Source organism: Prunus dulcis, chromosome 6, assembly GCF_902201215.1.
Source record: "Prunus dulcis chromosome 6, ALMONDv2, whole genome shotgun sequence".
NCBI lineage: Eukaryota > Viridiplantae > Streptophyta > Magnoliopsida > Rosales > Rosaceae > Prunus > Prunus dulcis.
This window is the reverse complement of record NC_047655.1, coordinates 12,182,659-12,254,139: the sequence shown is the minus strand read 5'-3', so window position 1 is coordinate 12,254,139 and position 71,481 is coordinate 12,182,659. Positions and strand designations below refer to the sequence as shown.

Sequence of the window (71,481 nt, the reverse complement as noted above, 5' to 3'; positions counted from 1 at the left end):
GAGAAATGAAGGGAAAGACTTGGCCAAATTAGATAGAAACCATTAGAGTTTCTTGGAAAATGATAGCTTCCAGCACCTATAAAAAGAGGCATTTCCTACCCATCATCACAACACACACCTAGAGAGCAAGCTTCATCTCTCATCTCTGAAACTCTACATTTCCGTGCCTATTCGTCCATCTTCTCCCATTTTCTCTTATGGCATGCCATTCCAGAGTCTGACATAGCTTTTGTCAGGCTGCTGGAAAATTTCCCAAAACACCCAATACTTCACCACTAGCCATCAACACACATCAGAGAGCAAGCTTCCTCTCTTACTCCCAAAACCCAGCAATTTCATGCTCAGCCCATCCTTTTCCCTTAGTTTTCCCTTTTGGCAAGCTGTTCTAACACTTGACAGAGTCTCTATCACGCTGCCGAAAAACATTCAAGCCACCATTTTCTTTCTTTTTCCTCATGCCCAACCAAACCTCTCTGCAAAATCCTTTCTCTCCTACCTTAATACCTCATCTTTCTCATAGGAACACTTAATTTTCTGTTCAGTGCTAAACTCATGTCAATTTTGCTTCCATACCACAAGCCTCTCATGCCAAGCTAGAAAATTTATCCGTAAGCTATTGTCATTTTCGTTGGTGAAGGTAACCAAGGTGTTTCCTAAGGCTTCTCTGTCCTTTCGAAGCATTTTTGGGGCTTGATCTTTGAACTCAGGCACAGGGGATAATTTCATCAATCTGCCCTTTACGACAGTCCAGCCCATTTACGGCTGTCGGAAGAAAAAGCCCCTATAGTAGGCTAAATATCACTTTTTCGTTGGATAAAAAATAAAAGATGATGTTGTGGTCATTGGTTTTCACTCCCATATGATCTAATCACATGATAAAAACAACAAAATCTCATGTATACTACAAATATTGTTTAATGATTTTAAGTATTTGGGTGAAGAAAGAAAATTGTGGGGTTTAAATAGAAAATCTCTTTTATTTCCTTTTATTATTATTATTTTTTTCAACTTAAGATGTATTTAAGGATAGTTTGGGAAGATAGTGGGTTTTCTTAGAAATTGTGAAAATTTAAATTAAAAGTTGAGGTGAACTAAGAGAAGTGTGGGGTTTAAATAGAAAATCTCTAATTATATTAAGGCTCAAAATAACATGTGACCAAAAGGCTATATTAGAATAGAATTAGTAAAAGGGCTAAAACTGAATAAAGGTTTTGAAAAAGGACTATATTAGTCAATTTTGCTAATATAATGCCATGTGGATTTAAATCTTAAAAAAATGATATTTTAAAATGTTAAAAATGAAAAAATATATATTATCTTTTTAACAATTAAAATTTAAAAACAAAAAGAAAAAAAATTTCATCTGCTCTGATCTGGCCCCTCAACTTTAACCACCCCACCCCTCACTCTCCAAATGATCTCCTCCCCCACAGCACCCCCATCCCCCGCCACCTAGTCAATAGGTCTGCAAGTTCCCACCGCTCCCAATCTGGTCCCTTCGAATTCAGTTTCTATTTCTTGTCCTTTTTTTTATTTTATAAATCTCAACTCTTGGTTCATAAGATAGCACACAAAATCTCAATTTTGGGCGATATTCGTTTATAGGTTTATCAAATTCCAGTCGTATCATAACAAATTTTGGATTCTCTTATGAAAGGTTGAGATATTTGCATTTATTTTTATTCAATAGGGATTTTTGCACAAATACCACCTCGACTATAGGGGTTATGCACAAATACAACTTTTACATTGGGTAGTAATGTGGCACCACTAACATATTCCATCCATTTTTTCATTAAAATTGAACATATGATGGCACATGCAGGGGTATTTTGTCAATCACTTAATGGAACCCTCACTAACAGATTTCCGTCCAATACTTGCCAATTAATGCATTAGAAACTAAATCTGCTAGCTTATGGAGGCTAGTATTTTTTACTGTTTTACTTTTTTTATATAAATATTAAACAATTTTTTTAATGCAGACAAGTGTGACATAGTACTGTATAAATATATATATATATATATATATATATAACATGTTTGACATAGCGTTTTTGACACAACCCACACTAGGAAAAAAAAATTCAAATAATGAGTGAGCAAACCATAACGGAAATCCAAAAAAGAAAACATGGACGAACAAAATCAATACCTTTGCAAATTGCATGTTGTCTTATGATTCCATAATCAAATACCAACAAGTTTAATGTCGTAAATTGTCACACCCCGAATCCGGGGGTCAGCGAAAACCCCAAGCTCAATGAGTGAGAAAGTAAAATAAAATAAAAAGAAACCGAAACATTGGTTTAAAATAAACTTCTCTTATATAAATAGATCCAAAAGCTTACAACTTTACAATAAATAAATAAATATTCTATCACTCTCATCTAATTCAGCCTCAACTGGTTTAGTCCTTCTCTTGCCCACTAATTCATCTGAAAAAATAAACAAGGTAAAGGATGAGTAACCACAACTCAGTAGGGACATGAAACCTTACCACAATAGATTGATATAATTAAATTAAGTGACATGCAATCACACAGCTAAATATCACATTATTAATAATAATGCATGAATGCTCTTCATCTAATCCTGTTAATTTGTATAACTGGACAAGCAGACCTGCATGTCCCACACCATGCTTATAACACTTGGTCCCGAATGCCCATTTATATGAACTAATACCCATCTCAATCATCTCATAATTCCCCTTTTGTTCGTCATCTTGTCTAACTCCCTTTCGCCAATGCCGAATCACCCAATAAAAACCATGTGTACTATGGGATCCCTGAGACCTGGTACCTGCCAAGAGTTAGACTCAACTACACAAAAGACTATTTCCATTACCCTCTTTTCTATCATTATTTTCTTAACCCAACAACTCCAACCAATTTTCATGATATGATATAATTATGCCTTTCACATATCCCATATATCTCACAACAATGTAACCATTTAAAACATCACCAATGTATATATAATTATACCAACATTATTCAAATAGTTCACAATATGTAAACATTCAATATCAAGAACATCCATTATAATAGAACACATAATATAGAGCTTGCGAAAGTTAATTAAATCAATCTTCCGTAAAGGCCCCCAAGAAATCCTTACCTTGACACCAAAGCTTTTGCTAGAAATGTAAGGTGTTTCCTAATTTTCCACCGCATTCACAAATTCAGTTTCTCACTCTTTTTCTTACTTCTCTCTACCACTATTTCTCTCTCGTTGTTTTTTTCATTTGTTGTGCAACTCAAACCCTATATATAAGAAAATAAGTCAGCAGTAAAACACTTACTATTGGATGGTGTAATGGCGGTTGATTTATACTTCCTAACCAAGTAATATATATATATATATATATATATATATATAGTAGATAAGGAAGAATGTCTTTGTGACTCTTCCAACTCCTCCAATCATATCCTTTTCTCTTTGGTGAGTTGGCTAACCTTGCTACTTAACATGGTTTTCACTTTGACATGTACAAGGACTATTAATAAGGTCTATGAATTGACAAAACTAACTAACAAGGTCTATTAATACATATATATATATATATATATGTAATAAGATATAAATATTTATTAGTCCAAAAGATAATAAATAAATAAATATATATATATATAACTATCTATGTTATGAATTTACATATGTAACAAAAAAATTTAATTTCCCAAAATAAATACTCATACAAACAAATTTGTGTTTCAAACCTTCTTCTAATTCAAAATGGATCAGGTGGATGCTAAATTCCATACACAAAATCGATAAAATGCATCAACTTCCAAGGTATTCAAATGGATGTCCAATACACAGTATACAAATTGCCACAAAATACTTAGCCAAAATGAAAATGAAATCTAAACTTTCCAAGAGTATGATTCATCATTGTCCTAATTCACAAAAACACAAAAGAAGTTCATGCATGGATTCATAAACTCCTCTTATCCTATTTATGGTCCAATCCTTTTTTTCTTTGCATTTGATGGTTGGGATGTTAGAATTCGTCTAACCTACATCGTCATTGTCCTAATTCACAAAAACACAAAAGAAGTTCATGCATGGATTCATAAACTCCTCTTATCCTGTTTATGCTCCAATCCTCTTTTTCTTTGCATTTGATGGTTGAGATGTTAGAATTCGTCTAACCTACATACAAAGCCAATAACAAGCACATGTTATGCATACAATAAATGAACAACCATGAACAAGAAAGACAATCAAGAGCTCAAGACACTCACTAGCAGTTTTCTAACCTCCAAATTTACATTCTCAGTTGCATTTGGATTCTCTAAATGCCCATTTGATGGTTGTCCCTACATAGAATTTGCATATTTCAACAATGAAAACGACTACATAATTTTAGGATTGAAAATGAACATAAACACAGTTTTGAATACATGATTGCTAGTTTTTCCTTTTTTTAAGGACAAGTTTTCTTGTTATGTCTTTCCTCCCTACACAAACCACATTTGAGCTTCAAATGGTAGGATCTTGGTAGCTTCTTCCCAATTGGTGTTGCTGTTTGTGCCTCCTTTGGTTCTCTTGCTCTTACTTTCTTCAGCCTCCAAAGTTGCTTTTTATAAATAGGTGGTAACCAATTATGTATCCATTCACGCCATCTCCAGTCATAGGGCTAAATATAGTCTAGGGCTAAAAATTTAGCCTTCCAAAATATTAATTTTTTAAAGAATAATGTAGGGCTAAAATTTTCCATCTCCAGCCATGAAGGACTATATTTTAAGGTCCTTCATATTTTATTATTTTGAGAAAAACTATGGTACAATACTCATACATTCAACAACTATGAATTTTTTAAAATTCAATTAAACTACTTTTTAGAGACAATATTCCATATATGACACGTATACGTTGATAATATTTAAAAATGCTATTTTTTTAAAAATGATCCTAACGGCTAGCTGATGTCATTGATGACGTCAGTGCGCCTTTAATATTGGCTATTGAATATGCATTTACACGAGATGTTTCATGCTTTTGCCCACACTTGATAATTTCTCTTCTTAAAAAGCACATGATTAGGGCCCACAAAAAAATTTGGCTAGGCCAAAGCTGGGCTATAATTGGCCAAATTTGTTTTAGCTCATGGCTAGAGATGGATTTTGCACTATTTTAGGGCTATATTTGGCTTGTGGGCATGGCTAGAGATGGCCTCAGCTTCATGGGCCATAGAGTGAATGAAAGGTCGATAAGCCATCTTCCAATCTCCCTTCGTATAGAAAGAATGTACATACTTCACATGATCATCATCCTTCTATAAATGCCTGCAATTATGTCCACAAGGGATTCCAATTAGATTCCATTGTCTACAAGAGCATGTGTGTTTTGCCAATTCAACAACATATTCAACCCTACTCATATGTATCACCTTGTACTTCTTTTCCTCTGCCAAATGTGCAATATAATAACTGTTAGGTAGTGGACGATCCATTAACTAATCTCCTAATTAATCAATGATAATTAATATCTAGTAACTAATTAATCATTGTTCATCATCTCCTAATTAATTTTCATATTTCATTTTCATGGGTGAGCGATCCATTATGTTCTAATCTGCGAGGCAGTGGGCAGTTTAGACTTTTCCTTAATTGATTGTGAATTAAAAGATGTCGAGCAACATGTCACGATGACCCAAGCCAATGTAGAATAAGGTGGAGAACCTATTCAGTTAGAATATAATGTAATACGGTCCTTCTCTAACTCAATGTTTTTGGTCACATGCATCATTGGGGTATGGAAAATATGTCAAGCCCCTAATGTGAACTCCAAGTTTATACAATTCATACAAGTATAATTAGTATCAACATTCTCAATCATACCTAGTACTTCAGCCAAAGACTCCTGAATCATATCATCATAGCGTTCTCATTCTTCACTGAAGGTAGAGATCCTTGTACGCTCACCTACCTCCATGGATTGATCATGAGTCATACCTCGCAAGAACTTGACTATTTAGTATGATCAAAGGTACATAACGCCTCCACAAGACAATTGTGGTACCTGAGATCGAGGACTAATTTACATTATTGCAACTATGGAGATCTTGTTTGACATATAGGTAAAACTTCCATACAAGATATCCAGTTGATCGCATTCAGTGAATTCACTCTCTAGTGAACGCCCATATACTTATCTTAGTATTTCTACACAAATGACTTGAGACCAGTCATCCTCTCAATTGAGTAGATATAATATATACCGGTCTTTGCGGATTGTAGATACCTAATTGACAATCCTATGACCAGAAACTCTTCAGGGTGTGAGTTTATAGGGAAAAGTCTCCTAGACCTAACTTCCTTATATCGCATTTTGCATCTCATTGCTCATGGACTTGTAGGTAGATAACTATTAATGACACTATTACCTAAATCAACATATTGCTCTTATGATTTACCATAAAAGGTAATGAAATATCCTTAAACTTATATCATATGTTTGGCTTTAGGGCATATTTGTAACATTTTACATTCAAAGTTGATAAAATAAAATGTTGAATTTTAGATATTATCACAAATTTGAAATTTTTATTGATTGAAATGTAAAAATTTAAAAATTAAAAAAAAAAAAAAGAACACAAACATATAACATAAACATACATAACGCAAAATAAGTTAACAAAAAAAGAGAGCATGTAAATCCACTTAGGCCATCTCCAACTATGGAGGCCAAACCCAAATTTTGGGATTATAGCCCCAAAAACTTTCTCCAACCATGTATAGGGAGTGGCCAAAAAACCAATCCAGGCAAAAGCCCAAGTGAATAGTGCCTGACATATTGCCTGGACCCAAATTTGGTGGAGCCCGCAAACCAAAAGCAACCGCCCAACTTAGGCCACCCATGTGATGTGGAGCCCACGAGCCGACAACAATAGACTTGAAGAATGGATTGAGGCTGCCACGTGCTGCCATCCCCTCATGTAGTCCAACAGCACCAACAGCTGGGATTGTTTTGTGCAAATCCAACAGTAAAAATGAAGATCCAACAGCTGAAAATTAAATCCAACTGTCAAATAATATTATTAATTTATGTAAACTAGATCCAACCCCAAAATTCATCTCAAACTCTATAAATAGCCATACATTTGTTAAATAATCTACCTAATTCAATATTATCCTTTTTTCCTTTGTTAATTTTGTTCATTCTTTTTCCATTGTTGTTGAAGATGGTCCTAAAATTCCAAAGATGTGTGAATTGGAGACCAATGTGGTCAGCACTGACAGGACCCGAATCAAATTCCGCTTTGGAATTCGAGTCGAACCCGTGCGTGTCCGACACTTGGCAAATGTCTGGCACAAAAGACCTATTTGCCATTTTTCTTAAAATTTTGACCTTGACTTCTACCGAAATTTCGGCAGAGTCTCCCCTGTATTTTGCTCAATCCCAAAATTTTCACCTGTCAGAATGAGCAAAATATCTACACAACCAATTGCCAGCACTTCAATAAACATGCCAAAAGTTCCATTCTCACTCTAGGGCAATGTATCAGAGCAATTTTGATAGTGTACGGATTACTTAATTATTTTACATACCAACATTTTTGAGCCAGAAGGCGCGGAAGTTACGATGGCCCGGTGGTGGATGTCTTGTGCACGCTACAGCCTGGGGGGGTAAAACAGTTGAAAGTGTGAGTGGACCAAAAATAAAGGTTCATAAAATATCTAAGAATATACTAACCCCCTATTGTAAGAATAGTGAAATAAATCTAAATACGTATTCTGCATTTAAAGCATACTAACTCAAGGCATTATATGTAAATCATATTCGAACTCAATAATGCTCGCATAAAAGCAATGAAATCCATTACAGTTGCGTAAAACTGAATATTTAAACTATCTTTGAAACATATTAAAATCAGCGCAGTTACATATTTATAGAAATATATGTAATCGTTTTCAAGAGCAATAAAACTTGCACGAAAGCACTGAAAACCAAATTCGCATAAAAGCACTTAAATCAAACCCGCATATAAGCAATGTACTCAAAACTTGAACCAAATCACTGCAATCAATCAAAACTACCACTCGGATGTACCCCTATAATTCCGTCAATTCCTCTGGCAGGTCTCGGCGACACACAGTCTATCCGAGCCGCAAACTGGCAGGATACAGGGGACTATAGTCAGCCTGATCTGCTGGCAGGTCTCGATGACACAAAGTCGACTCGAGCCGCTCTGGCAGGATTCAGGGGACCGTAGTCAGCCTGATTCGCAATCCTGGCAGGTCTCGGGGACACAAAGTCAGCCGAGCCGCAAATCCTGGCATTCACGATCCGAGCGTCCCCGAAACTCGTGAGGTAATGTCAAGTGCACTGACAGAACTGTAAATAGACTAGATGTCCGTAGACATCGGTCCATCTGAGGGTAATCACCAAAAACAAGTACATGGCGGTTTTAAAATAAATTACTTTAGGAAAGTCTGATAAATAACTGTAATCTAAAATTTTGCTGCTATCTTATTTGATACAAGCCTCAAACTCTGTTTCTATAACTTTTTAGCATGTGCGAGTAGGCAACATAGAATTATAGAAATATTACTGCACTAATCATGCTCGGAAACATTTAATAAAACTTATTCAAGATCAAATAAGAAATTTAATTATATAAACTCAATTATAAAAACTCATTTAAATAAAATCAATATAAAATCATTTATATAAACTCATTTATATAAAAAGGCCACTCACTCCTGGTCCGAGCTCGCTAGACCTCCTGAAGATCTCTCCTGCGGGTCTGCCTGGCCCCGGTGCCTGGGTAAACCATCATGAATATTCAATTAATAAAACTGCTCGGTATAACTTTTTAAGTAAAACCCTGACCCCCCGACTTCTAGAAATGCGTGCACTAACTTTAAAGTCATTTTCCTGCCCACTTAGGTATTTCAGATATTTACAATTGGCCGAAAAGACTCAAGACTTTATTAAGCGATAAACTTCCACCTTGGTCGAGACGGAACCCCGTGGGGTCCACGACCTCCAATGACCAATCTGAGAGTTCCTTTAAGTTCCTCACGTTTAAGGAACCATGTCTTGCAAGTTTGGTCTGAAACTGACGATCGGTTGACCACGATCGTGAAATTATAAAATTTCCAAACCCTAGCCCCAGGGTTCGCGATTTCGGAGTATCCGGGACTCCGATTCACGATCCGTCGACTCCTACACGATTCTGAAATTATCTGGAATAACATATCCGAAATTGAGCGCGATCCAACGGTTCGGTAATATTGAACCCGGAAATCGCACAATATGGAAAATCCATTCGGGCTCAAACGGAATCCAAATTGAGATCCGCGAAATCCTACGCGCTCGTGACAACATAAGGATCGCAACAAGACACAAGGCCACTACACCACCCTCACCCACGCGCCCCAGCACGCGCCAGCAACGATGGGTGTCTAAAGCGATTTTGTCTCGCCGGAAAAACTTCAAACCACGGCTCCAAACTCCTATCCTAGGTAAAACACCATATTTGGAGCCACTTTTGTTCTTGAACCTACCCCAAAAAGTGGCTGGAAGTGGCCAAAAATGGAGGCCGAAAATCGGCTGAAACTTTAATCTCAAAAATCCGATGGCTACACTACGAATCGATCTAATCCGACCCAACAGGCAGGTAGAACAGCTCGAGAGGTTAAAGATCCATACCTGGGTCGACGGAAATGGTGGCCGGAGGAGGGAGATCGGCGGCCTTGAAGTTTCAGTGAATTCCCGCAGCTTTTCTGTAATTTTCGGCCAGCACAGGCCGTGCCGCCGGCGGGGAAGGGTCGGGAAAGGTAGGGGACTCGACGGCGGTTCTAACGCCACCGGTCCCGTGGCCGGTGGTGCCCGGAGGCGCGCCAGCAAGCTCTAGAAGGCGGCGGCAGTTTCGCGCGAGAGGAGAGAGCTGACTGGGTTTTTATAGATCCAACTTCAAAATATTTACGGTTATGCCACTGAGACTCTTTTGACCATAACTCTTTCGTTACAATTCCGGCCCACTACGTGTCTATGAACTCGTTTCGCCGTGCTCTACGCAATGGCGTAAGCGGAATTGTCAAATTCCTTCTCGATCAAAAAGTCACCTTTTTCTTAATAAAATATTACGAGGGCAAAATTGTCTTTTCACAGAATAAAATATTCCTTAATTATGAATTTTTGGTTTGGGATATTACAAGCACCCATTTTATTCAAGGAGTAAATTTATAATTATAATTATTTTCAATTATTAGCTTATTTTTTTCTTTTAACTTGTTCGTAGGACATGCATGCAAAAACATTTTTCTCCTTCCCATTTTCATAATTTAAACACACTTTCATAATTCAAACACATTTAAACACACAACATAATTTAAACACGCGAAATAATTTAAACACACAACATAATTAAAATGCATAGCTCATTACCCCTCTCCTTCGCATCTCCAAAGGTGGTTGATCAAATCATTTCGTAGACTATTATGCACATGTGGAGAATGAACCCTATTATGACAGACCATGTAGTCTGAGATAGTTTGCCTATCTTGGTTTATATCGTAGGTGATAGTTGGCTCAAGCTCATATAAAAGTCTTGCTCTTGCTCTTCTAGATATTTGTGGATAATTATCATCATCATCAGATTCTGCATCTACATCCTCATACTAATCCTCAACAATCATTTTATGTAAAATAATGCACGTCATCATGATTGAATGAAGTTGTTCCTTGCGCCACATTCGTGCAGGGCCCCTAATAATTGCCATTGAGCTTGAAGGATTCCGAAGGCTCTTTCAACATCCATCCTATAAGCCTCTTGTTTTTTTTGGCAAAGAGTCTCTATTTAAGAGTATCAGGTTGGCAAATTGTCTTCACCAATGTGGCCCAACGATGGTAGATCCCATTAGCCAAGTAATAACCCATATTGTATTCATTTCCATTAACAACATATTGGATTTGAGGAGCCACTCCATTGACTACATTATTGAACAACGGGGAATGAGCTAGGATGTTGATATCATTGTTGGATCCGGCGGTTCCAAAAAAGGCATCCATATCCAAGTGTCATACGACACCACAACCTCTAGAACGACAGTTGGCTTATGCTTGTGGCTGGTAAACTGGCCTGCCCAAGTAGTGGGCCAATTCTTCCATTCCCAATTAATGCAATCAAGACTGCCTAACATGCCTGGGAATCATCTGCGATTAGCCTTGTGCAAGAGCTTGTAAAGGTCGTGACAGGACCCGCCCCGAATTTCCCAAAACCCGAGAGGAATCCTGTGGAATTCTCGACATCACTCCGATGCTGGGCCCACTTACTAAAGACCGAGACTTTCTGCGGAAATTTCGGCAGAGTCTCCCTTATAAATTGGACATTTTCCAAAATTTCAACCTCATAAAACACAATTTATAGTCCCAACTGGCAGCATGCACAAGACAATTTCATGCAATTCACATAAACAGCCTTCGGCCTTCCAATAATTCTCAACAAACTACCAAGCACTCTATCAACTCTATTCATACCTTAAACAAGGCAAACAATAAATTCAATTATGAATACTAAATACAACCTGCATCATCTATTTTTTCAATTTCAACATACGAGGTTTTAACATCCTAATATAATCACATCTATGTCAGCGGCTGCACCTAACAGCCTTAGGCTGCCTACGTACCCTCACTGAGAGATCAAGCCACATATAGTTCTTTCACTAAAATTCGCTTCTAAACCCATACAATAACTTTATTCATCTCTCTGTTATTCACAATATCTCCCCATACGCCGGTACTACCAACGCCACGTATGGGGTCTGTCAACACGCCGGATAACTTACGCCATGTGCGACCTCACATAATATCACAATATCTCCCCATACGCTGGTACAACCAACGCCACGTATGGGGTCTGTCAACACGCCGGATAACCTACGCCATATGCGACCTCAACATAATATCATAATATCTCCACATACGCCGGTACTACCAACGCCATGTATGGGGTTGTCAATACGCCTGATAACCTACGCTACGTGCGACCTCACATAATATTACAATATCTCCCCATATGCCGGTACAACCAATGCCACGTATGGGGTATGTCAACACGCCGGATAACCTACGCCACGTGCGACCTCAATATACTATCACAATATCTCCCCATACACCGGTACAACCAACACCACGTATGGGGTCTGTCTCAATGCTGGATAACCTACGCCACGTGCGACCTCAATATACTATCACAATATCTCCCCATGCGCCAGTACAACCAACGCCACGTATGGGGTCTGTCAATACACCGGATAACCTACGCCACGTGCGACCTCAACATATTGTCACATAATCTCCCTATAAGCCAGTACTACCAACGCCACGTATGGGGCCTGTCCGCACGCAGGATAACCTACGCCACATAGGACCTAACATTCACAGGGTGGTACTTAGGGTAGTGCGTATAACACTTCAAACTGACATTCTCTCACTTATCTAAACTAATACTAGAGGTATTCCCGTTTTAATGATACCATTCTATAATAATAATATTATTTCTAAACCAACGATCATTCACATAAACATGAATTTCATAATTTTCATTATTTAAAACAATATCTAAAAGTTTCCTATAATACAAATAAACACTCTAAAAATCCAAACTTAGTCAACACAGCTCAACAACGCTCAAGACCTATCATTAGGGTCATTATGATCCTTCTAGGAAGGTAAAACTACCTCGAAAGACTCAAGGTCAACCAAGGGTCAAACTACCCACACTTGATCAAACGGGCCCACGGGGCCCACGACCTCCAAATTCCGATCTGAAGGTTCCTACAGGTTCTACAAGGTATAGGACACTCGTCCTGCAAGTTTAGTTTAGAGCGGAAGGTCAGATCGCTCACGATCGCACGATCTGACGGTTAATATAAAACATAAACTTTAAATTAATAAATCGAAACATCCGAGGCTCCAATTCACGATTCGTGAAATCCTACATGATCCTAGAAATACTTAGATTAACATATATTAAATTCGAGATCATCCAACTGTCCCAACCTATCGAACCCAGATAACGCGCAATATGCCAAAATCCGTTCGAGACTCAAACGGTATCCAAATTGAGATCTGTGAAATCCTACGCACTTGTGACAACCTAAGGATCTCTCATTGAGACAAAGTGCAACTTCACTACCCTCTCCCACGCGCCGCCACATGCACCGGCAGCTCTAGGTGCCCAAAGAAATTACGCATCGCTAGAAAATCTCAAAACCACGGCTCCAAACTCCTACCCTAGGTATAACACCCTATTTGGAGCAACTTTTGTTCTTGGACCTATCCCAAAAATTGACCGGAGGTGGCCGGAATTGCGATCCTAAAACCGGTCGAATTTCAATTCGTAAATCGAATTACCTATGCTAGGAATTGATCGAATCCTACCCAACAGGCAGCTAGAGCATAAAAAGTAGGTGAGAAACCATACCTCACTCATCGGAATCGGTGGCCGGAGGAGGGAGATCGACGGTCGAGAAGTTCGAACGACACTAGCCGCTTCTTCTCCATTTTTCGGTGAAACCGCAGTGACTGGCTGCTGGACCTAGCTGGGGTTGGAAGAGGACGACGCCCCGGTCATTTTGGTACCAGTCCAGTCGTCATCGGTGGCCAGAGAAGAGAACGGCCGGCTGTCGCTGAGCATGCGAGAGAGGAGAGAGAGAGACCACGCGGGGGTGAGAGAGAGAGAGAGAGAGAGAGAGAGAGAGAGAGAGAGAGAGAAATCTGATTTTTATAAAAATATCAGTTAGAAATAATTACGATTGTGCCACTGAGTTTCTTTTGACCATATCTCTCTCTTTACAACTCCGATTCGAGCTCACCAGGTGTCTACGAACTCATCTCAGTACCACCTACCCAAATGTACCAGTCATTGCCCAAACTCTTTTTGGATAAGAAAATGACCAAAATACCCCTACCCTAAGGGTAAATTTGTAATTTCACTTAAATAATTTAAATAAGGGATTAAATTTGGAGTCGAGGTGTTACAGGTCGGCTAGATTTGGAGATCGGAGGTACCATTGGCTATACAAAGCTTTAATAGCTGAACAAAACTTCAGTAAACATTCAAGGGCTGTAGATTCACCTAATCTACAGTACTCATCAGTGGAGTCTGCCGAGCCCTTATATGCAAGCATTCGAAAGACGGTTGTTAGCTACTGCTATGGAGATAGACTTTGTCGTCCACAAGCATCTACATTCATGAAAAAGTAGGGCTCATGTGCAACAACATCATTCATGATGCAATAGAAAAGCTCTCTTCGCATGCGGAACCGTTTGTGAAAGTCGACTGGGGGATAGACTGGTGGTACAAGGAAGTAGTCCTCCATGAGATTCTTGTGATGTTTCTCTCTCTTCCGATTCTTGTATGCACGACCTTCAACGGAACCACTATGTTTGGATTGTTGGGCATATCGTTGCAACAAAAGTGTATGGTGTTGAATGTTCATTGCAACCTTTTGCTAATGAAGGTCATCATGAGAATCATCATCGAAGAAATTTTGTATAGCCTTCCCACGTGAATTCATTGTAAGAAGAAGAATGGGATTGAAGGTGATTTTGTGTTTGATTGGGTAGAATAATTCCTCTTAAATAGACAAAAGGATAAGGAGGAAAAGAGGAAATAATGGCAAGATGACAAAACGAATACCCTGTTTCATGTCTGATCATAATTGAATGAAGATAGGAAAAGATAGAGAAAGATAAGGGAATCCAATAAAGGGAGATCGACAAAGATGAGCAATGGTTCAGAACCTGATTGAAACAGGACAATAGGATATGAGAAATGGTTCAAAAAATAATTGAAGAAGACAATGGGAGGTGGGCATGAGTTTTGAGCATCATTGAATGAAGATAAAAGAATCCAATGAAGTAAAAGTAAAAGTAAAAAACCAATATACCCAAAGTCTATGAAATAAAATGTTGTTGTCCTTGTTTTTTTAAGTGAAATTATAAAATGTTTTGGAATTTGAATTTTTTTTAGGTTAAAATGTTTAGAATATTAAATCACGAATGTTGAAACAAAAATAATGTGAAGAAAATTAACGACAAAAAAATAATAATTAGAGATTCATTCTTAACCAATTTAAATATGATGGCTCAAATTATGAGTCTGCATGGTTGGAGGAAAAAATATTTTGAGTCCAGGCAATACATTAATAGTTGTATTTTAGAGGGTGGAAATTTGAGTTTAGCCCTAATATGGTTGGAGATGGCCTTACATCATAAAGAAATATAGAGCCTCGGATATAGAGTCTCTCATTTTGGGAGAGATGCCTTTAAAGCCCCAAAGATTCCATCGCAACTCTAAATGAGGGTTCATCAACCTCTTTTGAAGCCTCAGCTATTTGGGATGACTTAAGAAGACTTTAATTAGAGGGTTGAGTGTTTGATAAAAATAAAGGCTTTTTGCGTGCACAGGACCGCTTGTCAAGAAACTAGTACTAAATAATCAAGCGCACTTTAAGTGATTTTAAAATTTTAATCATATTGGCCAACAGGGTTTAATTTAGTTGAAAAAAAGCTTTGACTTGCAGACTAGTAGTCTCTTATTCAAACTCCCACAACACTTTAATAATGTACTTAAAAAATTGGGAGATTCACTATTATACCCAATATGGGGGCCCAAATTATAAAAATACCCTATATAAAATGGACTTTAGAAACACACCCAAAGCCCATTTACAACATAACAAAAAAGCTTTTAACTTCTTATAAATTACAAAACTGCCATCAATTTCTTAAAACAAGCCCAACCCCAAAATCTCATAAAAATACCCAAAGCACTCAATAGGGCATCAAAGTAATTTAATAATCAATATTAAATTCAATAAGGCTAGCTATCATTTTTTGGGTTTTTTTTGGGTTTGTTTATAGGAATTCAATTGTGTAGGATTTATTTATAATATTAGTGCTAGAAATGGGTATATCACTAAATATCTCTAAAAAATTTACCATATTTTATAATTTATACTATCATTTATATTAAAAGAATGACAGAATTTAATAATAATGGATTGCTTTTTCACCTGATGCAAGGTGAATGCTAACGTGTGCACGGGAAAAAAGCATCACCAAAACCGGTAAACGTGGGCTCAACCAATCAATAGATTCGATGGGGGTGGGGGTCGCATTCGTCCCGTGATTGACTCTGTCACTCTGTGGCCTCATGCGTGACAAGGACACGACCATTCCTTCACCACCTAATACGACGCCGTATGTCCGAAAAAGTTCTAATTACCTCCCGGGGCACACTAGCCGAGACCGGTCCTCACTCCCTGCCGGCCTTTTTTTTTTTTTTCTCACATTTGGCTCACAAACTGGAGAGCTTTTGAATGAAGCAAAATAAAAACTGTTGCTCCAAAAGCTGAATTTTGGTGAAAAAATACTCCAAAAAGAGAGGTTTTGACTAATTTGACCCATTGATAGATCAAAGGTATCTACCACTTTTCTCCCATTATTCACACAGCTTACTCTTTCTTTACTGGTCTCTCTCTACTTGTGTGTGTTGAAGTTTCCGCCTTGCAGGTGAATTGGGCTTCGTAAGCTCGTGATAGGTGGATCTGCATGGTTTAATTGCACAATTCTTTGTATGTTTTTGTTCTTTTATCAGTAGTACATTTCAAGCTTTGTTCCTTTTTTGGGATTTTTTGTTTTTTTTTCGAGGGTTTTGTTCAAATTTGTTAGAAAAGTTGGAATATGGGTCCTTAGAAATTGAGGGACTGAACTTGGGTTTTAGTGGGGTGCTTAGTAGGTCTTCAAAATGGCTTTGGTTGATCCCAATTTGGGTTGGTAAGGTTTTATGCAGTTAGGGCGTTGAACTATCAATTGGTTTGCAGTAAAGATGTTAGTTTGATGAAAATGATTGGCTATCTGTGATATCGTTAGCGTTTTTGAGCTTCTTGCGTTTTAATTGAATTCTCTGAAGTTCTTCTACTCTTCCTATATAATTCATGGAGGAAGTAATAGTTAAGCAATTTGGTTCAGAAATTGTGAATTTTGTTAACAAGTACATTTAGTCTTGGACTCTTGGCTGTGGAAGTTACAGGATCTGTATATGTGATGTAACTGTGTTAAGTTCCATTATCATTTTCTATAGTGTAATATTGCTTGCATATGGGTCTAAGGATATTTCAGATCGCCATAGTTGGGCTTAACTTCCATTTTCAGAACCTTTTATGTTTATGGACCGGTGATAAAAATAGTTCTTGTTGTCCACTTTGATTCGTGTCATATGTGTGGTTACCTGGCTCCGCATTGGTTTGAAGTTTTTATCTTTTTTTTAATATTTTTTTATTTTATTATTTTATAGATATTTGATCTTTTGAAGTGTCCACAACATGAGGAGGTTGCCTGGAGTTTTTGGTTGGTGTTCCTGGTATATTCATGTTTACTGAAGTGACTGTTCTATGGTAGAAGTAGTTCCTTGGTTGGAGGTCGGTACTGATAGGTGAGAGGCCGGGGGATGGAGCATTTGTTGTCTCTTGACTTAGTGCAATTTTAGATTTGAATCCTTCAGGTCAAAAAAAAAATTTCTTCCCGTTTTTACTTGTTGGCTGTAAAGTAATATTTTAGTCAATAATAACTTATTATATGTGTACTTTCAACTTAGTTCGTTAAAACTTTCCCTTAGCAGGTGTATATTTGGTTGAGCTAAAGTGACTGCGCCATGGGTGTCTCTGGAAAATGGATTAAGGCATTGGTTGGCTTAAAGAAATCAGAAAAGTCAGAGTCTTCAGAGAGAGATGAAAATGTGGGTACCATATCATTCCATTACTAGTCTTAGACATCTTACGCTTCTTATTTATAGTTGTTTATCTGGTGTCTTGCTAGGTTGGATAAAGAATCAATCACTTTTTTCTTAATCTTATTTGAAATTTTCTGGAATATTCTCACATTCTCCAAACATATAGATGTGCTCCATGGTTATTTGATTTGTGTTTGAGAATTTAATTTAGTGTATGCATCTTAGTTACTCATATGAAAATAGTACAGAATTGTTTCTTATGTTATCTAGAGCCACTCTCACATGCTTCGAGATAGCTGGGTTTCTTGGGTAGATCATGTGTAAGTAAAAAGCTTGAGAGTTGGCAATATAGGATGTGTGTTATCCACCCTAAGTAAAGTCCAGTTTTGTAAAACCATTTTTTTTCCCCCATATCTTGTGGGGTGTGGTTCAGCAGGAGAAGGGTGCGAAGGTATTGAGGCTTTTTATTTGGATCTATCAAGTTCAAGGCTTTCTGTTACTAGTTACAGGCTCTTTGGGGTTATGTAGTTTGAGTCTGCCCATGACAAAAGCAAAATGTAGGGAACAGGAGAGGTAGAGGTTATTATTTTGGTTTCATCACAGTTTCTCTTGTTGTTACTAGTTGTAGGCTCTGTTGGAGTTGTGTAGTTAGAGTTTGTGCACAAATAAAACTAAGTGGTGAAACTTGCTGCTAATTGCTCTCGCAAATGTATAATTTTTTATTCCGGTGTTTAGAGATTATAGCTTTAACTCGTTTATTATGTAGGAATTGTGAACATATCTTTATAATGAGCACAAAATTTTTAGGGATGGTGAAAAGATTTTTCCCATTGTGGAAAAAGTACATTTCTTGGTCAGACTATATAATTTACACTAGTGATGCAGTGAAGCTGTTAAATTCTTTTGTGTGTATATCTCGTATGTTAGAATAAAAAGCAGTAGTTCCATAACAACCTAATAGCTTGAGCTTTTAGTACATTGGTAAACCAATAAATTATGGTTTCATAGCAGCAGATCTTGAGTTCAAATTTCTCCAACTACAACCTCTCAGTTTATGTTGAATTCCACATGTTAGACTCTGGTGGTGGGGAGAAGCATGCACTGAAGGAGAAGTTTTAGAATATAACAGTAGTCCCCATATTAATACCTTAAGCTCTTTAGAACAGTGCTATGCGAAAAGGAACTTATCATGTCACATAGTTGCTACTTTTGAATGTTTGATGGGTAGTTTAGATGAGGATAAGAAAGACCTTGCCAGGCCCAGGTTGGTTGTTTAGCTTTTGCTGGTTGGGCTTCTGCTCCATTGTAACCAAAAAAATAAAAAAAAAGTACTTATCAATGTACAATATGTTTGTTGTCATGTAACCTCCAGACTTCAATTGGCCTATCCTATGAACAACTTGAGAAACTCTAAGGAAAGTTGAATATGGTAATATTCCATGTAGTTAAAAGGATCAGCCTGTCTGACTTATTTTTTTTAAAAATTTTTTATAATCCTTGCAGAGAACAGCTGGTAACAAGTTTCGGCACAGAAGAAAGAATTCCATTGAGATTGACTCTAGAATTCAATGTGAGTTTGATGCAGATGCTCCTCCACCAGTTGGAGTTTCCAGTACTCAATTAAACATAGATACTGTGGGTTCACCTTCTGGTTCACTTCAAGTACATGATGTACAAAGTGAGCGGAATGTGAGAGAACAATGGGCTGCCACACGCATCCAAACAGCCTTTCGTGGGTTTCTGGTATTAAATTTTCTCATCCTATTTTCACTTAGTCAGCAAAGCATAATGTTGTATTGGCTTTTTCAAGTGTATTTATATTCAGACTCCTCTTTCTAGTTGTCTCTATGCTGCAACTTTGACATTCAAGCTTTTAAGTTATTGTGATACTGGATTTAAGATTCTTCTAATTATTACGTAGCAGTAAATATTAATTTAACATAGATGATGAAGGTTTTGAGGATTTTGTCTGCATGCATGCACACGTTTATGGACTGTAATGTAATTAGAACTTGGAATTGCATAACATGTTATTGGTCGAGTGATAAAATTCGAAATTTCCACAGCTGTTATATAGTTTCTGCAATCACATGCTACATTAGGGGTCCCATATGACAGATAGAAGAGAGAAGCGAGAAGCGAGAAATATATTTTGAGATTAAGGGAGCATCTGCTTATTGTGAATCCCGTAGCTAATTAAAAGAAAAAAATAACTTAAACAAAAATGATTGTCTGGAATATTTATCCTCTATCAGATGAAAGTGGCAAATAAATTTTTATGTAAGATATAGGCTTATGATAATCAAGCAACCTCTTTCCTTTATGCTCTCTTTTTTCACTTATTATTGAATTATACAGAACCTCTTTCGTATATGCTTTCGAAAGAAAGGGGAAAAAGTTCCCAAACCCCTTCGTGATACCTCTCTTTTGTGTGTCTGTTTCATCTTTCAAATTCTAACTATGTTTAATACTTTTCATCATCTTGTTGCCTTAAAAAATCATTTACCTTTTAGCAAGAAGGGCTTATAAACTGAGAAATAATAAATGCCACCTCTCACAGTCTCACTATGATTGAAGTGAATTAAAATCAGTAATGCATGCAGGGAAAATTTATTATTTAGTAGAATCTCTTGGATTGCTTGAGGAATAATCATAGGAGGCAGTGAATGGTAAAATAACTGTTGTAAATATCATAGCAGGTAGGATGGAATGAATAAGACAATAATTTGTAAGGAGTAATTTGAATAAGTACTTTTTATTAATATCATTACACTCTTCATAGTAGATAGAGGTAAATGATGATGAGCAACTTGTTTGAGTAACAGGAAATGTAAAGGAGATGTATTTTATTAGGGATAGAATGAGATGTCTTGCTTCTCTTAGGGTGTTGTTGTCTAAACCTTTTAGGGCTTTCCTTATAGCATTACTCATGTCGGTTGGGCGTGAGTTTTGCGAGGAATGCTGGTTGGTAGTTGTGTTTATACTTTGTATTGGCTTGTCCTAGGTGGAATTGCTTGTCCATCTCCTGTTGTATTTCTTTTCTCTAGCATAATATTAATAACATTACCTAGATAGTTTCTAATTATCTTTCTGTTCTGCAGTCTGCCTGGAATATAGTACATCTTCATGAAGTTTGTGTTTTGCTGACAGTAGCCGTATTTTATGCCTCCATATAGTTTGAGTTATTGATTCCATTTTGAATTTTTAACTGTGATCAGATTATAATATTTTGGTGATTTATGTCAGGCTAGAAGAGCTCTTCGAGCTTTAAAAGGATTGGTAAGACTTCAAGCCCTAGTCAGAGGCCATGCTGTGAGAAAACAAGCTGCAATAACTCTTCGCTGTATGCAAGCTTTAGTTAGAGTTCAGGCTCGAGTGCGAGCAAGGCGCGTTCGCATTGCATTGGAAAGTCAAACGGTTCAACAAAGACTTCAGCAACAACTTGCAAATGAGGCTCATGTTCGAGAAATAGAAGCAAGTATTAGTACCTTTGTCTGCTTTAATTACATACACAATATACCATGTTCAGATGATATCTTTACTTATATGCTTTCTCTAAATTTCTGATTTTTAATTTGATAGGAAAATGTGAAACCCCCATGTGGGAGCCAAATTCCTTAATAGCACTCTGATTTTTCGAATTTTCCTTTCCACCCCCTGAAACACTGAAAACATTGCAAAAGAGCTAGTGTCGGAAAATAAATGCGAAAGAAACTGGGTGGTGATTAGAGAATCTCAAGGCATTTAGGCGGTCATTAAAAAATGCCTCTTAATTTAATCATCCCATGTAGAATAGCATCTCTCTCTCTCTCTCTCTCTCTCTCTCTCTCTATGTTTTTTGTTGTTTCCTTGACTAGCACTATCCTCATCCTGATTTTCAACCCTACCCAACCACCTACCTCCGTTTTCCCACCCTGCCACAATTTTGAAAATTCTAAACCTAACCTAATTTTCTTCTTTTAGATTCCTTTTCAACTTTGAATGGCATCGCCCATCTGGGAATTCCCCACCTGCCGTATCTTGGCCTGACACCTGTCTTCCATGGTAGGACCCCATCCCGGGGTGCTAACAAGGGCAGTGTTGTCCTAGGACCTAGGGTTTCTTTGAAGTATATAACCTCTAACTAACCTACTTTCAGGTTTTGGGACCAACTCGGTTTGCATGAATGTTGAGCAAGGATTAGGGATGAATTATAGGAGGGTGGGATATGTAGGATGGTATTTAGTAATTAGAAATTATCAAAAGGTCAAAATAGAAGAGTGACAACAATTAAGAACATTTGAATTACAAGAGAAAATCTAGATGACAGCATTATGATAGCATTATAATTACTCCACAGTATATAATCTCATCTCAAGTAAAGAATGGTACAACTAAAACATGGAGAATTAGAATGTACACAAATCAAGATCCAGCTGGGTAATTCCACCGAGCTGTTTCTCATTGTTAAGCAAAGTGCATAAGGTTTATGGAAGTCGGAAGAAGGCAATAATCTTTGAGGCTGCTTTTATGTTGAACTTGGGGAATTATGAGGTAGGGTTAGGTTTTTGTTTTCTATGTGGGGCATCTGTTTTGGACATATTGGATTTGTGGTAGTACTATATTTCCTTTTGTTGTATTTGGTGTACTCCTTGCAGTGATGAATTTATACTTTCTGTTCAATAAAAGTATATCTCTTCTCAAACGAAAAAGAAGAAAGAAAAAAAATGGAGATAATTTTGCATATTAATGATGTACAGATAATTCTGCAATATCGCTGCCCTAGCTTATCAAATGCCGTTATGCTTGATATAAGCTCTTGTAGATGTACATCCATGCTCACCTCTTCCATTCTTGTTTCTGGTTAGCATCCTAGATCTGTGTAGGCTTGTTGACGGTGACTTATTCTGACTGTTGCAGGAAGGATGGTGTGACAGTGTAGGATCTGTTCAAGAAATTCAAGCCAAGCTCTTGAAGAGGCAGGAGGCTGCAGCTAAGCGTGAGAGAGCCATGGCATATGCTCTTGCTCATCAGGTGACACATGTTAACTGCTCGGTTGAGTTTTATGAAGCAGCATTTTTTTTTTTCTTTTGTTGCTGAATTTGATTGTGAATTGCAATAAAAGGAAGATTGAAGGGAAAGAGGAGATACTGACCAAAATTTAGAAAGGAAATGAAATACAAATGCTAACACAGATGGAAGGAGTAGAAACTTCAATGTAGAAACATAACAGTCTGGGGTGGGAAAATAGCGGCTTCAGTTTAGGATTTTGGGTTTTAAAATGTTATCTCGTTATTATAAAAATGATAATTCGTTATTATGATAAATAAAATAGTAATCACTGTGCTTGGAACCAAAGAAAGGAATCCAGTTCAATTGAAATGAATTCATCATTTGCAAGGTCTTTTGTTTCAAACAGAAGGTTCAATTAATAGAATTCGTTTGATGTGGAGCCAGTTACTTTTAGAATTCAATGTCATTAGACAATCTTGTCACGTTCTGTGGTCTCTGAATTACACACCCAACTGAAGTTTATAAAACTAACTCAAGAGGCATTTATGTGAGGGATTTTAAAGCCTTATTTTTATTCCCTTAAATTAAAGTGTACATTAGCCATCAAACGCACTCTTAATAGGCATTGCAGCCCTGGATGCTTAGATTTCTTTTCAGATAAGTTTTCAGGTAGAAGTAATAGTGTTCCTTATCAACTCTTTGTAATTAGCTTTCCTACTTTAATAATATTATGTTTCTTTTTTTAAAAAAATTATGAACAAGACTTCTCAGACACTTTATCAATGATACTTACAAAAATACGTGTCAGGAGTTTTTCAAAAAGCATATACTGGGTACTCCAACATGTAAAGAGCACTTTGTCATTAAAATATGACCCATTTTAGTAAAATTGTATACAGAAACATAAAAATTGAGGTCATACCTCTAATTTCCTATTGAACTTTGTTAAGGGTGAAGGAGCAAAATTTACATTTTTTTAAAAACATTTTGATGTGATTGATGCCTTTTGTCATGTTTTTTATGGAAATTTAGCACTCGTGCACACGAGGATTGTCTCAGATCGGCTGCATTAATCTTTTAGTTGTTGTCCTATAATGAGTTGTTAGAAGCATTCGCCTCCATGGACTTACACATAACATATTCATTTTCTGTAGTGGCAAGCTGGATCAAGACAGCAGCCAGTTCCCTCTGGGTTCGAACCAGATAAAAGCAGCTGGGGTTGGAACTGGTTGGAAAGATGGATGGCTGTCCGTCCCTGGGAGAACCGCTTTCTAGATATTAATCTTAGGGATGGAGTAATGGTGCATGAGAATGAATCCATTGAGGGTAAGAATGGCGGTATATCCCAGTTAAAGTCTGCTGGCAAGAAGCCCCTTTCTTCAAATATTCAATCAAATCTTTCAAGTCAACAGGTTGGTCCCTTTAATTCCGATGGCTGTGATTCTTCACCTAGTAAGTCAGCAGGCATGTTGGAAGCATCCACTACCCAAATGGGCAAGCCAAAGTCCAAGCCATATTTGGAAGATCCAGTTGAAGAAGGAAATTCAAAACCTGGTATTAGTTCAAGATCCAATAGTAATCCAAAAGAGAGATCCACAGAATCAGATAAACAAGCAAAGAAGCGGCTGTCTCTGCCTAACGGCAGTGAGTCTCTCTCTCTCTCTCTCTCTCTCTCTCTCTCTCTCTCTCTCTCTCTCTCTCTCTCTCTATATATATATATATATATATATATATACACGTGTGTGTATGTGTGTGTGTGTGGGCATTCTCCCACCTAAATTTCTGTACTTGGAAAGATGCCTCGAGCTCCTCTACGCGAATTAGCAACGCATTCAGGCATTTCTTTATTACAACTTTCTGAAGTTACTGTTGGGTTTTGACCTCATTCTCTGAAAATGTGCATGCCTTCAGATAGGTGTATATGCTTGTAGAATAAGCAGGTAGCATCCTAGAGCTGTCATATCCCCCAAGTAACTTGTCTTAAATGCTGCATTGTAATTCAAACAATGCGCTATGGTGTCTATTTCCGATCTTTCAGGAAACCAGCAGTAATTATGCTGCTCAATATTTATTTGTTTCTTTATTTGGTTTGATCAGGGGGAGGTCTTGGTTACCAAACTTCCAGACATCCTATTAGATCTAATGTCAAAGGGACGCCTGGTTCTCAGAAGCCCATCAAGACTAGATCAAAACTCAGTGGAAGAGGGGACTCAAATCCCACAAAATCTTTCTCACAAGCTGTTGATGCTTAAACTTAAATGTTCCACGTTTAATAACTTTCATGGCATTTCCCGTCGAGGTGCTTCTTGTTTTAAATCTGTACATATGGAGCAACATTGTGGAGACTGTAACTACTTCGCTTTTGTTACGGTCAAATCATTTCAAAGTGGTTTCACTGCAGCGGTGTCAAAGATGGCTCAGTTTGTGATTGTTGGAAGGAATAAGACTAGTGGGATCAGAGTGTGAATTGGTTGTAATCAGCTGTGTTTAGTGTTGTTAATTATGTTAGCATATCGGTGTTTACTATTTAAATGTACAATTTTCATAGTAGTTGGCGTCGACAATTTTCATTAGATCTGTGTAATATGGTTTTGCCAATAATGGATCTGGGAATTGGGGTGAATATAATTTAAGTGGAAACCTGTAGTCATCGTCACTGCAAATATTTAGTAGAACAATCTGGGAAATGGCTGCCTGAAACTTCCGTGCATATCTTGTATATCATTTTTGTCCTTTGGTTATTCTTTTACAATTATTGTTTTCTTATATGCCATTCTGTGTCAGGTTCCAGATTGGATCTGAATCCATATATCCAAACAGTCTGGGGGAACTTATTAGAATGTACTAATCTAATGAGAGATAACGAAATTACCTCTCTCTCTCTCTGTATTCGACCATTTTCCACTCTAAAATCAACTAATGGATTTTGATTCCATTTTTTTGTTTAGTTTCTGTTGCTGTCTGGTTTTTTCTTCTTTTTTTTTATTGGTGCTGGCTCTGGCTGTTCTATTGACTCCAAGGGGGATGACGTCGTCTTGCCGATCTCAGTCACAAAAAGCCACAACACACCACCGCCCATATAATTGTCAATTGGAAATCTCTCTCTTTGAAGGATGGGGCGGAGTAGGTCCGATCTAGTGGGCTAGGTTGCTATGTAGGGTTAGGTTGGGTTGGGTGGAGGCTACGTTGAAGCTGTGAGAAAGGGATGATGGGTCGGGGAAGTTGGGTGGCCCGAGTTCGGTAGGTTAGGTTGAAAAGCCCTTACGGCCCCATTAATGCTATGAAATATGGGACATTTTGGATAAGGCCAAGAGAGAGAAATATTTTTAAAAGAAGTCAAAATGGATAAAAATATTATTATTTATTTTTGAATTTTTTAAGGAATTTTTTACATTTACATGTCTTTGGTTTGAAAGTGGATAGGTTTTTCTGTCTTTTTTGAAATTTTTTTGACTTTTTTCAAAAGTGAAATATTCATTCTCTATTTTAATTGATCTCGAAGGGATGATGATCAGAGACAAAAGTTCATTAGAAAACAATGAAAGCCTCAAAAATAGGTATGTGGCTCCAATCAGCGGCGGATCCAGGAATTTTTCAACGGAGGTGCAATATTTAAAAGCTAAGAGCTCAAAACCCCAAAAAAAAAAAGAAAAAAAAAAGAGATACAATTCCAGCTGGTTTGGGCAAAACTAAGTAACTCCTCATTGAAATAACAAAACAGTGTAGTAGAAAGGCAATAAATTTTATTCTGAAGTTGTTTTTGCACCTAAGCGTAGCTTATAATTATCTCAAGTCCTAAGTTACGGAAACTCCAAAGGTAAAAAGTCTCAATTTCTACACGTTCTCGTATATTTTGGCATCAGCAAAACATGCCGTCTGAGAAACCAACTAGACGTGGTCAAAATCTTTGCTTCATTTGTTCAAGGCTTGGCAAGTGCAGCCCCTATTATTCTCCCACATATGGAAAACCCAACAACAAAAACTCAGTTTCCTTCCCATTTTCAGACAATTTTGGAGTAGCCAAATACAAAGCACAACAGATAAAACATTACTACTAGGCTTTAGAGATGACTCAGAAGAAGGCTTTGCCAATGTATTTGGAGGCTCTTTGGGGCTTCTCTTCTCAGAAACCACTACTTTGCTCTTTGGAAGCTCTTTGGGGTTCTCGTTTGCATCATTCTTGGCTTTCCTAGCTTGCTTTTGCTGATTATTGTATCTCTTTCTTGCTTTCACAGGAATGTAAAACCTGTCCTCCCCAGTGGGCATTTCGTTGCACCTCCGGGTGGTTTGGGCATTTCATCGAACAGGTGCTGTGCATCTCGTTTCTGAAGCAGAGGTGCAATTCCAGCTCTTGTAATGGACTTCTCTGGCGACCGGAAGTGCAGGTGCACCTTCTTGCGCCTGCACAGGTCCGCCACTGGCTCCAATGACTATAAAAATATCTATATCCTTTACAAATTGATGATCATAAATGAATATTTTTTTTTCATTCTTCTATAATACATATATCAAGTGTTACGATGATATTAAACTAACTATCAACAATATAAATAAGAATTTACCAAACTATGTAATCCAGTAATTTTTTATTTTATTTTTGGAACACATGAACCTACAGTTCAAATACTAAAAGGATATGAAATTATATAAGTTACAAATAAGTGGTTGTGATAAAGTAAAATAAACTCACTTAACATGCCACAATGTTTCCCTGTAAAGATCGAAGAATATGATAATATTCTCCCATTATATTATACGTAGATGCAACCACGTTTATATGAAAATAAACAAAAATTATGAAATGTTTGAAGTATATTGCCATAAGCGGTTTATCAAGGAATACATAAGAACAAATCAAAGAGATGTAAAGTATCATAAAATATATAAATTACTTAAAGAAAATCTCTAAGAATTTCAATAGCTTTCAATTGATGTGTTTTTAAAAAAAATGAAAATTATCAAAATTTTCTCAATGAGTACTTTGATTAAATTTTGAATACGAATTCAAGTTCAATATCGTTGCAACCTTTAAAACTTATGTACGTAGGAATATTTAGGATCCTTGAAAAGTCTATGAATTTCTTTTATAGCATACATGAAATTGTATGAATGACTAATTATTCCATGTAATATTTCAATGCTCTTATCCAGATAAAGGGATACAAATGAATAACAAGAAACATATATCTTGGAATGATGATATTGAAGCAATTTTTATACAAGAATTACCAAAGCGCATTGTGCAGAAAGCATGTGTGATATCAATGACGTTTGTGTTGTGGTTATCAAATAATTGAAATGTGCTACCATTAGGGGGAGCATCCAAAAAATTTCTGCAGAAGTTTTGATAGCAAATTTCATTGTCTTCATCTACTTCTCTCCCTCTCTACTATTTTCCCGTAGTTAAATAATATGATTGATATTATATTGTCTTAGATTAACAAGGGCAAAATAATCCTTACAATGAAGGTGAATTTTATAGTGTGATGCCAAGTCAATTTTGAATGCTCACTTTGAAGGGTGTTATGATTTGAATGTTTGTTTGAGCAACTCTAATATCCTCCGACAAAAGAAGAGGCTAGGTGTCACTAGACCAAATAATCATCAGCGAGAAATTCTTTCATTTAATCGTTTGTTTCCTTATTTTCTTAAGACAAATTTAAAAATTATAGAATTTGAGACATAGTCCTTTAGGATCTATTGCTTGCAATGATTTAATTAGTAATTAAATTGAATAAAAACTTCTAAAACACTCTCATTGTAATTAGCATCACAAGTTTAAAATTTATGTAGCATCCTTCATGACTATTAATGATACTAAGATCAAGATTCATCCATTATAGTCGTATAGTTGTATTTATCTATACAAATATTAAGAGAACCTCCTCTAATGTGAAAAGAGAGCATAAAAAAAACTCTCAACACTTCAAAACACTTTATAACTAAGATTGGTATTATTTTTAGACACGACCCTTTGTTTGATTTTTCTAGATTATGATCTACTTGATTTTTATTCTGCGTATGCTACGTCATTTATGACCCATCCAAAGGCTAAAAATGTCGTATCACATTCACATATTTTCCTTTTCAATTTTTTTGTTCGTATATGCTGCAAACAACATAATTTTATCTTTTTCTCAGAACCGAGTAACTCCTCTTGTCCCTTCAATCATTCCTATTTGTCCCTTATAAAGCTTGTTTGGACATATAAAAGCAACACAATTATCAGTTATATATATATATATATATATATATATATTCGGTATTGAATTCGATCTTTGGTACAAAATAGTTTTCAAAGATAAACAAACAAACTAATATGGCACCAAATATAAAGAATAAGAGTGAAGGGAGAATAAGATTTCAAGGATAAGCAGTTACTCACATTTATATACTGTTGGAAAACTTAAAAGACTTTGAAGCTATTCTATTTATATTTGTTTGTCGGTAACTTTATTAATCTTGATATGAGAGTTCCTTGTCCTTACACCGACGATAAAATTTTCTATTGGGTTTTCTGTAGTTTTGCCTCTTGAACTATTTTACTCTTATCTATTTACTGCACAACTAATTTTTTCGATAAATTTAGGACACACACATTTTAAAAAAATACTCAATTTAGGGCCTACCGTCAAATTCTTAAGGATGCCATCCACTTTTCCGTTAGATTTTGCACATGATAGGCACGTGACGGAATTTTAAGGGTAAATTCGTCAATTCAAGTTCAAAGCTCGTCACTTCCCTCCTTTTCTTCCCTCCATTTGGCCCTAATTTCAGAGCCCCAGATTGTTAGTAACAAAATCATAAGCTCGTCACTTCCCTTCTCATCTTTTAAGAGAACAAAAAAGATCCATCAGGGTAAAAATCTAAGAAAATTTGTCGGAAATGCGGTGAAGCTAACCAAATGATGAAATACAACAAGTGTGGAAAAGATGCTCTAATAAGGACATATTGGACCAATTTGAACCCTGAAATAAGGTTCTATGATTGTTGATGCTCAAAATGGCCCTGAAATTTCTCTCGATTTTTATGTTGTTTGTTTATACTTGAAAATTGAATTTCAAATTGTGTGTAGGTACAAGGGATTTTAGGAGGGAATATGAAAGGGTGCTAGGGTTTTCTTGTGAATCGAGGCGTGGGTACCCTTAGTTGGCTATAAATAGGAATTTGGAGTGGTGAAGGCACCACACTTGAGTTGAGGAGAGAAATTGTGAGAAATTGAAGAGGAGGAGAAGAGATTTCCGGCGAGAGTTTTGTGGTGGTGCTTGTGGCTGAGGTGATTTCCGGCGACCCTTACGTGGTGGTACGAACAAGGTTAGACCTCATTTTGCTTGAACTTTTGAATTGAAATGTCTTGCTTTGCATGAACATGTTGAAGGCTAGGTATGAACAAGCATGAATATGATGAACACGTTGAACATTTGTATGAACATGTTGAAGTCTTGCTTGGTATGAATAAGCATGAAGATTTGCCAAATTTATCTGTTGTTGTGGTTCGATCCTCCTTGCATGTGCATTAGCTCCGTTTTCTTGTTTTTGCATATTGTAGATGTCTGAAAGTTCTGATAGAGAAAGTCCTGACCCCCCCTGCCTTTGGTGGGGATGACACTGAGAGTGAAGAGCCCAGCCAATATGTTTGTTCTGAAGAGGAGAGTTCAAAGACAGAGGGTATGGTAGAAGGCATTATAGAAAGTAGGATGATAGGGCATGGGGGTGAGAGGGGTGAGCCGTCGGTAGACTCCGGGTCGGCTGCATATAGGGAGATGCAGAGGAATTATATAGAGTTAGAGGCTATAGCGAACCGGGTTCTAGCCTTGCCTCATACGCAAGAGGTGGGTTCGAGCAACCAGGCATCACCATCGGGGTCCGTGGGTATAGCCGCGGCTTCAGTTTCAGAGGGAGTAGACATTTGGGTTGGTGTCCCGCTGCCGAGGTGGAATACGCTTACAGAAGCCAAATTGGCCCAGCTGCGGACAGACTTTTGTGTTCCAACCTATGTGGGCTTGAGGTTACCCACTGCGGCTGATGTAGTCAGATATCCTTCGGATGGCTCCGTGATGATTTTTACGGATATGTATCGGCACGGCTTCAGACTACCCTTTCATCCGTGGGTGCAGATGATGTTGGCTAAGTTGGGGTATGCGACGGGCCAGTATAATCCCAACTTTTGGATTCTTCTTCATGGGATGTACATCGCTTGGTGGTTGGCTGGGTTGGGGGAGCCAACGTTCGAGCAGTTCATGTACTTGTACTCTATTTCGAAGCAGCAGGGGAATTTTGGCTGGGTACAGGCGAATTGCCGAAAGGCGAAGGAGATGGGCTATTTTATTAGGCACAAGCTAACTACGCAAAAGTCCTGGAGGAACAGGTGGTGCATGGCTTATGGGGATTGGGAGAGTCCGCCAGGGAAGAGCGTTGCCCAACACATTCCTACCAACTTCCAGTCTATAGGTCCTTGGCCCCATCCCTTAAGACTGTCTAATGCTTGATTGTGTTTTGCTTTAGCTCTTGTACTTGGTTCTCTATTTTGTCTGTGCCAGTGTAAATGGCTAAGTAGTATCTAACCTTTGGTGCAGGTTCAGTGAAGTGGGGCCCTATCTCCAAGGAGCAGGAAGACGAGGTTGAGTGGGTGAGGGCGCAGCTGTCGGAGACCGAGCGTGAGTGCGGGAACCTAGTCACGCAGAAGAATTTGTTGGAGTCCGAACTCCTTTAAGGAAGTAAGTACCTGGGTTATCTTTATTAGTTGTGTGCTAAGCCTTTTGTGGTTGTGACTAATGTAATTGTTTTATTTGTTTTGACAGTAGCTGGCATTATAAGGGGGAGCACGAAAGTGGCGGTGGACATTGATAAGGCTGAAATGCAAAAGTGGCTCAGGGAGTCTCGGGCCAAGAAGGCAGAGAAGGGTGCTGGAAAACGCCCCAGAGATGATGATGAGGGTCGGGTTGCTGACGTGCTGGGGAAGAGGAAAGCCTTGGAGGAGGCTCATCAGCATGTGATGGGGTCGAGGCTGAGGCTTCAGCCTTTTGATCTGCAGGCGCCGCCGAAGCTCCCCTTCGGCATGAAGGACGTGTTTGCTGAAGGGGTGGAGAAGGTGGACTTCGGCAGGCTACGCCAGCAGAAGAAGGAGGTGAACCTAGCTATGCACCGGCAGGAGGTGCCCTTGGTGAACGTCTTCCTGGAAGGCGTGAAGAGTGATCCTGAGGCTCTGGCGAGGACCCCAGCCTCTTCCTTCATAGACCGGGCCCAAAAGACGATCCTCACCTCTGCCTATGTAAGTGTTAGGCCTTCTTGTGTGCATTTTTTGTTGGATTATTCTTGTTTGGGTTGACTGACGTTGTTTTGTTTTGCAGGCCTTTGGCGAGATGTATGTCAGCATGGCCAAGGCGGACAAAGAGATCCAGAGGCTGAAGAGGCGTGATGAGCTGGCCAAGAGCAAGATGGCGGAGGCGCAGGAGGCCATCCGAGAGAAGAACGCCCTGCTGGTGCAAAAGGCGGCCCTGGCCAAGGAGGTGGAGGAGCTGAAGAGGTCGAAGGCCGAGGAGGGGGCTGCTGCCCGAGTCGAGGCGATCGAGTCCTTCCGAACCTCAGAGGAGCTGAAGAGCTACATCATGGACCGACTAGTGGATGAGCAACTTCGCTGGGAAGATAGGCTGGTTAGGTTCAACCCCTCGATTGAGATTAACTTTGATACGAGTGGCGAGCCTCCTGTGCAGAGTCCTCCTGCTGATGCAAGTGTCCCGACACCAGAGGCGGAGCCGGCCACTGAGGATGCCCCTTCTACCGAGTCTTGAAGGCGTTGCCTTCTTTATGTATTCTAGCTGATGTATTCTAGCTATCTCGTTAAAACACTTTGCCTTGCGCGGAGCAAGGTTGTTTATTTTTGCTTTGTATGAACAATTTGCCTTGCGTGGAGCAAGGTTGTTTTGATATGTTTATGATATCAGACTTGTTATGTGATATCAATTGTGCTAGTAAAATGATAACCATGTGAGTGCATGAGAATGAGCCGGAGTTAGGCATTTCATTTAAATAGGTGTCGAAAGGCAGAAGGTACAAGAGTTCTAGGGTCTAGATACGTTTAGTTATACCTTATAGTAAATGCTCAAGACCAAAGTATTGTCCTAGGGTCTAGATATGTTTACTTGTAGTAGTACTTGAGGTGATCAGCGTTCCAGGGATGAGGCAGCGTCTTGCCTGTGGGATCGCGAAGCTGATAAGTGCCGGGGCGGCAGATTTTGATAATCTCATAAGGACCCTCCCATGTAGGGCCGAGGGTACCTTCGGTAGGATTTTTGGTAGCCAAGGAAACCTTGCGCATGACCCAGTCCCCCATTTTGAAAGCGCGGGGCTTGACTCGGGAGTCGTAGTATTTGGCGATGCGTTGTTTGTACGCGACATTGCGCATGCTTGATTGGTCACGGAGCTCGTCAATGAAGTCGAGGTTGAGGGCCAACTGCTCGTCATTGGCCTTGGCATCGTAAGTGGAGGTTCGGTATGTGGGCTGGCCAATCTCTACCGGTGCCACGGCCTCGGTTCCAAATGATAGGGAGAACGGCGTTTCACCGGTGGATGTGAGGAAGGTGGTGCGGTAGGACCAGAGTACTTCCGGGAGTAGTTCTGGCCAGCAGCCCTTGGCTTTGTCAAGTTTTGTCTTGAGGGTCTTCTTGATAATTTTGTTCACAGCTTCGACCTGGCCATTGGACTGGGGATGGGCTGGGGAGGTGAAGCACAGACGAATCTTGAGGTTAGAACAAAATTGTTTGAATTTGGCATTGTCAAATTGCCGGCCATTGTCTGTGACGATGGAGTTGGGGATGCCGAAGCGACATACAATACTTTGCCACACAAAGGATTCGATGCGAGCCGCAGTGATGGTGGCCAAGGCCTCGGCCTTAGCCCACTTGGTGAAGTAGTCTACAGCTACGACTGCATATTTGACTTGGCCCTTGCCCTTGGGCATCGGCCTAATGAGATCTAGTCCCCATTGGGCAAATGGCCAAGGACTGACCATGGCAGTCAACGGTTCTGCCGGGAGTTGTGGAATGTTGGCAAATCTCTAACACTTGTCGCATTTCTGGGTGAAGGCCTAGGCGTCAGTGTGGAGTGATGGCCAGAAGTATCCTTGGCGGATTGCCTTATGGGCCAGTGAGCGTGCGCCCGAGTGGTTACCGCAGATGCCTTCGTGGATTTCTCGGAGGACATAGTGACCATCCTCTGGAGTCAGGCATCGGAGGTAAGGAAGGCTGAAACCCCGCTTGTATAAGGAGCCGTTAATGATCAGGTATCGGGCAGAGCGATGGCCAACGCGTCGTGCCTCGGCCAGATTGGCCGGTAGTGTTTGGTTCTGCAAAAACTGGAGGATGGGATCCATCCATGTAGGGCTGTGATCAATGGTGCAGATGAGTGGGGGTTGTGTGCTGGGCTAGTCCAAAAACTCGATGTGGATGTGGCGGCCTATTCCCTGCTCCAAGGCTGAAGCCAATCTGGCTAATGCATCGGCGTGGCTATTCTCAGAGCGTGGCACTTGTTTGATAGAGTGGGCGTGGGAGGTTGCCAGCAAGTGCCGAGCGTGCTGGAGGTAAGCCTTCATAGAGGCATCCTTGGCCGTGAAGTCCTAGTTGACCTGGTGGACAACGAGCTGTGAGTCACTGAATATCTAAATTTGTTTGGCGTCCATCTCTTTGGCTAGTCGAAGTCCAGCTAAGAGTGCTTCATATTCAGCCTCATTGTTGGAGGCTTGGAATTTGAAGCGGAGGGCGTACTCGAGGGCAACCTTGTCTGGGGAGACGAGAACGAGGCCGGCCCCACACCCCTGGGCATTAGAAGAGCCATCCACAAATAAGGTCCATAGGGGCTGGGTCAGGTCGAAAGGGCTTTTGCTGGCGGTTTGGTCCTGGCTCGGAGGGAGATTGGGTTCGGTTATGAGCTGGGTAGCTGCTGAAGCTTGGGGCTCCGTGAATTCGGATAAGAAGTCAGCAACGGCATGCCCCCTCATAGCCGGGCGGGGTTTGTAATGAATATCAAACTCGCCAAGTTCAATGGCCCACTTAACCAGCCTCCCAGAAGTTTCTGGTTTCTGCAACACCTGTCGGAGCGGTTGGTTGGTTAAGACATGGATGGTGTGAGCTTGGAAATATGGTCGGAGGCGTCTAGCTGAGACGACCAGGGCGAACGCCAATTTTTCGATGTCTGGGTACCGAACTTCGGCATCTTGCAATGCCTTACTAACATAATGCACTGGGTGTTCCGCGTTATCCTTTGATCGAATGAGCACAGACTAACAGCCGAAGCTGAGACGGAGAGATAAATCACGAGGATGTCTCCGTGCTCTGGGGTTGACAACAAAGGGGCCCGGCCCATATACTCCTTGAGTTCGCTGAAAGCCGTGTCGTATTAGGCAGTCCAGGTAATGCTTCGCTTGGTGCCCTTAAGGGCCTTAAAGAATGGGGAACAGCGGTCAGTGGCTTTGGAGATAAATCTGGTCAGGGTTGCGACACGCCCTGTAAGGCTTTGGATATCCTTGACCGTGTTAGGTATTGTCATATCTAAGATGGTCTGGATCTTTTCTGGATTGGCCTCATTACCCCTCTGGCTGATCATGAAGCCAATGAATTTTCCGGAAGCCACCCCGAATGCACATTTGGTGGGGTTAAGCCTCATTTTGTACCGCTTCAGGATGGCGAACATGGCAGAGAGGTTGGGGATATGTTTGTCAGCTGTGCGACTCTTGACTAACATGTCATCAACATATACCTCCATGGTATTGCCAATCAGGGGGGCGAAGAGGTGGTTCACCAGACGCTGATACGTAGCCCCAGCGTTCTTGAGGCCAAAGGGCATCGCCTTATAGCAGTAGAGGCCTCGGTCCGTAATGAAAGAGGTGTGGGCCTGATCTTCGGGGTTCATGAAGATCTGGTTGTAACCTGAATAAGCATCCATGAAGCTAAGGAGGGCGTGGCCCGCTGTGGCGTCGACTAGCTGGTCAATGCGGGGTAGGGGGAAGTTGTCCTTTGGGCAGGCCCGATTAAGGTTGGTGTAATCGACACACATGCGTCAGCCCTTTCTTGGTTTACGAACCATCACGACATTGGCCAGCCATGTAGGATAGTCAACCTCCCTGATGAATCTGATACTACTCAATCGATCCACCTCCGCCCTCATGGCCTCATAGAGCTTGGGGTCATAAGCGCGACGCTTCTGTCGGACTAGTCGGACGGCAGGATTGACGCTAAGCCTATGGGATATGATGTCTGGTGATATGCCAGGCATGTCATTGTAGGACCATGTGAAGACTTCGTAGTTGAGGCGGAGGAAGGCGACCAGGTCAGAGCGAAGCTCTGGCGAGATGGAGGTACCGATCCGGACTTGTCGATCCGGGATATCGTCATGGAGGGTAACCAGCTTTAGGTCTTCCACGGGTTCGGCCTGCTGTGTGATAGACTCCTCCCTAGGGGTCCTCAGGTTGGTCTGTGCCAGCTTGAGGAGGGGCGGGAGCCTTGGTTACTGCAAGGACTTCACTCCTATGTTGGCGATTGGTGGATTTGACAGTTGAAGCATAGCAGCTACGGGCGCCGAGTTGGTCGCCGCGCACCGTGCTTGGGCCATTAGGTGTAGGGAACTTCAACAGCAGCATATGCGTGGAAATAAAAGCCCTCATTTTGGCCAAGGCTGGGCGGCCGAGGATGACGTTGTAGGCTGTGGGACAATCAACAATAAGGAAGGGGGTAGTGATCGTCGTCCGCTGGGGTGCGGCCCCAATTGATATAGGAAGATGAATGCTGCCAATGGGCTGGACCACATCACCCGAGAAGCTCACAAGGGGTGTGATGCTTTGGTCGAGTAGGTGAGACTGGACCTGGAGTTCATTGAAGGCGTCAGCAAACATCACATTGACCGAGCTGCCAGTGTCCACCAGGATACGCCTAACGTCGAAGTTAGAAATGTCGGCACTGATAATGAGTGGATCATCATGAGGGAGGATAACACCACGCTCCTCCTCCTCGTAGGAGGTAATGGGGGCCCAGCCAGAACTTTGGGTCTTCGGCAAGCGTCCCTGCTCGGTGCTGAAGACCTGGTGCGCATATGTGGAGCGGACATAATGTTTGATGGAGTTGTTGGAGGTGCCAGCCAGGGTAGGACCTTCACTGATGGTGGAGATCATGTTGATCTGTCATTTATCAGGGTTAGGTGAGGGTGGTATGTTGTGTACATAGTTGTCCAGCTTTCCCTCACGGATGAGCCCTTTAATTATGTTGCGCAATGCGACACAAGATTCGGTGTCATGGCCACTGAATTGATGAAAGCGGCAGAAGACCCCCGTGTTTGGCATAGGCTTGCTGGATGGTCTTCGGGGGGGTGGCTTAGGGATGATGAGGGCTTCACGCACCAGGACGTTCTCATAGATGGTGTTGAGGATAGTAAAAACCTCGAACCTGGGCCTAGGTGTGAAGGGAAGTGGGGCCCGATCACCAGTCTTGGGAGGGTTGCCTCCTCTAGAGTGGTGGTGGTTGCCATGTTTGCCACGTTTATTATTGCTAAAGGGATGCCGGTAGCTATCCTTCCATTTTTGTTGTTGGTTACCCTGGGTACTCGGGGCAGGGGTAGAATGGCTGAAGCGGGTGGAGGATCGGCGAAAGTTTTGCCCGCCAGGTTGGCTGGGCCATGCTTGGAATTGAAGTATTCAGCCTTAGCATGGATCGCTGCCTGTTTCATTAGCTCTGCATATGTGTTCCAACTGTTGCTATGAACCAGGTAGCTGACGTTAGACTCGCGAAGGCCGCTCTTAAAAGCGCCGAAGGCAGCGCGGTCGTCAGTGTCCGGGCAGCGGGAGTATTCGTGACTGAACCAAGCTGCATATTCCCGAAGGGGTTCGTCCTCAGCCTGCCGAAGCATATACAAGTCGTCGGCAGAGTATAGGCGATCAGTCTGGATCATCAAATGATCCAGGAATGTCTGCTTGAGACTATCGAATGAGTTGATGGTGCGGGGGTGGAGTCTATAAAACCAATTCAGGGCCGCGCCGCTGAGGGTGGAAGGGAAGAGGAGGCACATGCCTTCATCAGTGAGGCCTTTGCACCCAAGGGCAGACTGGAAGGAGTGGATGTGGGTGAGAGGGTCCTCCGTGCCAGTGTAGAAAGCGATGCGGAGTGGCTGGATATCTTTCTCCTAGTGGTAGTGGAGGATAGTTCAGTAAAGGGCCCCGGTCGTGGTTTTGCCCAGATGGGTTAATGGCTGCGATGTTGTTCGCTCTCCAGACGCCGGACCTTTTCAAAGAGAAGCCTCTTGGCCGGGTCGGCATGAGGAAGAGTTTCAGGTGCCAAAGGCCTGGGGACAGGGCAGACAGGGGCTGGGGAATGTTCCCAATCTTCCGGCACCTCAGCGTGATAAGTTGGCTAGGCCTCCGAATTATAGAATTCCCAATTATCCGAGTCCCCGACACCTTCCCCGTCGGGTATGCGGACGGGGCCTGGCGAAGGGCCCAGGTGTGTCACCCGTGGGTCCTCGAGGTTGACAGGGATAGGGATCGGTCCTGGCTGACGGTCCGAGATGCGATCCCTGCAATCTTGGTAGATCCTGACTGGTTCATGGGGCCGGTCCTTCGGTGGGGAAACGCAAAGGAGTCGTGACTAGGTTAGCTCTGGATGAAGGTGGTCTTTACCCTTACGGAGCCTGGATTGGGCCGGGGCACTGTGGCTGGAATGTACTGGCTGGTTCGACTGAGTATGCCCAACGTTCTGGGTGAGGTCTTGTTGGGCATCCTAGGCGTGAGTCCTCTCTTGGTTCCGTTTTAGAGCACGATAGTCATGCTCTAGCTCAGCATTCCGGCAATGAAGATGCTCGTATTTCTCCGACATTTTAGTAATTCTGTCGCGGAGGCACTCCACTTCTACCTGGAGAGTGGCATCCCCCGAAGATTTCCTTCGGGAAGTACCATCGCGGGGGGTATAGTGCTGGGTATCGAGGCTATCCTCGGTCGGCATAGCAGGGTGTGGGGTGAAGGAGAGGCGACGGGGCCTGATGAGTGAAGGAGCCAGCTGGGCTGATAGAGAAAGAGGGGATTCAAGTGTCGATTCCCACAGACAGCGCCAAACTGTTGATGCTCAAAATGGCTCGGCCAATATTGAGTCCAACTTAGTGATTAGATGTGCTGGGTCTCTATCAGGGAAGAGGGCTGAGGCCCTTGGTGAAATAGGTTGGTGAGGGACCTGCAGAAGACAAAGTGGTAGAAGCGATCGTTAAGCTTCGGACACCGGTGTGGTGCCGGCCGAAGGCTCTCCGATGCCTAAGTCAGTTACAAGTGGTAAATCTGACAAAGTAACAGTAAAAGTGGGAGAATAGTTACCCTTTTTACTTGGGTACTGTTCCCTATTTATAGGGAGGTGAAAGCAGAGGTTTGCACAAAGTTCCAATGTGGGACTTTGTGCAAGTCGTTGTGGTGGCGACACATGTCCTGGAGATTAGGTTTGGCAGCTGGGAGCTTCGGCAGGTGTCTGGTACCTCGGAAGTGTGTCTTCCTTCGGCAGGGGAGAAGGAATGGCTGCCTTGGTGCTAGTCGCTTTGATGCTGGGTCTGCTCGGTTCACTATGGTGTAAACAATGATTGTGCTAGAGAATCAGTGAGTTTGATTACGTGAATTTGATGAATCTTTTAGTTGTTTGTTTTTGAAATGAACAATGATGCAAAGGAGTGACGGGTGTGATTTGTGGGCTCTTGCGAAACATGAGAAGCATGGAAGATCAAGTTGTAGAGAGCTAATATGAAAAGGTTTAGGTTTTGGCTTGGGACCTGTTTAATTGTAATGTTATTTATGTTTTTATTTCTAAGTTTTCGAAACCAAAAAGTAGGGTTGGGAAAAAACCCGAATTGGAATTAATTGAGCCATTTAATTGGTCTAACCCAAATATGCAGGAAATGAGTGCAAACTTGCACACCAAAACAAGAGCTCTAACCACTCCCTAACAAACCAAATGTTTTTTTTACATAAATAAATAAAAAGAAGCCATCCACACTATCCACACATGCAAAAATTCATAGGGACTGCCTTTAAGGCCTTGCCCTCTTTGCTGGAGATTTATAACTTATTGTTGTATAAAGGTTACAACTTACTAAGTTTGTGATTCCCCTGCATGGATATACACAGCATGCTGTGATGTCCCTCCAAATCCTGTATTTTGATTAGTTCATGTCCCTCTACAAGCATTTTGAGTAGTTTCTCTCCCCCCAACAGAATTTTGAGTTGTGTCTTTGCCTCTAAATCCTCCTCTAAATCCTCCACCAATATTTTGAGTAGTGATGCCTTGGCCTCTCAATCCTCCTCTAACAACTTGCATTAAATGATCACATAAAACAACCATAATGTCATGCCATGCTTAGTAGTAATTTTATTCACATATCATGAGAATGTGATTATAAAAGAACATAACTTACTTGTAGCCTTGCCCTTTTCACTGGCCTAGTAGTAGCTTGGGAGCTTGCAACTTGGCTATTTTCGCCTTAGGAGCTTAGCTATTTGTAGGTTGTGACCTTCTTTTGCCCTGCCTTGACCTTTGTGCATTATTACTAGTACCTTTCCCATCTCGACGACAATTAGTAGTATTGTGAACTTCTTAGCCACATCTTCTACATTGTTTGATTATGACATACCTCTTCAATCTAGTTGCACCTGTTAGGATCTCATCTGGCTCTCTCACTCTAGATTTCGTTGGCCTCCCAACTTGTTTGTGGTACACTCTTAAGCTTCTCATAGTAGTCCAAAAGCTTTGCATATTGTTCCTCAATTATGCCTTGTATCTTTTCAGCTGACATTTGCTTAGCTTTATAGACTTAACCCTTAGTGACATCAATACTGTAATTCTTTCTCACCAATGCCATGAAATCTGTTATTGACATCTTAGGATCCTAAGCTCCTCTTCAAACCTTGCAGCCAACCAACTTGATGTTGCAAATCTACTTGTTTCCTGATTAGGCACAAATTTCTTCATCCTAACCGTAGGAACTCCACCAACATTTGAAACATACAACACCCAACGACGAAGGCCATCATCAGCTTCACCATCACATTTAACTCTTAACCTATGGGGATCATTCTTTAGAAACCTCAAAGGTCTAGCATAACTATTGGCATTCTTTTATGGTTGGTAATTCAAGCCTTAAAAAAAATTTGGGCTCTCTCAAGTCATGATCCATGTTGTATTGCTTAACTTTTGGAGCTCTTATTTTGATCTTGCCTCTCACTTTAAGAACTTCTTCATTCTCTTCTCCACATACACTAAGAATGTCATATGTAGCATACTCATCAGTTGATCCTTCACTTGGTTCCTTAGACTGGTCTTCATCAAGATCTTCAATTACAACAAATCTCTCCAACTTGTGGTCAAAACTGCAGAAAAACCTTTTTCATTTTGTCCAGAGCTTTGAGAGAAATTTTGTTGTTGTTTGTAGCCAATAAGAAGAAGAGTGAAGGGAAAATATGTGGATATCACTCCCTAATCACCTTTCTCCTTCTTCTTCCTCTTTAACCCAAAAAATCATACCAGACAATGACGACTATAAGGAGCTTGTAAAAGCATATACCAATAGAGTGTTAGTTAGATTGGGCCGAGCCTTTGGTGTGCTCCCAAGTGGTGCAAGGTTCAAGCCCCCATGATACCTCTGTGTGTTTTCCCCATCCCTTTCCTAACTTTGGCTAAAAAAAATTAAATGATTAAGAGCATATACCCTTGCATTCGAGGTTTTAAATTTGATTCCCCCTTCCTAAATATCACTTATATTAATAATAATAAAAAACCAAACAATGAAGACTATTATGATAACATCTTCCATGGTGTAGATCTAATTGTATCCAATATATTATTGCTGGTATAAATATATTGGAGAAGTTACCATATTTTCTAATTCTTCCTTGGTGTGTGTATGTGTCTACGTTTGTGTTGTTGTTGTTGGAATAGATGCTTTATTGAGAACAATATAAGCACCTTAGATTATCTCTAAGCGAGAAGTCAAATATCAAATATTGAATTTGAATTTGTTTGCTTATGTGGCAATTTGATATATAACAAAGTTTTACATTCCACCTGACATGTCTGATTAAAATATTATTTTATTACATAGTGTTTATGTTTAGGGAGCTTCACTAATATACCCAAAATATGGGGTGAAATTTTTTTAAAAAAAAAAAAAAAAAAAAAAAAACCCTCACATGGAATGCACTTTATAAACACACCCAAAACTCATTTATTACATAAGAAATTAGTGTTTAAGTTCTTATAAATCACATGACTGCCATTGATCAACTTAAAAAAGAAGCCCAACACAAACAACTTAAATAGCACCCAAAACAAGCCTAGCCCAATTTTATAAAAAAACCCAAACAATTCATTACAAACAAAACGTCTTGAAAACTGTAGCTTCATTAACGTGTCATGTTAATTAATGACTGTAATCTTCCACACCTTTACTATCATGTTGATTAATTCTTGTAATGTTCCAGTCTATGATAATAACACTACTTTGTCATGTTGATTAATGGCTGTAATGTTCCAGTCTAGGGTAATAACACAGCTAGTTTCCTATGACATCCTATTTCTAATGCATGTTTACCCCTGTAATGTTCCAGTCTAGGGTAATAACATTGCTAGTTTCCTATGATATCCTATTTCTAATGCATGTCTGCCCTTGTAATGTTCCAGTATAGGGTAATAACATTGCTAGTTTACTGTCATGTTGATTAATGACTGTAATGTTCCAATATAGGGTAATAACACTACTAGTTTACTGTCATGTTGATTAATGGTTGTAATGTTCCAGTTTAGGGTAATAACAATACTAGTTTCATATGATATCTTATTTCTAATGCATGTCTACTCCGGTAATGTTCTAGTCTAGGGTAACAACATTGCTAGTTTCCTATGACATTCTATTTCTAATGCATATCTACCCCTGTAATGTTCTAGTCTAGGGTAATAACAATGCTATTTCCTTTGACATCCTATTTCTAATGCATGTTGACCCCTGTAATGTTCCAGTCTAGGGTAATAACACTGCTAGTTTATTGTCATGTTGATTAATGCTTGTCATGTTGCTATTTCTAATACATGTCCACCAAAGAAAAGATGAAGAAAGAACAAACCAGACCAACTCAAAATAAGCCAAAACCAGATTGTTAATACTATTATGTCATAGAAGTACATTGTTAATACTCTGTCGTACAAGTACATTATTAAACAAAAATGAGATTCATAACTGAAATAGTAACAAAAGATAAATCGATCGTCAAATCTTAAAATACATTTTGAAAATCAACTAAAATCCCAAGAGAAACACATAATTGAAGCAAAAGATCAAAAATCTCAAGTCCAAACCAAACGACGACGACGACGACGACGATGACAACGACAACGACGATGTGGCGACAGATGAGTAGAGCTCGAAGATGAGGAGTAAAGCTAAGAGCATCTGATCGAGGTTTGTTCGAGGTCTTGAACAATCCCAAAAAAAAAAAAAAAAATCAATAGAAGCATGGTTTTAGAACAAGAAATCGAATGTGAAATATTGAAAATAGTAGATTAAAAATGAAGAATATAGTTGGACTTGAGACTGAGCTTCAATGGAAGCTCCTCTTGCTCCAACACCAGAGAAAACACCAGCGAGAAATAAGAAAATAAATAAGATTTGGTTTTTTGGCAGATTTTGTTTTTTTGGCAGATCTGGTTTTTTGGCAGATCTAGGCATATTTGGTTTTATGGCAGATTTGATTTTTTGGCAGATCTGGGCAGATCTGATTTTCCTCTCTCAAATACATAGTACAAGGGCAATATAAGTATTTAATACACACAAATAAACTAAAAAACAATTATTAAATTAAAAAAAATACAACTGTCAAATTTATAGTTTTTAAATGATATAGGGTTTCTTTATAAGACTATGTCTAAGATTGGGTATATAACTAAATTTATATTATGTTTATTACTTCCTAGGCACATTAATTGAAAATATAAAAAAAATAACATCACAAAGTCAAACGGCCAAAAATAACAATAGGAGAGAGAATTTGTTATTCCACGTAGGATTTAACATTTCGTTTGGAGTTAGTTTCAACTATTTTGCCTACATGCTAAAATGCCACGTTGAAATTTAACATCTCCCTCAAAGATGCTCTTAAGAAATACAAAGAATGAGAAAAAGGGTCTTAAATCCAAAAGTGAGATGCTTTAATGTTTTAATTTAAATCAAGCTAATTTTGAATTATTTGAAAATTTAAGCATGTTTTGTTATAGAACAATAAATTAAATTTTAGTTGAGGGTCACTCAAATAATTTGAAGGCTCCCTCAATAAAAGGAGATTGTAACAATAACTTATGTTGCACGGACACGGGGACGGGGACACGGGAACGCGACATGGTGACACGGAAAATCTCAAAAAATTAGAACAGGAACACAGCTAGGACACGGCAATTAAAATAATAATTAATTCTCAATACTTCAATGTCACATAATTCCATAAAACAAAACAAATAACTCATATAAAATACCAACACCAAAAAAAAAAAAAATCAAAAATCAAAACATAGAAACAAAAAAAAAAAGACTTTTATTATTTGTTGTGTTTCTCTTTAAAAAAAACATAAAAAAAGAATCTTCACCTCACCATCAAGTCCAACTCTTCTATAGTTATGGAGAGAAATAAGAAAAGAAAATAGAAAACATAAATAAAAGCATTTGAAAACAAAGGAAAAAAAATTGCAAAAACACTGGCCTTTGCAAAAGCTGGAGAAGAGGAGAAGAGCTGCTGCAACGGAAGAAATGAAGTGAAGCGGCTGCTACTTTCGTGAGATTCATTTAGGTTAAAAAAGTCTTTTTCCATTTTCAACTCATCTTTTTAAAAATATTTCAAATCAGTCCACAAAAGTTTCAAAAATCATGTTTAGACTCCGATTTTTATTTTTAAAATTTCAGTCTAGTCCCTACCGTGTCTTGAACGTGTTGGAACTGTGTCTTGACAGCATTTTGGAGTATCCGTTACAATAACTATTTAAGTTTCTGTCGCATTTTTATTAAAATCTATTTGAAAAACTATTTTCGATAAGAATTAGAATTAGTAAAGCTGAATATATTTTAGTAAAAGCAAAACAATATTTTACGTTATAAAATTGCATAACTTAAATCTGATTACCCAAGACTGAAAGTCACATTCAAGAGAGTGAAAGTCAAATTTCCCAAAACGAAAAAATAAAAATAAAAAAAGAAACAGAAGAAATTTTTGTAGGGGTTGTATTAATGATCTGTAACAGCGCCAGTAAGATAGGCCCCTTCCCTCCGACCAACAAAACAAAGATAGGCCCCTTCCCTACAACAAACTGGAATCATCAGTTTCCTTCTCCAAATCCCCCAAATCTCATTTCTCCCGAACTCTCTCTCTCTCTCCCACTTCAAGTCCACTGGAGTCGTTCAAGCAGCAGCAACAGCCTCCTCAGCCTCCAACCACGCCCAAACACAGAGAAAACAGGCACACAATTCCAGTCCACCAGAAGTCCCATAGAACCTCACCTACCCAATCAGCCACCCCAACCGCCGCCGCCGCCTCCTCCTCCTCCTCCCTGGTATGCTCCTCCTCCCATCCAATGTTCTCCTCCACCCCATTCCTCGTCTCCTTCCTCCTCCTCCTCTCCCTCTCTCTCCTCTTCCTCTTCGCCCCACGCTTCCTCCCCCCTTCCCGCCCTCCGATCCCCATATCCGCCTCCGACGAGCTCGACGACCAGATCCTCTTCAACCGCGCCCTCAACCCTAACCCTAGAAAACCCAAGCCTACATTCTCCCACCTCGCCCTCGATTCGAAATCCTCCAAACCCAAGATCGCCTTCCTCTTCCTCACCAACTCTGACCTCCACTTCGCCCCCCTCTGGTCCCTTTTCTTCTCCAAAACCAACTCCAATCTTTACAATATTTACGTCCATGCCGATCCCGCCGCCAACGTCACCCTCCCTCCCGGCACCGTCTTCCACAACCGCCTCGTCCCTTCCAAGCGCACTTACCGCGCTTCCGCAACCCTCATCTCCGCCACGCGCCGCCTCCTTGCCTCTGCTGTCATCGACGACCCTGCCAATCTATTCTTCGCCGTTTTATCCCAGTACTGCGTCCCCCTCCACTCCTTCCGGTACGTCTACAACTCGCTCTTTTTCTCCACCACCTTCGACTTGACCCGACCCGCCACCGGCTCCGACGCCGAGTTGGCCCAGATGGGCCTCAAGGTCCGGCCCAAGAGCTTCATCGAGATCCTCTCCAAATCGGCCAGTCTCTGGAAGCGGTACTCCGCCCGTGGACGCTTCGCGATGATGCCGGAGGTCCCGTTCGAGCAGTTCCGGGTCGGGTCCCAGTTCTTTCTCCTCACCCGACGCCACGCGCTCGTGGTTTTGAAGGATCGGGCGCTGTGGAGAAAATTCAGAATGCCGTGCTATCGAGAAGACCAGTGCTACCCTGAAGAGCACTATTTTCCGACGTTGTTGTCAATGGCGGATCCGGATGGGTTAACCCGTTACAGCCTGACCCGGGTAAATTGGACGGGTACGGTAAAAGGGCACCCGTACACTTACCTACCCGGGGAAGTGTCGGCGGAGCTGATTCATCGGCTGCGGAAATCGAATTTGTCGGAGTCGTACCTGTTCGCGAGGAAGTTCTCGCCGGATTGCTTGAAACCCTTGTTGGGTTTGGCCGAGAAGGTCATTTTCCGGGACTGAGATTCTGCTCATTCACTCTGGTAAGCGCGTTTTTTTTTTTTCACATTTTGTTTTTTTGTTGGTGTGAGTTAGCGAGTTGACTCAGTGGAGTATTTGGTCAGTAACAGTATCCCGGGAAAGTTAGATTATTAGGTAGAGAGAGATAAGTCCAAGTCATAATCAATTTGCAGCTAGGGTAGTTTGGAAATGGGTTAGATTAGAGCCCATTATGCTAGAAATTTAATTTAATTTATTTTTTTTTTGTACAATTGATATCAAGGATCCGGGAATTGAATCTAGAAACTTGGGTGCAGGGATAAATACTTTTACGGACTTGAGCTGCAAGCGCCTTGCATGCAAGTAATTAAGTTTAGTTGGCAATAGATTTACAAACCTTAAATACCCATTTGGTAATTTTCAGCTTGAAATTGCTGAATTTTATTAGAATATAGAGGTTTTGTGAGATTTGGCGTATGACATTGTTCTTTTGCGAAGGGACAAGGAGCAAAACAGATAGTGAGAGAGTTAGGTAGCTTCAACCTTCAAGACTCGAGAGCTTGCTTGTTGTGGGATGCCACTCTAAAGCTCCCTTTTTTTAATGTTTGGATCCTACGCCTGTCTTTTTCTCAGTCCTTGCTTTGAACTAAAGTCTAAAGAAGGGGTTTTTTATAAAAATTTCTTGCTTCACATCATTATATGTTTAGTTACAATTGATTTGAAACAACACTCAACTGAGTCAAATGGGTTATATGCATGTGCAGGTGAAAAGAAAAAAACCAGTGAAAATGTTGTTTTCCGAGGGGGTGGTGAGGATTTGGCAACAAGTTGGAGAAACCGAGTGGGGGAATACGGTTTTGGAGAGGCGTAAGAATTTGCCCCCAAACTTTTGACCCATAGGAAATTCCAACTGAGTCGTTTCCTCTCGAACAAGATAATATAAAAAGGGAGAAGAACTTGTATATCACGGATTGTTATCCGCAACCACTCACGTTCGGCCAAAAAGTAGAGGAAAAAGAGAAACCTCAAACCAGTCTGCCACCCACTAGTGTCAAAGTATTGAAAGGGGAAGCAAAGCAAGCAAGGTACCCCTTCTTTTTTATTTTTTTCATTTTGGGTTAAAACTAAAAGAAAATTGGTATTTTGTGGCGTGATGATATAGTGGTACCAGCAGACATGGTGTAGTGTATGTATAGCAGTAGGTCCTTTGTCTTTTTGATGCGTGTTTTGTACATATTAATATGAAATGTAGAAATGGAATATTTGTACGGTGTAATACACGACAAGAAAAAAGGGTCCCCATTGAATTTGAGGGGCCTAAGAGTAATGAAAATGTTTATTATATTTACCGGGAAATCGTTTCTTGTCAAATTGCGAACTTGGACCATTGGTCATGTGAGGGCTTTTAGTTTAATGTGCAATTTAGGTTCACAGTTTTAACGAACATGCGGGCCCACTATTACGATAGCATTAAAAAGTCGCTGAAAATATTTCTCTACTTTTGCCCTTTATGCTGTTCTAGGTAACTTTTCGCAATTTCAAGCAAACCAAAACAACAGTTCCCTGGTAATTTTTTTTTATCATCAGTAAGTACATGGTGGTAAATAGAACTAAACGTATCATAGATGGAGATGTAGTGCTGACGAAATGGAAGGTTCCTCTTTTCCTTTGTAAAATAATTTATGGGCATGTTTTGCTTTCCTTGGATCATTTGCTTTATTATTATAATAAATCTTGATTATGTTGTTGGGGCTGGTGTCTGTTGAGCTACACCAATAAGTCCAATGCCATGTTTAGCTTTCCTTGTTATTTTTTTTAAAATTCTTTTTTAAAGCACAAGCGATATTAAAAAGAGAAAATCGAATTTGAGACTTCGGACAAAAAAATAAATGTACCTCAATCACTTAATCTACAAACTCCGTAATTGTTTAATTGATTTCGAAATAAGCTTTTATTTGATACAGACAAGACTGGCCTCGATTGGTATTAACTGGCTGGAATGTGCTATTAATGTGGTGGATGCATCCTTGCACTTGCAGACCACATGAAAGCAATCATAAAAATCAAAGGCGGTAAGCCAACCACTTGCCACTCAGGTGTGCTGTGGAGGCCACAGATTGGCAATATATCATATTCATCAATTGCTGTGATTTTTGGACTGTTTTGATGTGCCTTACTTACTACAAGCCAAAAAGTTTGTCGGTGTGTGTGATGATTCCTTTTCTTTTTCTTCAGATTTTCTTTTTGAAATTAGAATATCGAAATTATGCATACTTCTTTTTCTTTGAAAAGAGAGAAAAGAGATAATCTTTCAAAAAACAAAAAACAAAAAGCAAAATTTTTATACATATGTTTGACTGCTATTGATAAAAATATAGAGTTTTTTTTATTTAAATCTCGTATTTCTCTTTGTTCACTCAATATTCTAAGTTCACTTCAACTTCTAATTCAAATTTTCACAATTTATAAAAAAACCTCAATGTCTTCTCAAACTACACATAAATGTACACTTAGAAATAATAATAAACTCATCAACCTCATTCCCTACTTTCTCCTTCTGTGTGGTGTTCTGTCGGGCAGAAGTAGCGGAGCCCTTCTCCGGGTGTTTGGTACGGCAGGAGTTAGGCACCTCAGTCTTTTCTTGGTCCATCTCTTTAGAAACGATGAAAACAAATTGCATAATTAACACTGACTTTAAGCACCTAAGTTAGTAATTACTAGAATCCTTAAGAACATTAAAAAAAACCTAATGCAACAAGAAAAACAAATAAAAAAAATACTTAACATCACCTCTAAAAACCCATTTGCACAAATACAATTAACAATCACCAAGAACCCAAATGATAAGAACCCCAAAGAAAAAGGAAAATGTAACCAAAACTTGAAGAAATGCTGAACCAACTACTGAGGATCCTTTCAAATAAATACCATAATTTGAGCAATCAGGCATGAGAGAGCTTGGTGATTGCTGGACTTTCCTGGCAGTGGTTTCTGTTTTTTTTTTTTTTTTGTTGATAGCAGTGGATTCTATTCTTAATTTGAGCAATCAGCAACCATACTAGAGCATGAGACTCAGCATCACTCACTATATTCGTTTTCTCTTTCGAAATAGTTAGAGTTTTTTATATTTAAACCCTAAATTTTTCTTTGTTCACCTTAATTCTTAATGTGAAGAGTGATGGGATGTGTGGGGTGTGCGTATAGATGATGTATTATGATTAAATATTAAGTTGGATGATTTTTTTGTCTTTTTATACAATAATAAAATTTAATAATTTAATAATTTAAATATTGAGATGAACAAAAAAAAAAAAATTGTGGAGTTTAAATAGAAAACCTCAAAATGTATAAGCTTTTACTAAGAGCGTATTTTTCATAAAATAAATAAAATGTCAAGGAATCACGGACTAAATCATTCACATTGTCCTACCTTAAAGATGAGCTCTGTTGTCCTGTCCACTTTGGGGTTTTTATTTTATTTGATTTTTTAAAATTTATTTAATCTTGTTTTTCTGAAGTTAAACATGTGTTCAAGTAAGTCTAAGTTTGGTGATTTAGATATTTGACCCATTTTTTGTCATTGTCATTATTTATATTTGTCCTCACAGCACTCTTAAGGAATTTAAAAATGGAAAATGTAAAATGGATATATTCTATGCCGTTTGGATCTGTAGACAAACATGGGCATGGCTGCTTCTGTTTGTGCTATTTATTTATTTAATTACAATTCACAGAATGGTGGTACTCCATCGTTGACTTAGGCGTCCATGGATCTATGACTTTACTGCCTCTCTAGAAGAAGGGAATGATGTTTTACACTTTACAGCAGTGAAACGCCTAAAGTTGCCGATAGTTCAGTATAATGCATTCCATATGTCATTGTTGTGATTGAGAAATTTCATGGACTTTTGATCAGTGAAGTTACCTGGAAGTCAGACCACTGACCAAACTCATACACAAACTTCAAAAACCGTATTTATCACTTGTTATTTTATGGATGGTTGTCCCTAGGGTTAGCATCTTATCCCAAAAATCCGATCGACCAAACCGGATTCCGTTCTCCCTAACTAATCAAATAAAAATTTAAGAATAATTTTATTTAATTATTTATGTACGTGTCTAAAATTTACTAAACAAATTCTGATTTTACGAATTTTCTGCGGAGATACGATATTTGTGTGTAATGAATATTTATAGTAAACTCAAATTACATAATGCTAGATATAATTGGTACAGAACCAGATATGCTCAGCCAAAATAATCACAATCATGGTCAAGATGAAAATAATGCATCTGTTCTCTAATGCATCCAACGTAAGACCTCGAGTGCATGGATAGTTACTTTGCAGGTTGTCTTAATTTGAAGTAGACAGGACAATGATAAAATATAAATGTAAGGATTCGCCATGTTCCCTTGAAAGATCATGGCAAATTGTACACCGGAGTGCGGAACTTTTGGGAAGGCTTTTTCCAGCTGAACTTTGAGGGTAAAAATGATTAATGAGCTTAAGGCAAAGGGGCCACTACTCCTATCATGCCAAGCAGGGTCCAAAACAATACCATCAACAATGACCTTTTAGCTCGATTATGAATTTTTTTAAAGTTCATACAAATCACAAGGGCAAAAGCAAAAAAGGGCAGTTAGTAGAACTAATTGGCGCCACAGCCTTTGCTCAGAGGAAGCAGAAGGCTTGTTATCACCAAAAATTAAAAACATGGGAAATGTACAAAAGCACACAGAATCTATGCCACAGAACGAACTTCAGGACGAGTTCAGGAATTTCTGGGCAGCATCCAAACTCAGTTCTTCATAGACCTGTAACAGATGGAAAGAATTTTGCATTGTATCAGCAATGTAAAACATAAACTAAACTAGGAAATAGGAATATTATTCCTTCAAAAACATATGGTACATACGAGTTTCTTATGAATTTGTTGAAATGCCTTGCAAAATCTCTCTGCTTCTGCTTCACCCACCTAAACAAATGAGCAACAAATAGTTAGATTCCCTTCCATTGTGCTTCCAGCCAAAATTGTATTGGGACACCAACATACAACTATTCTTCAGTAGTTTTGTTTAATTTATTTCATCCTTTCGTAATAAGAAAGAAAGTTGAACGAGAGTGTATCAAAAATTGAATAGGAGAGGGTGCTATGGTTACAAATTTGGAGTATTCATAGAGCAAAATTGTCATCTAGACATGGCTAGGTAACTTGAACGGGGTTGCAATGTTGGTGGTTATACAGGTTCATGATGGTGGTTCTGGGCCTTGGGTGTGCACCAGCTGGCTGGGTAGTAGATTGGTACATATCATATGTTGTAGCTACTAGTAGTTCATGTGGGTATTACAGTTTCTGAGGAGAACAAAAATAAAAATATCTGTGTCAAAAATCAGCGACTTTTGGTGGAGGTGTCACCGAATTTTCTACCACATGTCGCAGATACATTCATGACCATCCAACTCTGAAATGAAAACATCATATAAATGTTGCTGAAATGCAGGAGTTTTGGCTGCATTGTGGGAAAAAAACTAACTTCCTTCTTGAGTATCGGAATAACACCCAAGGAGCTGATATATTGATAATACCACCTTGCTGGTCATTTTGGAACTTTCTTACTGGGTCTACATTCCACTGACGCATAGGCCACCCAACTAGCACAGAAACAACTCCAAACTCAAGGAGCACAGCCTGAAGGGCTAACTAATATGAGTTTTGGTTCAAAACCAAAATTCTTGCTTATGTGCCCAGGGCAGCTAACAATATAAGTTGTATCCTAAAGTCCTCCTCAACACTGTGCGCCACATCCAAGCATTTCACAACTCCAATCAACACTGCGTGCTTAGCTCTCAACTCCTTTTGTATTATGAGTTGAGCCACACAATTATATCATGATTTGAGCAACTCAACTTGATGTCAAACTGGCAACTCTTAATGCCGTTACATTTACCTAGGCGTTGTGTGGGAGGAGAAATTTATAGAGGTTAGCAATGCAAATGCTAATGTTTAGTTCTGGATGCATAATATGTTATAGTGTATAAGAGCATAGTTCAACTAACAAAGGAGAGAAAGAAAGTCTTGAATGTATGACATCAGTCAATTGTCATGCTCTTTAGTTTTACTTTTGTTTAAGGTGAAGATTTGATGTTTGTATGACTTAATGCTCTTTTCAAGCCAGACTGGGTTCAGATTTTTAGAATAAAAAACAAACAAAAGAAAAGAAAGACCTTATATCCAGAAGTAAGGTCAATGAAAATAATGAGCAAAAGGTACAAACCACATTTGGTCAGTGCAAGTAAGTGCAATCTTGAAACTACAAAAATTCACCCTAGACTTGTTTTATTATGAACATACGGAAAAAAAAAAAGGGTTGTATCAATTCCATTTTTGTTTCTTATGTGTTTATTTTAACTGCAGAAGTGTGTTTCACTTTATTTAAAAAACTTACACGAGGGAAAAGAACACAACTTAGTATTGCTCAACATTAAAACATTCAACAAAATAGACCCATTTTTCTGCGCCCAGATATTGAGAACAGTTATTATTAATTTTTATCAAGGATTGGATTCAGAATGAAACAATGGGTTAAAATGGAACAATTATATTTTTCATAGTTATGTTTTATCTAACATCATTATATGCAAACAAAAATCACTACAACATAAACACATGCATTGTAAGCTCACAAACGCATTAATATGTTCATCTCTTCTTGTTTTGAATTGTCCAGAATCCTATTGCGTCAAAATATGATGCGACACTACAAATTTTTGTACATTAGATCGTGTTGGATATTCATAATATGTGAAATACTATCCCCACATATCCAATGAAATTCAAAGGCAAAGATGGGCATACCTTTCTCTCAGCAACCAACTTTAGCTTCTCCCAAAATGCACCTGCAAGTACACATCCAGATAAGTTCAAAAAATTTAACATTTACACTAGAACACTGGTGGTATCCGCATAAAAACAACATCATCATGATGATAATGAGGAGAAGGAAACATCATACCATGAACTGATGACATGGAAAGAACAGAACTTTAGAAAATGTTTCATAATAATGCCAACTGGCTTATAAAAATGAGAACTCCTCGGCGTTGCACCAATTAAAAAAATTGAAAATCACAAACAGGAGGAAACTATACAAAGATAGCTAAAGAAGGCAAAAAGCAGTTCACTAATCAGGATATTTGTTATAAATAAAAGAAAATGAAGATTCTACTTCGACATATTCTTAAGTGAAACTTTTAAAAGTTCATCGCATATACAAAATGTAATATGCCAAATGACAGAATACAATGGGCAGTAGTGGCTCTGAAGGTTATGGAGTCATCACACTAGTTCACCCCAAAGACAATAAGATGTACAGTTTGTGCTAGATAGAGAGCGTATGTTAGACATACCATGTTGGTCAAGTCCTTGCTTCTCCACTTCTTTTTTATCTCCCTCATCCCATGCATCCTGCCATTCTTTCACCTGTTGAGAAAATTCAAATATGTCAATAAGCACCATATGTGACAGTGTGAATGTGTGTACAATGGAAAATTTTGTTCAAAAAGTTAGTAATACCTCTTCGTACTGGGCTGACTTAGAACTTGATTCTTTAGATTGCTCTAATTCAGCCTGACATTATACAAAGTTGTCTAAGAATGGACTGATGTATAATAAGCAGCCAAAAAAAATTATAATTTATTGTAAAGAATGGTCACTTCCACCTGCATAATTGGGTGGTCGTTATGCCAAATGCATAAATTAACTAATTTAATTTGTTTCGAAAAATAACTTATGTAACTGCTTTAACGTTATAGGACATTGAAGAAATACATGATCAATACTTTCAGCCTTTTTTTTACACATAATGAACTAATGGGAAAATAAACAAACATTCGCCCTATATGTCACAAGGACTGACTTTACCATGAGTATTAATCCAACCCAAAATTTGTACCTTCCATGGTACTTTAACCTTCCAAATCATATGACAGGAACTGAACACAGGGAGAGATGGCTCATCAATCAGCCTACAATCATATGACTCAAGTTTCCATAATCTCTTATCTGGTCTCTCCAGTTGAAAGGAACAACTTTCAAGCAAATAGAGTATAGAAAAAAGCTCCCCAACCTCAACATCATTCAAATTTCTATGAAAACCAAAGTTCCAGCTTATATACTGTCATGCAAGGCTTAACATTCATGATGTGAGATTTATACTCTCACCAGAAACGTTATGAGAGTTGGATAGATTATAAAGATGGGATAAGGATTGACATAAATGAGACTCCCCTGTCCACCAATCCTCCCAAAACTTAATTTGTGATCCCCTGATTCCCTATGACCATATAAATATCTACTTTCCGCACAAATCAAGCACTTAAACCACTATTTATTGAGGTTTCGACTATGCCGAAGTCCAACACTTCTAAATATAGCCTCCACCCCCTCCCCAATTCAAACTACATAAAGATAATCAAGTAAAACACTTGGGCTGCTGGCCAAGAAAATTATACGAAAACTTTGATGATTCCTGCCATTTTAATTAGCTCTAAATTGTAACCAATTTGATTCAACCTGCTTTCTTCACTGAGTCAAGAAAACATCTACATCAGCTAGAACTGCTTAATGCTATCCATCATCCCTCTAAATTGATTCATCCCTTAATCATTCTACACAGCGCCCTGGCCGCTTGTTCGGCATCTTAAATGACTCCAGGAACATAAAAGTGATGATGTTATACTCTGCTGACTTAGAAGTTAATTTTCTTATATCTCTTTTCCACCTTCTAAACCTGTAATTGGTCCTCTTCAATTGAAAATAGAGAAAAGGATAAAATTTCGTTCATGGAAAATAAAAATCAATATTTCCAAATGACCCAGATTATATATTAGGAACCATTTTGCCCAATGTCCAACAAGTTTTAACGACAGGCAGGATGCCATAAATTAAATATTAAACGACGAATTTCTAACTGATAGATTAAGAAACTCATCAAAAACCCATATTCTATGGAGCATCAAAATCAACAAATAAGAAGAATTGTTTATAAGAATAAAGAAGAAACCACGCAAAGCGAAGGCAAGGCAAAGGCAAAACAATCTCTTTTAGTGATGATGAATGAGAGAGGAGAGAGAGTTACATGGTAGTCGCGAGATCGGACTATTGGGAAGAGATCGAGAAGGCGTCGGAATTCAGCCTCGTCCATTTCGCGTCCTTTCGCAAACCTAGTTACTGTGGAAGTGCCGATTCCGCTCTCTAAATTCTCTTAAATCCGAGCTTTCATTTTTATTGAAAACTTTATGAGTTTGTATCAGTTACAGCCAAGTATAAAATATCGATAAAAATTAAATAAAAAGTACATAAATTATAAGAAATAAGATTAAAATAGCGAGCCGGACTTTGTTTGTGTAAATTTTGGGATAAGTCTTTATTTTCAGGGGAGACTGTCAAAATTTCGGTAGATGTTTTGCCCATTTCTTTGGTTTCGAGGAAGAAGATTATTTTAATAAGCAGGCCCGGTATTGGTTAGATATCGAACAGACCACAGGGTCAGTCACAGATTCCAAAGGAGAATTTGGGGCGGGACCTATCATCATCTGTACAAAAAATTACTTAAATTCGAATCCATTTTACTACTGAATTAAACTGTTGTTATTTTGATGTTTTCTTGAAGCACCATGTTCATCGATTTTATTAGGGACAACCAAATGTCTTAACGGCATCCAATTGCCTAATTTTTTACAAGAATGATAAATGATTGAAGACTTGAAAAATAGAAAATTCAAATCATTGAAATAAAATTCATAGTGGGCCCAAATAAGTTAGAAATTAATTAGTACCTTTTCAACCTTTGTGGTTTAAGATGCATGCAAGTCATTCAAAAATCTTTTAATCTTTTCCTATTATAAAGGGTATTGCCCATTCAATTTGATTTTGTTTTTAATATAATTTTTTAATTAAATAAAATGTAATGTCATGACCCCAAAATGGTGATTCTCATATATATGAGTTAGAAATTAATTAGTACCTTGAAACCTTTGTGTTTAAGAGGCATGCAAGTCATTCAAAAATTTTGCGTTTATATGAGGGAATTTAAAAGTGCTATTTATACTAGAATCAACAGACCAATAAGGGCATGACACATGCGCAAAATAGAGCATCGGCAAGGTAGCCCTCGGTACCTAGGACTGTCGATGGCAATGACAGGACAAGTATATCCCTTGGTCATATGGAACACCCACAACAAATGTCAACAGTTCCTCATTGAAATTTTACATAACATGCACACCTTCCAAGACTTATAAAAAGGGGCTCAAGTCCCAAAATGGAGGTAACTAGAACTTTCGGCATACTACGCAATTGCTTTGTCCATATTATTTACTAAATTCGTACTTAAGCATCTGAGAGCCTTTGGCCGGTACCACACCGGTGCCCTAGGTCTCACCGAGCGTTTTCTTATCTTGCAGATCAAGCGCTCTACCGAGGCCCAGAACACTCCGAAAGCCCAGATATCACTAAGTTGAGCACAAAAGTGCCAAACCACTTTTTTGCATCAACAGTTTGGAGCCGTCTGTAGGAAACGACAAGAATCGACCCATTGTCTCTATCACATGGGGACCGCATCAGTATCTGTATTTCTACCACAAGAAGGACTGCTGTTCGGAAAGCAAAGTAGAGTTAGCCCAGCGCTGCCCCCATGTACCCCGGTCAGCAATTCATCCGTAATACAAACTACTGTCGAGGTTGAGCTCTTAGCTCAAATCACTACTCTTCGGTAGGACATGGCTAGATTACAGGAACACAACAATCTTCTCTCGTCCAAAGTGGACGAAATACAGCAGCTGCTCAATCAACAACACACACAAAATATCCAAACCACACAATCTTCTTAGAGCCTGCAGACTCCCAGTCGGCAGAAGAAGGTTAAGAATGGGGTAAAGGCAACGCCCGTACCCTCCAAACACCTAGTAGTTCCGGCTCCTAAGGATAAACCTCATCTGCCGAAGAAGGTTTACTTCGATTGTTGCCACCGACTGATAGATTGGGAAGCAGAAAGACAGTGATCACCGATCAGAATTGGGGCACGTCTCAACGACTCACGAATGAAGGTTTTGGGTAATAAATCCCATATCCGAAGAGTGCAGGGTTTGGAATCTATGGTAGAATCAGACCATGAACACGTCCCTTCTACAAATCAAGAATCCTCCTACCGTTAGGCCACGCCAACACGATACTCTGAGGTTAACCCGATAAGGTTAGAAAGACGCTCAGAAGATTATGGATCTGGCTAAATTCCTAGCTGAGACCCCGTCATCCAACTCCTCTTCTAAAAGGTTCAGAAAATGGAGGATGACAGAACCTGCTCCTAAGGACTAGAATAGGGTAAGCTCCGACCAGGGCCATTCACCGAACGCATCAAGCACTCCAGGCAAGACAGGGATGTGCAGCCACTATGCATACCGTTCTACACGGGAGTAGAAGATCCCCTGACACATCACCACTTTTTTCAGTCCGCCCTAGGGTGCAAAGGACTCAGTGACGAAGGGCAATGCCTGCTATTTCCATTTCCGCTTACCGGATCGGCTTTCAACTGGTTCTATAGGTTGGAATCAAGAACGGTAGATTCCTTCGATGAGCTAAAACAGATCTTTCTCAACCATTTTATGATCCAAACGAACCGTCTGTATTCTATTGCTGACTTGTACACCATTCGGTAGAAGGAAGATGAGCCCCTCAGAGAATACGCGGCGTGGTCCAGCCATGGGTACTCGAGATGCCCAAAAATCGATGATCGAGTAGCCTTCGACGCCTTCAAGAGTGGCTTTTGGTCCTCGCACTTCTGGTACTTAGTACATAACAGCAACTAGCGCACCTATGATGAGTTAATGAAACAGGTTGTAATCCACGCAAAGGCCGAATACTTCAACTAAAAAACAGGGCCTTCGGTTCGGCAAGAAGAACTAGCACTGCAAAAGCTCTCGGTACAAAGGTTAAGGTACGATTCGGCTGACAAGGTTGGCGGATACCAAGCTGGCCACAAACAAAAGGATGCCACCGGCTCTTGGCAGGAGCATTCTAGAAGGTCTAAAGGGAACATCTCTTGCGGTAGTCGGATTCTCGGTGCGGCAATTCTGACCGTTAAGTTGCCAAAGCCTTTTAGACAGAGTTTGATTTTCCATGTCGACTTTTAACGGCTCCGGAGCCACGACTTTCTGGGCAGAAGAGCACTGCTGCAGCTGCTGCTGTCGTTGCTTCTTTGTCTTGGCCCCTAGCAGGAGATGTCTCCTTGACACTTCCGATTGTTTCCAGGCGTCAGCCACTACAGAAGGATTCTCGTTTGGTCAGGAAAAGATTACAACAACAAAAATCTAAACCGAACGGCAACGAATTGAAGACCTACTCTTTGCTGGGTCAACGAGACGAGCTCTTATCAGGTTAGCAGTAAAGAGGAATTCCAGATAGACCCGATCGGCAGCCGGCACTTTGCTCTTTACTCTCTTCGCCTTCTGTTTGTCGGCTCGGGTAGGAATTGGCTACTTCAATTTGCTTGAAATAACACACATATTAGTTTATAGGGACATTGGAGAACCTACTTACCGACTATCTGGAAAGTAGTAGGGATGCGAAAATGAACGGGCCTATTTGAAGGCGATTCCCAATCGCCGATAAAAGCACCTGCCGATTCCTCCATAACTTCTGCGAGGTGGGCACAACCCTCACAAAATGCCCACGTTTAGAAGCCTACAGACAATTGGCATGAACCCAACCTGCGTGACCAGCACACTTTGATTGGGTGACATGGTAGAGGTAAGAGAACTGCTCATATGTCGGCTCCCCTTATCGGCAATGCCGAACGCAGTAATGACCCTCATCAAAGCCACCTAGAATTTGGGGTTGTATTGTCCCGGGGCATAGCCTAAGTGGGCTAGGATCCTTTGAACGGCAGGCTGCTGTGCAGCCGAACCCTTAGCTTCAAAATGTCGGTAAAGAAGGCCACTTCACCGTCCTTCAGGTTACTTAATGACTCGGTAGGCCTTGGGATCCTCCACCTTATCGAAGTTGGGATAAGACACTCAGCACAATATTTGGCTAGTTCGGCTCCGGTAATCAAGTTTGGCCCTAAATAATCCACACCAAACAGGAACTTCTTGGGCTGACGTAATGGTACCCTAGGGTTTCCCTGCAATGTTATAGTAACTACAGGACGTGAAGAGGACTCGGCAGGGACGTTGCCTCGACTGGAAATAGAGGTCTACGATTGATAACTAGCATGCCGATCTGGCAGCCGCGTATCTTTCATAAAAAAATTCACAGTATTGGCTCTTGCTGGCGCAAGCGTCGCCGCACAGTATCGCAGGCATAGCTCTGTCCATCGGTAATACCTTTCCCTTGCTGAATGAGGGTACGATTTTGATTCTCTCATCGATGACCTTGACCTCGACGTCTTCATTATCGGCACTGTTGAAGCTCAGTGCCACTCTACAGAAGTCTCTTTGACCGTCAGAGGACTCCTCATCGAACACATTAGGTTCCCTATCAAATGGAGACTCACTATCGGACATCTACAAACAAGAAGGAAACTAAATGCCATGCGCAAAGATCAAACTAAGGTTTATTATGGCCATCATTACAACGGTAACTAGACTACCAAATGTTCTTCGTGTTCTTGTATATTCATAGTCTAGATCAAGCCATAAGGATGCATTTTAATCGAAGAAAAGATTAAAAATACGGAAATACCTTGTTACTACGGTGGTGGAAGCTCGTCGAAAATCGCTCCGCCTTAAAGAAGTTGCCGGAAATCGCCCTGATTGCCGAATGTATCTCTCCGAAAATTGCTTTTCAAAATGCTCTCTTAGACGCAAGTGACTCTTCGATCTGGAGTCACCCCTATTTATAGGGAAAGGGAGCAATTGGTACGTCTCGAAAAACCAATCAACGCCATTACTACCCTGCTCCGCGTGCACGACACGACACGTGGCACCAACCAGGGGCGGAGGCTGCAGCCGTTAAGGCACAGAAGACTAAGCACCGTTATGTCTAAACGATCCCGCTTCTCAATAGAGCACGTCACATACGGAAGCTCAACCGACAAAAATATTGTTGGAATGAGGCTACATACAAATAAGGCTCTGCCGTTTGGAAGGACATGTCTACAGAACGGCGCAATGAAACTTGGTGACCCTCGGGAAACCTGGAGGGAGCCTCATATGACAGAACCATGTTTCCCAGAAAGAGCCCCAGGCTCCTCAGCTCTATAAATATGCCAAACGACACCATCCGAACAAACCAAATGTCAGTCATCCCTACGGCAACCCCACGAGTACCGAAGACCAAAAACAAGTTCCCAACTAAGAAGCTCTCAATTGGGAACTTGGGGAACTCCTGTTTATACTAGAATTAATAGACCAATAAGGGCATGACACATGGGCAAAATAGAGCATCGCCAAGGTAGCCCTAGAACTGCCGATGGCAATGACAGGACAAGTACGTCCCTTGGCCACATGGAACACCCACAACAAATGTCAACAGTCCCACATCGAGATTCTACACAACATGCACACCTCCCAAGACCTATAAAAGGGGCATAAGCCCCAAAATGGAGGTAACTAGAACTTTCGGCATACTATGCCATTGCTCTGTCCATATTATTTAATAAATCCGTACTTACTTAAACATCGGAGAGCCTTTGGCCGGTACCATACCGGTGCCTTAGGTCTTACCGAGCGTTTTCTTATCTTGCAGATCGAGAGCTCTACCGAGGCCCAGAGCACTCCAAAGGCCCAGATATCACTAAGTTGAGCCTAAAAATGCTGAACAACTATTTTGCATCAACAAGTGCAAAGGAATTACGGAATTAATGTTATAGAATTTGTAAAGTTTCTTGTTTGGATAACGGATTTAAATACGGAATTTAACCTTTATTTATAAAGTTATCTTTTTTTAAAACTCAATCTCTCTTAGAATTTTAGAAATAACGATTTTTTTAGATAGAGTTTACCCTCCATTTGGATGAGAGAAAATAACTCGGAATTTAGAAAAAAGTTGGGAATTTGTGAGGAGAAATTGATAATTAACTTGTTTGACAACTTAAGCGGGGAAAAAATCGTGGAAATTGGGGTATCACATTTCCAAGTTTAATTTCCACAAAAATAGGCGTTATTTTACAATTTTCATATTGCAATTTACAAAATTCCTGTTAAATGCAGGGGTAAAATGATATTTTTGTATTAAATTGATTAAAATATGAATAAAAAATTAAAATTAAACTCTCTCTCTCTCTCCCCCCTTCTATCCCAATTTCTACTCCCCCTAAATTTGATTTTTCTTTTTCTTTTTTGTCGGTTTTTTATTTGATTTTCTTTTATTGTTATTTTAAAGATATGATTTTTTATTTTGTTTTTTGTTTTTATATAAAAATACCATTTTGCCCCTACATATAACAGAAAAAGTTAACAAAATTGACAACATGACCATTTGTCCTAACAAAAGTGAAGTTAAAGGACCATGTGAACGATTTTGAAAATTATATTAGAATTTTCGATCTACAAGATGGTCGTCTGAAAATCGAGACGTTTCCATTTGAACACTGGGAATTTCTATAGACTGAAAATTCTCAGTATTCAAATGAACCACGCAACCATTTGGGCATTACAGAATTTCCACATGGTCGTTAAAGGTGTGCCCATTGCAGATCGGTGCCTTATTAAAGGAGATCATGAACATCATTACAACTAATTTTGTTATGAGATGGTAGTAGAATGATGGCGATCAAATAATCAATAAAATGGGTCATTAAAAACTAATTTTAATTTTTTGTGTGTGGTCGATGTGCATAAAAACTACTTTAAATTGAATGTTATGAGTGCCTTCTGAAATATATTTCTGGCATGAAGCTTTTTATTAAAGGCATGACATAGATAGAAGAACGAATACATAGAAAAATACATTAATAAAAAAATCAATTGTAACCACAATTTCTCAACTATTCTATCGTCCGATGTGCAATATATTTAGGACTTAAGTATGAATTATTTATGGTATTTGACTAGATTTGAAAAAATTATAATGATTGAAGAGGGTTATAGAATAGTTATATTCAAGACTGATTCTCTTAAGATTGTTTCAGCTTTTCGATTGGTTCAAGTTACTGAGGAAGTTTACCCCTATTTACCATATTCTTATTGGGATAATTCAAGTATGAATTATTTATGGTATTTGATTAGATTTGAAAAATTATAATGATTGAAGAGGGTTATAGAATAGTTATATTCAAGACTGATTCTCTCAAGATTGTTTAAGCTTTTCGGTTGGTTCAAGTTACTAAGAAGTTTACCCCTATTTACCATATTCTTATTGGGATAATTCAATTGTCTATCATTTGTACTATTTATTTATATTGGTCTAATAAAATTCTATCGCCTTTTGAAAAAAGGAAAAAACTTTGACTCTTTAAAACTGAATTTTCTTTCAAATTCCTTCAACTTTTTTTTCTTTTATAATTTTTTATTGTGAAAAGGAGCTCCTCCTTAATTATAATTATGATTATTGAGCTAAATATCAGAATGTTAAAGAGTACCATCACTGTACAACTGTCCACCAACAACAGAACCTAAAAATTGGATTATTTATCGGCACATCGGTATTCTCATCTTCAATAGCCTACTGCCACATTTCTCTCTATGCATTGAATCTATGCCACCTCTCCACGAAAATCATGATGCTTCTTCAATGAACAAAAATTGTTGTAAAATAAAAAAATAAAAAATCTCTAAAACTGCATGTTCGACAGCACAGCCCCTGTTTCCCTTACGATCCAATCTCCCCCATGACGCAGTGGAACTCTTGCTTCGCAGACCATTTTTTTTTAATTTTAAATTAACGATTAAAATTTAAACTTGAAATACCTTTCAATACGATAAACAAATAGCAGTAAATTAATAATAAAATCCTAAACATTCGCTGCTATATAATTGCAATAATAAATGTTTTGTTATTTATCATATATTTTAGACTTAAGATCACATGGAAACGCCTCCTCACTGAGCCAAACATGTAAATAATTAAAATGGGCGCATCTTTAACGAACACGCGGCCATGCTCGAGTTATTTATCATATTTTAGACTTACAGATCACCAACTTTTGTTATTTCGAAATGTCAACCCTCTCTCTTCCATTCCATGCATTTGGACACTCAAACCTATCATTCATCAATTGTTTCACTAAATTTTGTGTTAGTGAAATGCTTTTTCCAATATGCATATGATTGATTGCTCCCCAGAATCAATTCCTCATATGTTATTTTGATTAAGCATATACCAAAATATGGCCATTATGGCGTTAGTTGCCACAGACCTCTTCATTGGCAAATTTGTAAGCATTCTTGAGAGCGAAGCAGCATCCATTGCGGGCGTTCGTGATCAAGTTGATGAGATTAAGCGGGAGTTGGTGATCATGAAATCCTTCTTGGAGGATGCTGACGGAGGCAAGAAAGCACACACAGAAGTGGAGAAAGCGTGGGTCGCAAGCATTCGAGACTTGGCCAATGATGTCGAAAACATCATCGATGAATTCATGCATCACATGTACAAGCAACAAAGGGGCGGTTGATGTCCAAAGTGGCTCCTCAAAACCATTCACTTTCCAAAAAACCTTTGGTATATGGGTCAAATAGCCAAGAAGTTACAGAAAATTGCCGGAAAGATTAGAGCTATTCCAGAGAGAAATGAGAGATATGGTGGTGCTGCAGCAGTAGAAGGAAAAATTACTTCTGAGGATATTCGCAGATGGGTGCAGAACCAAGCGGAGTCTTCTCTTTACCATAAGGAGAATGAACTCGTCGGGATTGAAGACGGTAAGAAAATGTTGATGGGATGGCTGATGAACAACAAGCAACACCAAATTGTTGTCTCCGTGGTAGGGATGGGAGGATCAGGGAAGACAACTCTAGTTGCAAGGACTTTCACCAACGAGGTAGTCAAGAAACATTTCGAATGTTACGCATGGATTACTGTTTCCCAATCTTACGTGATTGAAGACTTACTTAGAAGATTGATCAAAGAATTCCACAAAGCTAGGAGGGAAGAGGTCTCTGCCGACATGAATGCCATGTGCTATATCGAATTGTTTGAGATTTTGGTTAACTACTTGGAGACTAAAAGGTACCTTGTTGTATTGGATGACGTGTGGGATATCCTTCTTTGGGAAAGAATAAGGCTTTCATTTTCCAGATAAACAACTTGGAAGCCGAGTCATGCTTACAACTCGAAGAGAGGACATAGGATCGTACTCTTTTGGAGTTGAAAGCCATGTTCACAAGATTCAACTGCTGGAAAGGAGAGATGCTTGGGAGCTCTTCAGCATGAACGCCTTCTCAAGTTATCATAACAAATCTTGTTCACCGGAACTTCTGCCATTAGCTCGGAAACTTGTGGAAAAGTGTGAAGGTCTGCCTCTTGCAATCGTAGCCTTAAGTGGTCTCATGTCTTCTAAGAAGTCACTTACTGATTGGAGCGAAGTCTCCAATAGCTTAAATTGGCATCTAACAAACAATTCTTTGTTAGAACCTATGAAGAGCATCTTGTTGCTTAGTTTCACTGATTTGCCATACCGATTAAAGCAGTGCTTTCTATATTGTTCCCTTTTTCCAGAAGATGAGGTGATAATAAATCAGAGGCTCATTAGATTGTGGATCGCCGAAGGATTTGTTGAACATGTCAAAGGGGTAACACCAGAAGAAGTTGCAAACAGCTATGTTATGGAACTCATTTTTCGTAACATGCTACAGGAAAGGTATCGAGAATGCCAACAAGCATGTAAGATGCACGATCTTATGCGGGAGATTGCTATGTCTATAGCAGAAAAGAAAAGTTTTGTGTCGTTCTTGATGGGAGTGAAACAATGGAAGAAACTGGGGCCCTCCGTTTGTCAATTCAAACAACTAATGGAGAAATTGGACCACGCAAAGGTATGTCACGGCTTCGTTCTTTTCTTGTCTTTGCCACAGGCGTATCCTCATTCTCTTTCTCAAAGAAATTGCCTTTTGACTCTACATTGTTGAGGGTTCTAGATTTGGAGGGTGTCCCAATTGATCATTTGCCAGATGAACTAACATACTTGTTTAATTTAAAATATTTGAATTTGAGAAACACTCGAATTAAGGAGCTTCCAGAATCCATAAGACGGCTCCGCAACCTTCAGACCTTGGACCTCTTGAAGACAGATATAGAGGCACTTCCAATAGGGATTTCCAAGTTGATAAACCTGCGCCATCTTGTTATGTGCCATTCCAAAAGCGGTTCAAAGTTAGTTGGGGTAAAATTACCATCAAGTATTAGTAAGATGAAGAAATTGCAATCTTTAGGATGTATTGAATCAGAAGGAAATATTATTAGACTTATTGGAAGTATGACCCAGCTTAAGGTCCTTGGCATTACAAATGTGAAAGAAAGAGACGAGAAGGACCTATGTGCCTCAATTCAAGAGATGAAGGTCCTTTCCTACTTGTATTTATCGGTAGCAGGTGGAGAGGAATTTCTTCGAGTTGATGCATTGTCTTCACCGTCATCCTACTTTGATGGACTTGACTTGATAGGCAAACTGGAAAAAGTACCACATTGGTTTTGTTCACTCCAGTGTCTCACACATTTGTATATGCGTGGGTCTAGCCTTGAAGAAGATTTACTACCTCATATTGAAGCACTGCCCTCTCTACTTTCGCTTTGCCTTAATGACTTAGGCATTTATAGGTTCTTGGGATTAGAGACATTGCCACAGGGTATTGAGCACCTTACTAAACTACAAGGATACACATTTGAATGTGTTTCAGAGAAATTTGCAGAGTCCATACGAGAAGGAGGTGTGGATCATGCAAGGATGCTACTCGTTGACGAGAGATGTAACAAATATACGCAAGTATCTTCTATCGTTGCACTGACTTTCCTAAACTTCAAAATATAAATTATACATTGAAGTTCTGTTTGTTAATTACAATACTCTTGTCTTTTTAAATATTTTTCAGAAACAAGTCCAGCAAGATTCTACCTGGTTTGTGGTTGGAATAACCTGTTAACCACCTGCGTAGCCCACGACTGATTTGAATCGGCTTCTTGTTTGCCTTTAACAAAAAATAAATAAATAATATGCAAGTTGATGATCATAACTTGCAGTTGATATATATGTTTTGTGTGTTTTAATTTGCATGTAATAATATTCGAGTTTGCATCTGTCACTTCAGCAATTGGCAGCTGCTCAGTATCTCGACAACTTGAAGTTCTGTATGTTTGTACTTTTTTTTATGTCAATTGTGTTTGTAATTTCAGATTGACTAATAATAATATAGAAGAGTCGCTTAGTTTACAGCACCCCACGTGGTTAACAAAGTCCAAGAACATTTTAAACAGAGCTGCTATTTTCACCTCTGTGTCATATTTTCTTACTCATTTTATCTTTAAAATATTAAAGATAAATTTATCCATTTATAAAATAACTTCTAAGGACAAAAGAAAAACTCATCAGTTGCTCTTATGACTCTCTCCTCAGAACTCACCGATCGACCTATTATAAATTTAATATTATTATGTGGAATTGAACTAATCAAGTTCAAATAGATTCAACATGGTTTGTCCAGAAAAATTATTAATCCCTCTATTGTGTTTCTTATCTTTTTTCCTTTTTATGGATGTTCGTATATTTGGATCCGTAATTGTTTTAGTTGTCTAACATTTGAAGACAATGGACTTAATAAAAATAACCTGAATTCAGTAACAAGAGAATTACGTGAAGCAGCATATTCAAAAGGATATGGGACCAACAGGAGCGGAAAAACAAGAACAATTGATACTAATGTCCGTGGGCTAGTGCAATGTTGGAGTAAAACCACCCACGCACCAACAGATGGCGGAAAATGTGTTCCAACTTACAAGAGCAACATACAAGCTTCGCAAGCGATGCCATGAAAAAGGAGGAGCTATAATACATGACTAACAAGGTTTATTTGACAAACAACAAGTCATTTAATGCTCCTCTGTTATTTGATCATAAATTATGTATTGAAGCTACTCGTAACCGACAAATGTATGCTCATGGAGAGCTTCTTATTGGAAATAATCATTTAGTTTATGGTGCGACACAATGCACTCGTGACCTTTCTGGCATCTATTGTGAGGAGTGTCTTTATGCCGCAAAGAATGCACTTTTAACAAAAAATTATGGAAAGAGAGGCGGGAGCGCTTATCATGGAAGTTGTCATATCATATTTGAACTTTATCCCTTTATTTTTTATAATTAGACTTGAGTATAATCTTGCATGATTATTGATTTTCCATCTATCCACAAAATGTGTAAAAGAAATTATTGGGTTTTTTCTTTTCTTTTCTTGTGTGATTAATTATCAATAAATTCCTAAGGTTTTTCTATTCTTATTTTTATATATAAACATAGTATAGAGAACTTTTATGTCCAACAAATTTTTAGGTAGCCAATTTTCTAGTGGATGCTTTCACTGTAGATTAAATCATTCATAATATAAGGGACAAAGCGTATTCATATAAACATTAATTTAAAGAAAAATTCTACAATAAGTTCCATAGTTTCAGAAGTGGAGGTGAAAATGGAGTAAGGGTGAGTGCAATGAGATCTATGTCAATCCTTTACTTGATTCCCATACTGTTTATACTTAAAAAGGATTGTCAAGTTGGCATAAGGTAATTCCATGAATATAAAGGCTAGCATGCATAGAGGTCACAAGCAGATGTACACTTGGGCTGGAGTGGGCTCCAACTTAGTGCTGAATTTTTTTTTTTTTTGTAAGCTTAATGCTCATTTGGCATTGCTTATTTGGAGTGATAAGTGATTTTATAAAAAATTTAGGAAGCCCAGCTAGTTTGGTAAACTATGAGAAAATCACTTATTGTTAAAGATTGATGTGAGATAAAGCTATAAGGGAAAGCAACTAATGAGGTGCTTTCATATTCTAATTATGCGAGAATCAGTTTTGAAGAGGCGCTAGGTTTAATGAAATTTACAAACTTTCGAAAATACCCCAATCTATTTCACGCAATCTCTTCTCTTCGTGCGTTTTCTCCTTTGCATCCCTTTTCTTCTTCAAGCTATCTCTTTCACAGAGTTCTCATTCTCTTGAATCTCTTCTACTCTTCCTATTATTTTTTCTTGTTAGATCAATTGAAGCACAATCTTGAGAAGCCACAAGACTCAAGTAAGAGGCATATTATGTTTATTTCTTCTCAATTTCATTCTTTCCTCTTTCTTTTTAATTTCTAGGGTTTTAACTTCAATAGTTGTTACTGTTGGTTTTTATTTGTTTTTTTTTTTTTTTTGTTCCTGTTTTTGTTTCTTTGTTTCTTTGTTTATTTGACAGATTTTTTTTTTTAATGGAATATAGGATTTAACTTGAAACATTAGTTTATTTGGATACAAATATTGAATTTTCAACATAATACTTTATTATAATTAAAATAATTTTTAAGGTGTGATGGAAACAAATTTAATATAAAATATATATATAAGTGAAAATGAAAGTGTTTTCCCTTTTATCAAACACTTTAACAGAAAAGTCATTCCAACATAATTCCCTTTTTAGTCATTATACACAGCTCATAGCACTTTCACAAAAAAATTTACCAAACACTTAGAAACTGATTATTATACCTACAACACTTTTAACAAAAAGTTTACCAAACTACTTTTCTCACAACTGATTTCTCTCAAAGCAAATCTGATAGTGATTATTTTTACAGCACAACAATGCCAAACTGACCCCTAGTGGTATAAGCCAAATCTAAGCCAAATCTAGGTAAAGTAAATAATAGTCTAGCCCTGTATTTAAAATAAGCTCAGCTCTCTATGTAGGAATAAGCCAAATCTTGAAGCATTTAGGAAATAGTAAACATGCAATCCATAGTCTATATAAATTTGATTAGAAGCAGACATTAGAAGTTTGCTTCTAGCCACCTAAAAGGCCATATTTGAGAGCTAGAAGAAATAGCTCTCCCCCTCTAAATTTTTTTACAAACCTATCTTCAGTGGGTTCTTCAATCTTGGTAAGTTTTTCTCCTTTTTTTTATATTCAATTTCCAATTTTAATTGTTGTTGTTAAGTTTTCATGATTTAAGGTTTAGGTGAAAACTTTTGGGGATTGTTGATATATGTTTTATTTTTGCAACTTGAAATTATTAATTAGCATATATAATTTTTGGTGTCTAGTATTTCTTGTTAGGATATCATGTCACATGATGATAATAAACCAGCAAAGAGAGGAAAAATTATTTATTCATTTAAAAAAAAAAAGTGGTAATGATAACAAGGATACACCTCTGCATCTACTATTGATACTTCAATTCCTGAGGAACTTACTCAACTCAGATCTCAAGTAGTTGAACAATGTTTTTTATTTGGTATTTATTTATATTTTGTACTTCTTTGTGCTATATTTGCTTGTAATGTGACCTTGTTTGATTTATAAAATTTTATTTACATTTTTGTTTTAAGAGAAATTTTTTTATATAATATATCTCCTGTAAAATAAAAAATTAGTCTACCCCTATAAAAATTAGAAGTCATATATTATGTCCGAATAGTTCAAAAGGGTCATAGGTGCCCAAGACTAGCCACTCACAATGAACTAACCATGGAGTGGAGCAAAAACATATTATGGATCTTAACCGCCATCTCACTAGCTTCCATGCCCCCTCTCTCTTTCTCCCTCTCTCCTCTTTCTCTTCTCCTTCTCTTCTCTCTTGTCTCTTTGTTTAGGGGTGGTCAAAATTCACCCAATTTGCCAAGGAAGAATTCCTAGCAGCGGAATTCCTAGCGGCCGATGTTCTTTCTCAAAACGGTGGCCGAGGTCTTTTCTTCAAAGGCTATGGTACCTTCTCAAAAATGCAGCCGAGGTGTTTTCTTCAAAAGCCGTGGTGCCTTCTCAAAAATATGGCCGGGCGCTTCCTTTTGCAAAAATGGCAGGGCCCTTCCCCTAGCAAAAGTGGTCGGGCGTATTGTAAATGTATGGTTTTTGTAATTTTCTTTTGGCTTCCCTTGACAACTTTGTAATAGGATTATTATTGTTTTTTATTTTATCAAAGCTCATGTTTAGATTAAGAATAGCTTCTCTAGGTGTTCTTAACTAACAACTATCCTATGGTGGTTCAACCAAATTGATAAAGGTAAATTGTGCTTTGCATAACATTGCATTAAACTATTTTCATAAAATGATGACTAGTAATTTGTTTCTCGTATGACTAGTCATCCTAGCTCTGTAGGATTTCCAGTTGGATAACAAACTTTTTTGTCCTATTCTCATTTCTCTCTCTGTGCCATGTGTCATTCTGACCTAGGGAACTTTTGTGTGTAAATGCAAAGAATTCCTCTTTTGGTAGCCGTCTCTTTTGGGTGGAAGTTTTGGAAAGTTTGCTTGCCATCTTTCTCTTCTTCTTCCTCAAGAGAGAACCATATTTTCATCTATGAGTTTTTTCCAAATTGATTTCTTTTTGAAAAAAACTGCTTTTGAAATACGAATTTGCATATAACTTCATAAAACACTCTCTCATTTATATCTATGTCAGATTCAAGACTGATTTCTTCAAGAGTATGGTTTCTTGAAGAAATTGGTCATTCTCCTTTGAATCCAAATTTTGGTTTCTGTCTGAGTTAGAGCTTGCAAGCTAGTGTCATGGGATGAATGAGCTGGAGAAGGAGCTGCCATTACCATGAAGAACTGAGCTTCAAGCTTTGCTAAGTTGGAGAAGAAGATTGCACAAAGGAGGTATAGCTCATCTTCCTAAATATATCTAGGTTTTTCTTGAGCTTGCTTGTGTTTCTTTGTAAGAATCTTTTTCTACTTAGTAGATTGCCTGGTCGGTTGATGACCCCCAGTTTTTACCCAATGGTGGGTTTCTGGGTGTACAAATTCTGATTTGCATCTTTGAAATTTTTTTGGGTTTGTGTTCTTGATGGTTGACTAGTCATCGTATGAATTCTGTATAAGTGTCATTTGTAGTTGA

General features: G+C 39.1%; 4 protein-coding genes and 1 pseudogene across 11 annotated transcripts; 3 read left to right on the top strand and 2 right to left on the bottom strand.

Annotated features, from left to right (window-relative positions):
• Positions 1–16,290: 16,290 nt before the first annotated feature.
• On the top strand, positions 16,291–25,489 carry LOC117631126 (protein IQ-DOMAIN 1). Of its 6 annotated transcripts, none has more exons than XM_034364089.1 (9): positions 16,291–16,453; positions 16,546–16,607; positions 17,330–17,467; positions 17,654–17,770; positions 19,268–19,507; positions 21,011–21,238; positions 22,664–22,777; positions 23,911–24,400; positions 24,854–25,489. In XM_034364089.1, exons 4-9 carry the CDS (start codon positions 17,687–17,689, stop codon positions 25,006–25,008), a joined length of 1,311 nt encoding a protein of 436 aa, XP_034219980.1. In that variant the 5' UTR covers positions 16,291–16,453; positions 16,546–16,607; positions 17,330–17,467; positions 17,654–17,686; the 3' UTR covers positions 25,009–25,489. The 6 variants fall into 6 exon arrangements, with proteins under 6 accessions (XP_034219980.1, XP_034219983.1, XP_034219982.1 ...); XM_034364092.1 differs by having other exon boundaries at positions 17,348–17,467; positions 24,854–25,466; XM_034364091.1 differs by having other exon boundaries at positions 17,330–17,536; positions 24,854–25,466.
• Positions 25,490–34,412: 8,923 nt separating this feature from the next.
• LOC117630286 (uncharacterized protein K02A2.6-like) lies at positions 34,413–35,806 on the bottom strand. Its single transcript, XM_034363030.1, has 2 exons — positions 35,282–35,806; positions 34,413–35,012 (listed from the first exon to the last, which is right to left on the bottom strand). The coding sequence occupies exons 1-2, from the start codon at positions 35,804–35,806 to the stop codon at positions 34,413–34,415; spliced, it is 1,125 nt and encodes a 374-aa protein (XP_034218921.1).
• A 9,290-nt stretch (positions 35,807–45,096) lies between these two features.
• LOC117632112 (glycosyltransferase BC10) lies at positions 45,097–48,737 on the top strand. 2 transcript variants are annotated; one of them, XR_004586430.1, is made up of 3 exons: positions 45,264–46,508; positions 47,229–47,549; positions 48,429–48,737. XR_004586430.1 is itself a non-coding variant. In XM_034365517.1 (2 exons), exon 1 carries the CDS (start codon positions 45,376–45,378, stop codon positions 46,486–46,488), a length of 1,113 nt encoding a protein of 370 aa, XP_034221408.1. In that variant the 5' UTR covers positions 45,097–45,375; the 3' UTR covers positions 46,489–46,508; positions 47,229–47,820. The 2 variants fall into 2 exon arrangements, 1 of the variants encoding a protein (XP_034221408.1); XM_034365517.1 differs by lacking the exon at positions 48,429–48,737 and having other exon boundaries at positions 45,097–46,508; positions 47,229–47,820.
• Positions 48,738–51,021: 2,284 nt separating this feature from the next.
• LOC117632769 lies at positions 51,022–55,833 on the bottom strand. 2 transcript variants are annotated; one of them, XM_034366336.1, is made up of 6 exons: positions 55,604–55,813; positions 54,040–54,093; positions 53,874–53,946; positions 53,323–53,363; positions 51,382–51,441; positions 51,022–51,280 (listed from the first exon to the last, which is right to left on the bottom strand). In XM_034366336.1, exons 1-6 carry the CDS (start codon positions 55,667–55,669, stop codon positions 51,227–51,229), a joined length of 348 nt encoding a protein of 115 aa, XP_034222227.1. In that variant the 5' UTR covers positions 55,670–55,813; the 3' UTR covers positions 51,022–51,226. The 2 variants fall into 2 exon arrangements, with proteins under 2 accessions (XP_034222227.1, XP_034222228.1); XM_034366337.1 differs by lacking the exon at positions 54,040–54,093 and having other exon boundaries at positions 55,604–55,833.
• A 7,966-nt stretch (positions 55,834–63,799) lies between these two features.
• Positions 63,800–66,424, top strand: LOC117630285 (annotated as a pseudogene).
• The last annotated feature ends 5,057 nt before the right edge of the window (positions 66,425–71,481 follow it).

What these genes read in the sequence shown, in the direction of transcription:
- LOC117631126 (XM_034364089.1), top strand. Translation starts at nt 17,687, where the DNA reads ATGGGTGTCTCTGGAAAATGGATTAAGGCATTGGTTGGCTTAAAGAAA. An exon ending in CAGCCTTTCGTGGGTTTCTG is followed by an intron (nt 19,508 to 21,010) that starts GTATTAAATTTT and finishes GATTTATGTCAG; the next exon opens with GCTAGAAGAGCTCTTCGAGC. An exon ending in GCTGTCTCTGCCTAACGGCA is followed by an intron (nt 24,401 to 24,853) that starts GTGAGTCTCTCT and finishes TGGTTTGATCAG; the next exon opens with GGGGAGGTCTTGGTTACCAA.
- LOC117630286 (XM_034363030.1), bottom strand. Translation starts at nt 35,806, where the DNA reads ATGTGTGTCGATTACACCAACCTTAATCGGGCCTGCCCAAAGGACAAC. An exon ending in ATATGACAATACCTAACACG is followed by an intron (nt 35,013 to 35,281) that starts GTCAAGGATATC and finishes ATTCGATCAAAG; the next exon opens with GATAACGCGGAACACCCAGT.
- LOC117632112 (XM_034365517.1), top strand. Translation starts at nt 45,376, where the DNA reads ATGTTCTCCTCCACCCCATTCCTCGTCTCCTTCCTCCTCCTCCTCTCC.
- LOC117632769 (XM_034366336.1), bottom strand. Translation starts at nt 55,669, where the DNA reads ATGGACGAGGCTGAATTCCGACGCCTTCTCGATCTCTTCCCAATAGTC. An exon ending in AGTCAGCCCAGTACGAAGAG is followed by an intron (nt 53,947 to 54,039) that starts GTATTACTAACT and finishes TTTTCTCAACAG; the next exon opens with GTGAAAGAATGGCAGGATGC. An exon ending in GCAAGGACTTGACCAACATG is followed by an intron (nt 53,364 to 53,873) that starts GTATGTCTAACA and finishes GTGTACTTGCAG; the next exon opens with GTGCATTTTGGGAGAAGCTA.